The sequence below is a fragment of the Cajanus cajan genome, chromosome 1 (genome assembly GCF_000230855.2).
Source record: "Cajanus cajan strain Asha chromosome 1, NIPB_CcT2T_4, whole genome shotgun sequence".
NCBI lineage: Eukaryota > Viridiplantae > Streptophyta > Magnoliopsida > Fabales > Fabaceae > Cajanus > Cajanus cajan.
In genome coordinates, this window is record NC_138517.1 from 34,890,933 (window position 1) to 34,963,021 (window position 72,089).

The following is a 72,089-nucleotide window of genomic DNA, read 5'->3' on the forward strand; positions in this document are numbered from 1 at the left end:
AAGAGTCCGACTATCGTCGCGAATGCCAATGTCCGTTTCGGCGGGTGGCGACAGATGGCGACTCCGCTTGGGAAGCCTCGAGAGTCAGTCCCATTTAGTGATGGATTGTTTCTAAAATAATAGTTTAAAATTACTTCATTACCCCTCGCTCGTATGATAACATGTTTTACCTAGTTGGCTTCAATAACTGTTGGATGTTTAAATTTTTGCAATTGTTTGAAATATAAACTGCACACGAACCTTTGCACACAACAGTTCCCTCTATACCCGGGGGCATGAGTGGAAAGCCATAGGGAGTGGATGTTAGTACGGCCGGTTGTCGAATGGGTCTAGGTGCCCGTAGACCGTTGTCGGAAAACATCACTCAAGGTGATAACCATGAACTCGAGTCCGACAGTGCGTTGGAGCTTTCCATCGACTTACGACGAGAGGAATTGGGTCCCTATAATGGGGGCACCTTGGGGGCCTCAGACCAGTGAGAACAGTTAGAACCACCTTGAATATGCACTTTTCTGCAGGATACCCCTACCTCGTGATTCGCTCGTGACTGTTCGTGGATGAGTGAATTGTCTGTGCATTATTTATGTGACATTGTTTGAGCATACATTGCATTCTTTAAACATACAACATTCTCCTTTTTAAAATAAGAATAAATAGGAATAAGAATCTTCCGTTACATGGTGTTAACATCTACCTTCATCACATTCATATAGGTAGATTCCCTTTTCACCCAAAAAAAATACAAAAAACAAAATACCCAAAAAAAAGAAAAAAGGGTTATTTATCCAAACCAAGCAATATCATGCATCATCTTAGGGACATCCTAAAAACATGATAATGCTTAGTTGAATAAACACAATGCATGCATATTCAACGCCATCATCACATATCATGCATTCTTATCAAAGATCATGGAGGGATCTAGGTTTACATTTCATACATCCCTCCTAGTAATTCATTAATAAACATTAATAAAAAGAAAGGATTAGTCGATGCGTATGTTCAGAATGGATCGCACGCCGTTTGTTATTAAGTGCAAACCAACAACCGCGCCAAGCGAACACACATCAACTCCGTTGTTGGTAATCAAGACGAATAAAGGGGAAGGTCCGACACCGTTAAGGATCACTGCTCCAAGACCTTTCCCCTACGAATCAAATAAGGCTGTGCCGTGGATATACGACATCCATTCTTCTGCCGACAGCGATATCTCTAACATCGCTGGACTTGGGGGCATGACTAGAAGTGGCAGGATCTACACTCCCGATGATCTTCATGATAAAGCTCCCAAGAATAAAGAAAAGGAAAAAGAAAAAGAAAAAAACCGAGAAAAATAAAGAATCCGAGGAGGAGACTAACGAGCTGTTAAAGTATATCCGACAGAGCGAGTACTCCATCATGGATCAACTTCATAAGACGCCAGCAAAGATTACTCTGTTGTCGTTGATCCTAAGCTCCGAACCGCATCGGCAAGCTCTGCTGAAAGTCTTGAACGAGGCATATGTGTCGCACACTATCTCCCAAGACAAGTTTGAGGGGATTGTTAGTCACATCACGGCTAATGATCACCTCACTTTCACCGATGAAGAGATCCCCGCTGAGGGACCGAATCACAACAAGCCCTTGCACATCTCTGTAAAGTGCAAGGAATATCACATCGCTAAAGTCTTGGTGGATAATGGATCTTCCTTGAATGTGATGCCAAAAAGAACGCTCGAGCAAGTGGCAATCAAGGGAGTCCAAATGCGCCCGAGCAACATGGTCGTCCGAGCTTTCGACGGTTCTAAAAGAGAAGTGGTGGGAGAAGTCAATCTCCCAATCCAAATTGGACCCACCATCTTCAATGTCGAATTTCAAGTGATGGACATTACTCCCGCATACAGCTGTCTCCTTGGCCGACCTTGGATTCATGATGCGAAAGCTGTTCCCTCTACGCTCCACCAGAAAGTCAAATTCATAGTGGGTGACAAGCTGGTGACTGTACAAGCTGAAGACGACATACTCATCAGCAAGCCATCTGCCATACCTTACGTGGATGCAGCAGAGGAAGCTCTAGAGACCGCCTTCCAAGCATTGGAGATCGCCAATGTCGAAACGTTTCCCCGAGAAATGAAGAAGGTAGCCTACATGCTCACCAAGAACGGATACTTGCCTGGACAAGGACTTGGCAAGGATTCCCAAGGAATTCCCGAGCTACCCATTATTAAGGATAATCCGGGGAAACAAGGGTTAGGATACAACCCTAATAGAGATCAAAGGACGAAGAGGAATCAAGATCCTTCTCGACGTTCTTTAAGCCAGATCTTTAGGAAGGCCGGTTCACAAGCGTCAAGGCCGGTCGTCGTCATCAAGTGCTCTTCTCCTTCCGATAGGGATGTATAGACCTGATGACTGTTAGAGATTACTCCTCGGGGACAGCCCGACCCCCGAGCCTCGATAGGGCACATGTTTCCTCTAGAATTATAATAAAATCATTCTTTATCATTTCTTATTGCTTCTTTTCTTGCTTACAATAAACTTCTAGGCCGCATTATTTAACCCTGTTTGAATAAGCATAAATGAGGTTAAAATCGTCTTAATAATAATAAACCCGCATCATTTTCAGGTGGAAGTGTGTGACAACTTAGAGCACCTTTCCTTGGCCTCGACAAGTGCCATCATGGATAAAAAAGAAATCCTAAAAACAAAAAGCTCGGCAGGAAACCCAAAAGGGTGACCTAGGCAAAAATTAGGGTTGTAAAAATAAACGAAAACAAAGGTCCGCTAAGACGCCACAAAGGGGTGTTTTAGGCAAAAATAAGGACTATCAAAAAGCAAAAGAAATCCATGATGGTACCATGAACCGAATTCAAAAAGAAAGGTTCAAGGGAAGCTATCTAAGTTGTCAAATCACAACGTCAATAACAAGACTTCCTTAACTTCATAAATGTTTAATCAAACAAGCCTAAACACATAAGCCTACCTTGGCCAACCATTCTTACAAAAACCATTTTCGAAAAAATAATCCCCTCTAAAACACAAACTTCTAAACAAAAAATATCTTTCCTTTCTTTTCTCTCTTGTCCCAAACGATTTTAGAATAATCTAGTGGAAACATGGAGATATAGTGGTCAATAGGAGGGTTGACACGTTTTCTAAAGGAAGGGAAGAATCACTGGGTCAATGACACCAAATCTCACGCATCATTCCTCGGTTACAGAAATCGGCAGCGCACAGCCCGTCTAGAGGAATGGCAAGATCCAAACAAAGAAACGCATCGGTTAATTCTTTTGAAAAAATAAATCAAATAGAATTAGGTGCATCATACCGCATACATGCATACAGATGATAGGTGTACTGGAAGATCACTTATTCTCTGTTTATTGAAAAAACAAACAAAAAAAAAACAAAAAAACAAAAAAACAAAAAAAAAATATAAACTTCAGAAAAAAACAATGCGCCCGTACCATGTTCAGTACGCCCGTACTAAAATTAGGGTTATGAACAAATTTTTAACTCAATACAGGTGTACTGAAATGGATATAGCCGTATTGGCCTTTAGTTGCACATTTAAAGACCTTATCATGAGGCAATCGCATAAAATAGAAAAATAGAAAAAAATTGCTTGTGTATGACAGCAGTCAACAGAAAAAGCCAAAAAACGACAAAAAAGGCGAAAATTCAGAAAATCAACCGCATCGTACAGAATAACTGAGCCTGGAGAGGCTTGCCGAAATAATACTCCCCAAGAGACATCTCAGCTTGCACTCTTGGGCTGAACAGAAAATCAATAAATCGTACAGAATAACTGAGCCTGGAGAGGCTTGCTGAAATAATACTCCCCAGAGACTTCTCAGCTCACACTCTTGGACCAAATTCCCAGTAAGAGCTATCAAAGCAAGATCAGCAAGATTCCCCAATGGAAGCATGATCATCCGAACAGAATATCCGAGTCAAAGGACTTTGACTTCCTCAGTGGAAGATAGCTTTCCAACTCGAGCGACGAGTGAAGCTGAGCCTGAAGAGGCTTTCTAAATAATACTCTGGGATACATAAGATCTTCAATCCCCATTCGCCTACTCAGAGGCACCCCTTCAAAAAGCAAATAAATCAAAAAGATCAATAACCATTCCCCAAGCGGAATCCGGCACTCAGCCGAACACCGAACATCAAGATCATTCGCCTACTCAGAGGCACTCCTTCAAAAAGAGAAAAATCAAAAAGATCAATAACCATTCCCCAAGCGGAATCCAGCACTATGCCGAACACCAAACATCAAGATAATTCGCCTACTCAGAGGCACTCCTTCAAAAAGAGAAAATCCAAAAAAGATCAATAATCATTCCCCAAGCGGAATTCGGCATTCAGCCAATCATTGAACGTCAAGATGATCCGCCTAACAGAAGAGGCTAATCAAAATTAACGACAAAATCCCCCAGCGGATAATAGCCTACGCAGAGGCAACAAAATCAGAAAATCAAAAGAGTCACCCGAATAAGGATAACCGGGATACTCCACCAACGTCGAAAGGACGTCAGCCAATCATAAGGCATCGCTCACCTCAGGAAGAGCATCTTTGTGTCTGCATCCCCACGGAATCAGAATTTCCCAGTGGGCACCAACTACGCAATGGAAAGTTGGGACACAAGAACCTATGAGTAACTGCACATCCCCTAGACGGATCCCTGCGTTATCCAGCCCTCAGCGGCACCAAAATCAAAAACAACCGTCGAAGCAGCATCGTGGACTGTGGAGACAAAATCATCACAATAGAATCCCCCAGCGGATAACAGCCTACGCAGAGGCAATAAAACCAGAAAATCAAAAAGAGTCACCCGAATAAGGATAACCGGGATACTCCACCAACGTCGAAAGGACGTCAGCCAATCATAAGGCACCGCTCGCTTCGGAAAGAGCATCTTCGTGTCTGCATCCCTAAGGAATCAGAAATTCCCCAATGGGCACCAACTACGCAATGGAAAGTTGGGACACAAGAACCTATGCGTAACTGCACATCCCATAGACGGATCCCTGCGTTATCCAGCCCTCAGCGGCATCAAAATCAAAAACAACCGTCGAAGCAGCATCGTGGACTGTGGAGACAAAATCATCACAGATCCCTGGAGAGGGCAAACTCACACTGCCAAAGTGATCAGAAACACTGAGGCAGACCCTGGGGAGGGCAAACCGCAGACCCTGGAGAGGGCAAACTCACGCTACCAAAATGATCAGAAACACGGAGGTATGCAACCCTGGGGAGGGCAAACCGCAGACCCTGGAGAGGGCAAACTCAGCTACCGAGGTTGTCAGAAACACCAAGGTAGATCCTGGAGAGGCGGTACTCACGCTACCCCATCGTCAGAAACACGGAGGTATGCAGCTTCCAGCTCGAGCGACGAGTGAAGCTAACCCTGGAGAGGGCAAACTCACGCTACCAAAGTGATCAGAAACACGGAGGTATGCAACCCTGGGGAGGGCAAACCGCAGACCCTGGAGAGGGCAAACTCAGCTACCGAGGTTGTCAGAAACACCAAGGTAGAGCCTGGAGAGGCGGTACTCACGCTACCCCGTCGTCAGAAACACGGAGGTATGCAGCTTCCAGCTCGAGTGACGAGTGAAGCTAAGCCTGGAGAGGCAGTACTTAGCTACCGAGGTTGTCAGAAACACCGAGGTATGCACGAGCCTGGAGAGGCGACGACTAATACTCAACCTGGAGAGGCTACTCAACAATTTTCCACCAGAAGACACTACAAGTCAGAAGGATGGCTCATTCCCCGGACAATTCGGTCAACTCCTTTACTTGTCAACCGGTACACCAAAAGGTCGTTTGACTAAGTAAAGGGGGGGCAGCTGTAGACCCCTAAAATTGTTCGGGTCGGAAATAAGACTCGAAGACTCTCGAAGACCGAAGGAAAGTCAGCCGGAAGGACTCCTGGAAGACCCTGGAAGACCCTGGAAGACCCTAGGATGATTATTCGTAGGTTTAGAAGTCTTAAAATAGCTTAAAATAAGGATGTGGGAGGATTGAAGCTCAATACGGCCTCCTAGAAGTTCAGTACGGCCGTACTGAACAATTTGAACTACAATACGGCCGTACTGAAACCAATACGGCCATACTGAAGTTTTTGAACTTCAGTACGGCCGTACTGAAACCAATACGGCCGTACTGAAGTTTTTTGAACTTCAGTACGGCCGTACTGAATTCAATACGGCCGTACTGTAGTTCAAAACTTCAGTACGGGCCGTATTGATGTCAGAGGTCGTACTGCGCCTCACTCCTATATATAGGACGTCATTTGGACGTCATTCCAGACTTTTGGCAGACTTTTGGACCCTCTTGCTGAGTATTCTAGGGTTTTTGAGCAGTGTTCTGCCCTAGAAGTCTCTCCGAGAGCCGATCCGACAAAGTTCTTGAGTTCTGAGCATTTAGCTTGAGGATTCGAACTAGTCGAAGGGAAATATTTTTGATTTCCATAGTAAAAATTAATCTTTAGGGAAGGAGCGAGCAAGCGTGTAGTGGGAAGGAGCGCCAAAAAGCCTCCTAACGTCTGTTTGAATATATAAAAGCACGCTTCAAAGGTTTCTTTTTCAAATCCTTCCTTTTATTGCTTTCTGATTGTTGCATTGCATTTTTCATCATGTAGATATCTCGTTTATAGTCGTTTCTAATAAATAGGGGTAATTTAGTAATTTTACACTGTTATTTATAAAATAATCCGTCATAGGGAACCCGAAAGGGGCGTTGTGGGGTGCTAACACCTTCCTCGCACGTAACCGACTCCCTTACCCGACTCTGGTTGTAATGGCCAAAGTTGATTTATGAAATCAATTGCCTTATATCTTTTTCCAATGTTTTGAGTAAAACATTGGTGGCGACTCCAAGAACCCTTCTTTTGCGAAAACCACTAATCCATGGAGGGTCTCGCTTGAGATTAACATGGATTGGTGAATCATTTAATAAAATTGTTAGTTCGATGAGGTCTCAGTTTGAGAATAAGTCGTTCTAACAATCCATCATCTTTCAAAACTTTAAAAAGAGTCCAACCATCGTCGCGAATGCCAATGTCCGTTTCGGCGGGTGGCGACAATAGGCCACTGGGTTGGGTGAGTCTCCTCTAAGTCCTTAGCTAGTGTTGGAGCGGGGTATGAGGTCGAGGGTTATTCCCTTAACCAAGTACTCGGGAAGGTGCGTGGATCCTTGCGGATAGTCGGTGGGCGAACTCCACAATTGACTTGGTTAATGCATGTCAAGGTCGTGGTAAGCCCGTACCCAGCTGTGTTATACCTGACGGTGGATCTGGACTTCCAAGTGTGTAAGTGACATCATCCGAGTAAACCCGAGGGAGGATTATATCCTGTTTAGCTGTGACCGAGCGGGCGCTTTGGGCGTGAAAACGGTTGGGGTGGTTTCGGTAGGATGGAATGTCACTTATACAGCTCTATTGTTATGGAGATCTCCTAGGTGTATGCGTGACGACACATTAGATGATTGATATGCATTGATATCTGTCATGAGATGCATTTATTGCATGATTATTAATATGATGAAGTGTGGTGTTTGACTTCATGATTGGTGGATTGTATTTTATGCATGAGTAGTATTGGATAGAGTGTATGGTGTGACTCTATGAATACGATTGTGTTGTATAGATTATTATGATTCATTTGTGAATTCTAGCTTACCCTTCTGTTTCCATGTGGTGGAACTGCGATGATCATACTTGGTATGAGAGCAGGTCAGGGCTAGCTTGGAGTCGAGGTGACCGCTGCGAGACGGGGAGTTTGATCCTCGTGTTAGGGTTACCATTTTGGGTAGCGATTTTTGTCTGTTTGACCGGCACTAGGAAATATTATTTTTGGGATGACTGTACATATATGGCATTTTATTTTGTATTTAAAGAATTTGGTTATTTTTATTCTTATCTATACATGTATGTATGAGTTATCCAATTTAATATTTTCCTTAGTTCACTAGTAGTAGTGTGATTCCACTAAGTGTAGAGACCATGGCGGGTCGTTACACTTAAACTTCTCATATAATTCACTAGTTAATCACTATCTTATTACCCTCAATATCTGAAAGTGAATGTTAGGCAACAAGAATGAGGTTAAATTATTGTATTACTTAAAAATTTGTTCTTTATAAAAATTTGTCCTTTAGAAGGTGAACCTTCTAAGTGTTCAAAACTTAGTTTTCTTATGAGCGCTTCTGTTAAGCATTTTTAAAATAATAACAGATTATGAAGTAATAATATATGATGTAAAGAAATAATTGTAGTAAGTAAAGAGATAGAGTTAAAGAGATTACAAACTGGGTTTTATAGTGGTTCATCCCAAACTAGGCTACATCCACATAACACATGTTGTTTAGGTTACAACACCAACCATGTGTTGATACAAGTTCTAAACCACACGACCACCTTTTGCTAGTGTTTTACACTTAGCCACCTACTAAGATTTCTCCTTCAACAACCTATTGAGACACCTACACTCACAACCACCTGCTATGAGGTTTCATAACCAACTAGTAGACTCATTTTCACTTCTTCCTACTCCTCTACACACCAAATTTTGGAAAGTTTTTTACACACAACTATGGTTACTAACTCTAGCTACATTTTCAAATTTGAATTTCCCTTTTAAAAATGTTATTATCCTAGACCTAAAAGAGTTGATGGTGGCATGTCACATGACAAGATGCAAATTGTGTGATTAGGTGTCATCATCTTAACTCTAAAAGGATCAATAGAAGGATGTCACATGACAAGGTGTTAAAAGTGTGATTAAGTGTGACACATGTGACTTTTTGGAGTTTGAATAGTGCATGAGGGTTCTTAGTCCTCAAAGAAGACATCCACAATGAGGCTTCCAATGCTTTATTCACTATCTCATAGGTCATTCAAGCCCAATACACATCTCAATTTCTAGTTACACCCCCAAAAATACTTTTTACATTTGTAAAAATAAAAATTATAAAGAAATAAATTTATTCACTAATCGATTCAAAAATACAAGGTCAAAAATAAGAAAATATTTATAAGAACAAATATGTATAAATAAGAGAAAATAGACGACTAAAAGTGATCCAATGCCAACAAGAGTTTGAGCTTTTTTCCTTTAAGACATAGTTCACTCCTCTTGGTTCTTTTTGGACTTAGTCCCTAAACATGATGTTATCAAAACAAAAATTCATAATATGCAGTTTAGTTTAGGATTTCTCCCATAGATCAAAGAAAAACAAACAATAGGATTAGAGGTCAATCCCATTACTTAACAGAAAACCCACACTTCAGAGTAAAATCACTTACTCAATTGGAGAGATGTTCATTTTAGCTTTTGTTTTACACAAATGGCTATTTTATTAAAATATTAATTTTTTAAAACATAAATATTGGTTAAAATATTACTTCTATTTTTTTGGGCCTTTTGACTTTATGAATTTTTTCATAAATGGACTTTTTGGGCTGAGGGATTTTTTGGTGGTCTCTATATAATGGATTCACACATGTCTCAAACACTTAATTGTGTCTCTGCTTTTTAAAAGATCCTATCTGTTTCTGAGTTATCTGTCATTCATTTCTTATCTCTTCAAAGTTCCACTTAAGAAATAGAATGCACAAGTACAAGTAAAGCTTTTCCAATGCAAGGGAAATGCCTCTGTCTCCCAGACCCTTGTTGTGGTCATTGTAACGACCCTTCGTGGTCCCTACACTTAGTGGAATCGCACTATTAATAGTGAACTAAGATAAATAATAAAATTAGATAACTCATAAATACAAAAACATGGAAAATATATATAAATAATCGAGTTTTTAAATATAAGGTATTTATACAGTTATCCAAAACTAATATTTCCTAGTGCCGGTCAAGCACAACAATTGTTACCCAAGGTGGTAACTCTGACACTAGGAACCAAAAATTTCACTTCTAGCAGCGGACGCAACCAACAGCTCCAACCTAGCCCTGATCTGTTCCCATACACCGTATGATCATGGAAGTCCATCCACATGGAAACAGAAGGGTAAGCTAGGGTAAGCTAGAGTTCAATAAACAACCATACAAGTATAGGGAAATACTATACTACTCATTCATCCAATCATCATCACAAGCAACCACACAGTTCAACATAAAAACCCAACCCATTCATACAACTTAGAAGCAACTTTAATACAACAAAAACAACAATATACAACTTACAATTTAATGCGTCGTCATGCATATACAACTAGGAGATCTCCAACAACTGAGGTTGAGCAGTCTAGGTGGCATAAACCCTACCGAATCCAATGTTTGACCTATCTTAACCAGGTCAGGTATAGGACATCTTTAGGAACTCCGAAGAGAACCAGGTATAGACAATAATAGGTGATTTCTCAGGTGTGTCACTTAGACTCGGAGGTTCAGTACTATTGTCAGGGTAGAAGGGTTTGGGTATGAACCTACCACGGCCTTGGTATGCATAACCAATCCACATATGGGTTTAGTCCACCCACTACCCTCCAAGTACTATGCACCCTTCAGTATCTAGTCAAAGACTACATCTCTAACTAGATACCCTACTCAATTTGGTCATTCAACCATGACATGGATCGACTACTTCCACATCGTCCACACAGTACTAAGGGATTCAACTTTAAAACAACTTTCAACTTATCACCTTAGTACTATGTATCTCAACATAGGACATATATCTTCACCATATGTCCCCAACTTTTCAACTTTACAATAATGCAACAATAGGTATCTTACAACAATAAGTAACTTTACAACAATACATCAATAGGCATCTTACAACAATAAGTAACTTTACAACAATACAACAATAGACATCTTACAACAATAGACATCTTACAACAATAAGAAACTTTACAACAATACAACAATAGGCATCTTACAACAATAGGCAACTTTATAATAATACAACAATAGGCAACTTACAACTTAAAAGGAACTTTCAACAATAGACATTACATACAAACTTGACAACTTTCTATTCAACTATACAACTATACAAATTTAATAACTTTAACATGTAAACAACTTAATTCCATTAATTACGCAACATATAAGCTTCATACAACTCAAAAATGAGCTCAGATTCAACAAGCAACGAATCAACACATCAAAATCATCAAAACCCCATTTTTCCCAAAAACTCCAAAAATGAGGAATTTCTTTAATTCAACCACTTCAATTTAGCAATGTTACTTGCATCATCCACTTTGTGGCATGGAATAAAGTGTGCCATTTTACTAAAACGGTCCACTACCACAAATATGGAATCCTTTCCTCTTTGGGTTCGAGGCAATCCAAGGACAAAGTCCATGGATATATCAACCCAAGGAGCATTGGATATTGGCAAGGGGGTGTACAATCCATGAGGTTTAGTTGTAGACTTAGCTTCAAGACAAGCTACACATCTAGAACAAAACCTTTAGACATCTCTTTTCATATAGGGCCAAAAGAATTTCTCTTTTAAAAGTAAAAGAGTTTTCTCAATCCCAAAATTCCCCATGAGTCCACCCTCATGACTCTCCTTTACCAAAAGTTTCCTAATAGAACCTTGGGGTATACAAATTTTATTTTTTTTAAAAATAAATCCCTCATAAATATAGTACCCTTGGTAAGGTTTTTGAATACATAAAAGATAAAAGTTAGCAAAATCAGGATCTTTTTCATACAATTCCTTGATGTCATCAAACCCTAGTATTTGAGAACCAAGGGTGTTTAATAAGACATGCCTTCTTGATAAGGCATCAACCACTACATTTGTAGAGTCTTTCTTGTATTTGATGACATAAGGAAATTGTTCTAAATACTCAACCCATTTTGCATGCCTTTTATTTAATTTACCTTTGCCCCTCAAATATTTTAGTGATTCATGATCACTATGAATGACAAATTCCTTGGTCACAAGATAATGTTCCCAAGTTTGAAGGGCTCGAACCAAAGCATAAAGCTCCTTGTCATAGGTTGGGTAGTTCAAGGCAACCCCATGAAGTTTTTCACTAAAATAAGCTATGGGGTGGCCACCTTGTAACAACACATCTCATATGCCAATTCCTGAAGCAACACATTCTAGCTCAAAAGTTTTGTTAAAATCTGGTAAAGCTAGAACAGGTGCTTGAGTGAGCTTTTGCTTAAGCTCTTGAAAGGCTAAGTTATGCTTTTCTTGCCAAAGAAAGACCACATCCTTCTTCACTAACTCATTGAGTGGTGAAGCTAATGTAGAGAAGTTAGGAACAAAACGTCTAGAAAAACTTGCCAAACCATGGAAGCTCCTAACTTCACTTACATTAGTAGGAATAGGCCAGTCTTCAATGGCCTTGATTTTCTCGGGGTCTACATGAACTCCATTTTTACTCACTACAAATCCCAAGAATATAACATTATCCAAACAAAAGGTACACCTGTCTACATTTGCAAACAAGTGATTTTCTCTAAGCACAAGCAACACTTGCCTTAAGTGATCCACATGGTCACTTAGGCTCTTGCTATAGATTAAAATATCATTAAAATAAACAATTACAAATCTACCAATGCAATCCCTAAGGACATGATTCATTAACCTCATGAATGTACTTGGTGAATTAGTAAGCCCAAAAGGCATTACTAACCATTCATATAATCCAAATTTAGTCTTAAAAGCAATTTTCCACTCATCACCTTCTTTAATACGAATTTGATGATATCCACTTTTAAGATCTATTTTGGAAAATATGGATGACCCATGTAGTTCATCAAGCATGTCATCAAGCTTAGAAATTGGGTGCATATATTTTATGGTGATGTTGTTGATGGCTCTACAGTCACAACACATCCTCCATTTTCCATCTTTTTTTGGCACCAATAAAACAGGCACAACACAATGGCTTAAACTCTTTTGAACCTAACCCTTATCCAACAAGTCTTATACTTGCTTCTCTATCTCTTTAGTTTCTTGTGGATTTGTCCTATAAGTTGGTCTATTGGGAAGACTAGCTCCTGGGACAAAATTGAAGTTAACAGAAAAACACATAGAAGGGGGATTGAATATGTGTGTGTGTGTACGAAGGAATTTTGAAGACATTTTTCGCAAGAGTAATATAATTCATCCAATGCACTTTCGAATATCAGACGGTTAGGCAGAATTTGGTTAACATAAGGTCATTGCGTCTAAAGGGTTTATCGACTGCTGAGGAAAATGGTTTATAATAATAATTATTGAAGTTCTTACATTTTCCTTTTCAAGATAGTTTCATTTAAAGACTAACAGTAGATAAAGCTTTTCAGTATAATATATTTGTTAAACGAAATTGCGTCTTCGTCTAAAAAATGGTTTTAACGATATGTAAATATTGGACGAAGTCTTTCATAAAGATTTAATCAGTAAAGGAGATTCGTTCCTAGTTAGACAGGAAAACCAATACAATCATTTTATACTGGTTCGCTCAACTGAGCTATGTCCAGTCTCTTTTAACTGAAGGGTTCTAGTAGATATCAAAATGAAGAACATTTGAGTATTATCGTCCACTCCTGGACCTGAGTATTCTTGACCACTCCTGGGCCACTAGCTTCACTCACCTGCGCTAGTATTCTTAAACCACTTCTGGTTCTCCAAGTATTCTTGACCACTCCTGGCCCGTTGGCTTCACTCATCAACGCTAGTATCTTCTTCTCAGCCTCTTCAAGCTAGCAGTGAGTACTATGAACCACCTAGGTTAGAACCACTCTTGATCCAAGTATTCTCGACTACTCCTAGCCCTTAGTGAGTATTCTTTGACAAGCCCCTCTAGGCTTAACAAGTATTCTTTGCCTAGCCTCTTCAGGCTTTACAATTGGTAAATGTATAGTCAGGTTTGAGTGTTTTGGTTACTCTCACATAGAGGATACATATATGATCTACACTCACTAAGGTTTTGTTTCTAAGATATACACATTTAGGATTCCTTAGTTTACAAAGAGAATTACACTAAGGTACATTTGACTCTACATGCTCTGTTTTTGATTTCGTTACTTCATGGGCTGAATATCACTTTTCTTCATGCTTGCACCATTTTGGGCCAAACAGCCAGCCTCTTAAGGTTTGATGTTGAGACCTATATATAGTCTTGTGAAATATGCCCATTGCAAATGTCCGTTGAAGCAGACATAGTCTTTTACGACCCGTTTGATCTTGTCATTTAATGCTCAGATTCTTGCGTTAAATGGTGCTTCTTGTGATAGACCTTGCGTGAAGTGTTCTTTGTCTTAGTAGCAGCAGTGTCTAAGTTTAGCAGAGACCTAGTAGCCTTTTTTTTCCTTTTCTGGTCTCATAGCTGTGAAGTTTTGTCCTTGTCTGAAAAAGTAATGTACTTTTTTTTTCTGACACATGCATGCTTCTAGTTATGTGCTTGATTTTCTCCTTTCCTCTTTTCTTCTTACAGTTCAGATGACTTTGTGTGTTCTCTTGTGAGTGTGGACGATATTCAAATTGTCCTTTGAAGTTTGATTTCTCAGGTGATTGCGTGACAATTTTCGTCTGCGTCTGGTAGTCTATATGTAGCTCAAACTTCGACCTTTGTCTGAGCATTTTTCATTAACGTATTGAATTTTCCTTTCGTCTGGTCAACCTTGTATCATTTGATGCATATGTTTGTCCTTCATCTTTCTTGTACTCATGTCCTTCTGAAACACTAACACGCTTGTTAAAGATAACCACAAGCATTATATTTGTCATACTCAAAACCTTCCTGGAAATTGTTTCCTCTGTCTTAACAAAAATCTATTTGATGTTATATACCCCTAAAAGGTGGAAGACCATTGGGTCCTTCACTAGGGAATACATCATCAAATTCAACTAAAAGATTTTGAATATCAAGAGGTAGAGAAGTATCTACATGACTTGTGGCAGTGCATGTGAGTGATCCTCTATAGATGAGGACATAAGAAGATGGTTCAATCAAGAGAGATGTTTTTGAAAAAGTTTTAGTAGAATGATTCTCTTCTTTCTTTTTGTTTTCCAATTCTTTCTCTTGGTCACGTTTTGCTTTCATTTGAACTTGATCCTCAGCCACTTGAGATGGTGACAGAGGATGAAGTACAAACCTTTTACCCTTATGTGTGATTGTTATTTTGTTAGTAAGGCCATCATGAGTTGTTTGCTTGTCAAATTGTCATGGCCTTCCTAATAAAATATGGCAAGCCTCCATGGGAACCACATCACATTTAACTTTATAATTCCCAATAGAAAACTCTACCTTTACTTTTTGATTAACCACCATATCCCCATCATCATTGAGCCAATGAAGTTGATAAGGTTTGGGATGGGGTGTGGTAGTTAATCCTAATTTGTCAACCATTCTAGTGCCACAACAGTTGCACCAAGAACCACTATCCACAATGAGAGAACAAACCTTGTTTGAAATATTACATCTTGTATGAAATATGTTCTCCCTTTGTGAATGTGTATCACTAGGTTGATTGCTGAGGAGCCTTCTTACCATAAGAAGTTCCCCATCATAAGGGTATGTGACCTCACATTTTTCTTCCTCACTTGTTTCTTCTTCATCCTCACTTGAAGATGGAGAAGTAGTAGCCCTCATCTTGGCTACTATAAATGTCTTGGCCCCTTAAAATCATAACCTTTTTGTTAGGGCATTGAGAAGCAATGTGGCCTCTCCCAAGACATTTAAAACATTTTATCTCACTAGACTTGGTGCTAGTGTGTGAGGTGTATTTTCCTTTTTATTTTTATTTTTCTTTTTCTTTACCTTTTTCTAGGTTTTTGGAGGAATCAAAAGTTTTCTTTTCAAAAGTTTTTCCCCCCCTCTTGTGATCTTTCTTGTAATATGGAGATGAGTAAGAGCTTTCTTTCTTGAAATTTTTTCTCAAAATTTGTTGTTCAACCTTGATACAAAGTTGAACTAAATCATTTAAATCTCTATATGGTAGAAGCTCCACTTTATCTCTTATTTCCAAGTTAAGACCAATCCAAAACCTAGCAATGGTAAGATTTTCCTCTTCCCTAATCCCAACCCTCATCATGTATAGCTCCATGATTTGCCTATACTCTTCAACACTCATGTGTCTTTGTTGGAGCCTTTGAAGCTTTTTCATAAGCTCCCTAGTATAATATGAGGGTATGTGTCTCCTCCTTAATGCACTCCTCAATTCATTTCAATATTGAATTGGATGATCATTATGGAGACACCTATCCCTAACAAGGGATGTCCACCAATACATGGCATGGATTTGAAAACTCAAAGTGGCAAGAGACACCTTTCTCTCTTCACTTACTTATAATGGCAAGCAAAGATTTGTTCAACCTTCATTTCCCAATCAAGATACCCCTCAACATCATCTTTTCCATGAAAATAAGGAAGATCCACTTTGGATTCCCTCACTTTGGGTGCCCTATGAGACCTTCTAGGGGGGTTGATAATGATCACCTAAAGCTAGGCTCTCTTCTTGGATGGATACCCCTAAGGCTGAACTATGGGATTGGGAACTACCATGTCTACTTCAGTGCTTCATGTGTAAGTTTTCTTCCTTTTGCTTCAAAATTTGGATTTCGTCCTCTAAGATTGCAAGTTGAGCCTCTCTTTCAATTTTTTCTTTAATCTTTTGTTTGGCTTCTTGCTCTCTCCAAAGTTTTAGTGATCTCAACTCATGTGCTACTTTTGAAAGATCTTTGTAAGCACTTGTATCACTATCACTTTCGTGAGGAGAAAAATCTTCCATTATAGGCAAAAGTTTTTCTTTTAGGACAAAATTTTGGAAAGAAATTTTGAAAAGTTTAGACTAAGTACTTGGAGGACTAAGTATACAAATTGAACCTTGGAGGGAGGTGAGCTACTAAGAGCCACTTAATAACCAAGCCTCTTTAGGTAAAAATTACTAATCCCCCTTGTAATTAATCCTCACCAAAATAATTTATTTATGAAAATTTTTTATTTTTCTTGTGCCTTGTGAATTATCTAGACGACAAATATTCAACTAGAAATGTAAATTGCTGAAGTTAAAAGACTAACTAGACGAGTTCCTAAGGTGAAAACTTGATAGGTACCAAAGACCTTCAAGGACCACTTTCACCAAGACTAACGCAAGCTATACGGTACTATGGAGAGATGGTTGTGTACCTAAGACACTCCCAAGACACTCTAAATGATCAATTACAATAGAATAATTGAAAACAAATGCAGAATTGAATCAAAGGTGGCTTTGAAAATGAAAGAAATTAGCCATCGAGTTAGAGACGGATTTAGCGACGCTTTAGTGACAAAAATTTTGTAATGAAAATTTTTTGTCTCTGTTTATCCAAATTTTTTTACAAAAAAACTTTTCAAGTGATCCTTGCTGAACCAGATTTGTCCAGCTTGAGTAGTGCTCCAGAATTGTGATTGTAGTAGCTCCAAGTGTTTAAGGTGATGTTTGATTTATTTAGTAGAACCCTAGCCAAATGTCACCAAGTTTGAATGCCTCCACAAGTCTCCCTTAGTATCCTTTTGATGACCCAAGTAGTACTAGCTTCTACCAAGGATGGTTAGTCCACACATTGTTCCTCATTGAGAAAATAAAATGATTAAGAACAATCCAAAGAAGTTGATACTCAAGAAGGCCAATCAAAGACACAAAGTAGAATGAAAGGCAATTTAGAAATGGCAAGCACTCAAGAGATATCTTAGGAATGGTTCTAGAATAGAGTGACAAATCAAAAACAAGGAATCACAATATCAATTGCTTTCAATAGTTGCTCAAATTTTTCCATAAAATTAACAAGAAACCGAATGCATCAAAGAATTTTGCTTAACTCCTATTTGGCTTTTTTCTTATTTCTTTTTTTTTTTAGACTAGAAAAATATTTTTTTTTCTGTTTTATATATATATATATATATATATATATATACACTTTTTGTAATGCTTAGGAGTTGCCTTTTTCTTCTTTGAAATTCAAATGTAGGTCTTGGTAGAACTTCTAGCCTAGGCACTGGATTGTGAAATCTTAAGCAATTTGAATTTTCAAATGCAACACAAATTGTTCTCAAACGACATAAAATGTGTCATGCTTTTCTTGTTTATCCAATTACACTCCATGTGCCACGGTCTAGACTAGTTCAAATTTTTGAATTCAAATTTTCAATTCAAATTTGCAGCAACTATCATTTAAATCAAGAGAATTTTGATATCTGGAATTCAAAGGAAATGTAGATAACCAAATGACATAATGGAATCCTAACTCTAAAGAGAATTACCAATGATCTAATGGTGATTCATGAACTCAAAAATTTAAAATCAAAAGCACCAAAGCATGTATATATCAATTGGTCAAAACAGAATTGCATATCATACTTCACACAAATTTGGATCAAGCAAGCTTAACTAGAGTTATTTGACAAGTAAAATGACTAAACATGACTTCTATTGACAAAACCGAATAGATTCAAAAAATCAAAGACTCAAAGATTGTTCATATGACCGATTCAAATAAAAAATTATGAAGACTCAAATAAAATGAAAAAGCACAAGCACATTAATCCTAAAGCATTTTTTTGAATTTTCATTATCCATAAGAACAAGTTATGAACCATATAGAATTTTTCCAGAAATGAAAACTAGATCTATCAATAAGATGAACAAAAATTAGATCTAGGCAGCACAAACTCAAGACATAAAAATGAATTGATGTAGACAAGAAGATAGATTACTCAAAGAATTAGTGACTTATCTTAGGAAGAAACCGAGCTCTAGATACCACTTGATGGAGTCTTGATTTGATGCCAACTCCATGGAACCTTCAAGCGCTTCTCCTTGGATGTCCTTGAAGAATTGTTCAAGGAAAGAATCCTGCCAAGTTGAGGCGCCAATGAAGAATAAGGAGAACTAAGCTCCTTGAGAAGAAGAAGAGAAAGACCTAGAACTAAAAAGATGATAGCTTTAGGTGAATTGGAGAGAACACCCTCCTATGGTGACTTCGGTCTAGAGAGAAAAAAGATTCTTAATAAAAAGAATTTTCTCATTCAATTGCCAAAGTCTCAACTTGCATGTCCAAAAGGAAATATATAGGCTAAGGAAGTGTGCTAGGGAAGTTTGGTTAAGCTAAGGTTTAATTAAACTATGGTATGGTTAATTAAATCTTAGGTGCCAAACCGGTCACCCCCATGTGCTACTCAATTTGAATGTTATTTAGCATGCATTTGAGAGTGAATTTCGGTCACTCCATGTGCATGAGTGCACATGGACGAAATGCTCTCTAAATGCTACTCAATTTGAATGTTATTTATCCATCGGTAATTTTTGACAAATATAAATCTGTCGAAAAATTTATATTTCCGATGGGAAAAAATTTGTAAGAAAAGTTATATTCCTAATGGAATATTTCTTAAAAAATTATATTTGTCAAAAAATGTAAGAATTTTTGATGAAAATTGAGAATCATATATTAAAAAAGATCAATAAAATTTTAAATATCTATATATATACACATTTTAATATATATATATATATATAGAGAGAGAGAGAGAGAGAGGGAGAGAGAGAGAGAGAGAAAGGAGGAGGAGGAGGAATCAAATGACTTACAAAGTAACTCTTAGTAAAGTTAATCCACTCTATAACTCATGAAGTATGTTGAATTTCATCGATCCAAATGTTAAATTAAAAGATTAAGTTTTACTAATAATTAATATAGAAAAAATTGATTAGCTTTGGAATAAATTATTTACTAACAATATAGTTGAAAAATTAATTATTTTAAATTATTTAACTAGAGTCTTATTGATAATTTATTATATGATCTTGATATTTTTTATAACTAATATCTGATTTTAAATTTGATATGAAAATATTATGATATAATTAGATAAGATTTTAAATTAGTATTTTATTAATGGTTCATAATTAGAAAATAAAACAAGGATAAAACATTTTTTAAATTTTATGTCTTAGATTTAAGATAAATAAATATATTAAGTTCATTAATAATTTATTTAAAATATTAAAATTTAATTTATAAGTATGTAATAAATAAATATTTATAATTTAATAAATTATATTATTATTATTATGAATTATAAAAATAATATTTTAAAATATATAAATTATTATTTAAACTTTTAAATTTATAATAAATAATTTAAATTGTATCATAATATTAATTTTAAATAGAAATAAGTAGATTGTTAATTATAAAAGTAAGTATATACTAACATGCATTTACTTTTCGGTAACTTATCTTATCAAAACTTCATAGTTAAGCGTGCTTAACATGGAGTAATATAGGGATGGGTGACATTTTAGGGAAAGTTTTCCATAATTTGTGCAAGTAAGGACAAAGCATGCTGAAAAGTGAAGTATCATGAAATGGAACCCTTAAAGGTTGACAGATAAATCCGTCGGAATCACATAAAGATTTTCAAACAATTTCTGATGGATAATTATCGATAGATATATCCGTCATAAATTTTCAACAAATTAAATTATTTTCGACGGATTTTTTTTCGATGCCCCTTTTTTCGACGGGTTTGCATCCGTTGAAAATCTATAAGAAATTCTCTATTTTTGACGGATACTCCTTTTTACCGATGGATTATGTCCATCAGAAATTTATGTTTTTCTTGTAGTGACAACATAGGCCTTGATATACATGATAGACAACATATGCTAATAAACATTTGAGACTCTAATGCACAATGTATGCCCTAATGCGAATAGGTCGATATGTTCATTCTGATAGATTCTAAAATTAATAAGCATGCTAATAGACACACCTACTTAATCATCAATAATGCTATGAAATGTTCAACAAGATCAAAAGAATATGCCAATATACATGTCTTAAAGAAAATCCCATTAAAAAAATTTCTCTAATTAAGTTATCTTTGCAAAAATCATTGTCTTAATCAACGAAAATATTTTCTAAGACAAGAAAAATCTTAGTTTCAAAATCGTGTTTGTCATCATCAAAAAAGGAGAGATTATTTGGTTAAAAAATGATCTTAGATCCCTCAAACTTTCAAGTTTTAATGATAACAAACATAATATTTTTCTAAAGGGAAAATATTTTTTACAAAATACAAATTATACGAAGTATAAGACACAAACCTTTAAACAGACGAGGTGTCATTAGATAGCATATAACCTTACCTCATAAATTCTCAAATGCGTATCATTTATAATAAGTAATGACTACTTGGTGCATGACTAACCAATTTCTTAATAGATCGAACAAAAAAAAAAGACTCATTGAAACTTACAAATCTATTTAAGTGGATGAAACCGTGTTGTGCACAAAATAACAAGGTCATGCGAATTCCTAAAATCACAAAGAAAATCAATAAAAATTGATGCATAACCTTCTCTTCACTAACACAAGCCACAAAAACGGACGTAGTCTCAATAGTTGAGACGAACTAGTATAAAAATTATCGTATGTTGTCCATCTATTTTTCTACACTCTTTATTGTTATTGTTACTACTTTATTTCTCAAAAAATTGAAAGTTTTTGATAGATATTATTCAACCCCATTTTTAGTGTCTGTCTTTTCTCTACAACAAAATTATGTTTATTTAATGGTAATTTATTTTAAAAGTATTAATATTTAATTTATAAATATTTATGATAAACAAAATGCTAAATTAGATATGAAAGTAAAAGAATCTCTAAAATCCTAGAAAAGTCAAGCAATATAATTGTTTGTATTTTATGTATAGGGATTAATAAAATGTTAAATACCAAATTCTTAATATAATTTGAAAATATTTATCATCTCATTTACAATATTAATTTAATTATCTATTTTATTATAAAATATTAAAGTCATAATTAGTTGATTAAAATAAAATTATGAAAATATTTGAAGACTAAAGTTATATCAAGTTAAAATTTTTAGGAACTAAATTGTCATCGAGTTATACTTTCAGGTATTAAAGTGACACAGTGTTTCAATTTTAGGGATTAAAATGATATTGTGTTATATAATCATATGCTACATTGAACATATATGTCACATGACACATCACATAACACGTCACACTTGTCATTCTATATATGTACCACATATATGTTACATGACACTATTGTATCACATAAACATTTTTGTTTAAAAAAATGGAGCCTATTCAATGGAAGGACTTAAATGAGTGGCGTATTGCATTTTCAGGATTTTTTTAGTTTCATTAGAATTGGTGTCTAAATTGCAAGCAACATAGAATTTTAGGGGCTAATTTGCATTTACTCTATTTATTATTTATTTACAAGAATTACAATAACTAAGGTTAGAAGCTAACACCTAAGAATGATAATAGGTTAGGCCATAAACAAAAGTTTATGACCTAACCTATTTAAAGTCTAGCTTGTACTAACCTATTTAATAAAAAAAACATATTTTTAATAAAGTCTATTTATTTAAAACAACTAAAATTAGGCTTATAAAAGAAAAAAAGCATTATAGACATAAGCAACCTATTTATCTATATGATATAATCAAATAATATATATTTTATTTTTAACAATATAATTAAATAAATAAATTTGTGATACATAAAATTAAATTATCAATATTTTTGACATTTTCACTACACTTAAACATTTTACATTCTCTGTTTGTATAAAATCTTAGAAATCAAAAGTATAAATTCTAGTAGTCACATCTTTAATTGCTCATTTCCTTCATCTTTATGATTGATTATTTAAAATATTTAAAGTAGGATATAGGAAATATTTAAAATATTTTTTGTATAAGATTATCTTCTTTCATCATAACATGTGGATGAGTGTACATTAGTATATATAGGATATGTATGAGTTGTCCTTCTTAGATTATTTATTTTTTTATTTTAAATTTTAAATTTTAATAATAATATATTAAATAATTTTTTTATCGTGTAAATTTTAAAAATATTTGCATGCATAATTTACAATAAATTTATTAACTTATTTATTAAGTTTATTGACCTATTCAATATCGTTAATGTGAAATAGTTTTTTTGAAATAAGTTAACAGGTCAAATTACACTTTTAAAAATATTAGATCAAGTCTATAAAAAAAATTTATAATAAATAACAGGACATATTTAAGCTTTAATTTATAAATGTCTAACCTGTATATTAAAAGTTTGAAATATTTTTATTTTTACTAATACATAGTTTATACTATATTAATAAGTTGGTTTATGCATATATAAAAATTGCTTATAAATATATTAGTAAGTTGATATATATCAAATTCACCTATATAATTTATGATTAAAAAATACATGCATATAAATTGACAGTCTTTATTAAAAAAATTATCTTCTATGTCTTTTTTTCCCATGTGATTTTTAAAAGTTATTAATATTTAATAAATATATAATCACATTATTAAATATTATATTCATCAAAATTATATATCGATAACTTGTCAGATTTGTCATGTAATAAAGAAAATTACACATTAAATTGATACGCTTACACCAAAGAATAAACAATGTGAGGGTTAAATATTATAAATATTACTATTAATTGAATCTTGAAATAGAAGCTCTCTATTAATTGAATAATAATTTATTGTATTTGACTCAATTTCAAGTTTGCTTTCAACAAAAATAGCTTCTACAATGTACCTACTCTCGAACTTCATTATTGACATTAATACTTTTTTTAATTAAAATCATTCCCCTTATTTTTAATTTTTTTTATTGAGAAGCGTAATATCACAGCTTTCATGATTTTCTATGCATATTTCTAATAATAAAAAAATTATTTTTGATTACTTAATTAGTATATAAAGTGTCATTAGGATATTAATTATCAAGACTTATTCTCGACTTATAAAGTTTAAATGTAAGTGAGTCATTGTAATAATAACAAACTAAAGCCATGAAAAATTTCAACCAGAATTAATTAGCTTAATTTGTAGAACTTTTAACGTGAGCAAGTATTGAAAATCTCCTTATTTGAATGCTCAAAAGTCAAAACACCATGTGATATCATGCTTTTGACATTGGTCCTACAAAAATTGGAGTTCAATTCGTTGAAATAAGCAATTTTTTTTTAATAGTTATGAAGTATTTGGTGTCAAAAATAACTCATCTTTGCCAAGAAAATTAAGTACTCGAATATTCCTCTTCTAAAACAATCTATTTAATATCTAAGATTGAGATTAATTTCAATATAAAGTTTGTTTGTTTAGTTAATTAAATGAAATATTTTGTAAATGAATTAAGGGTTTAGATTATGACATTTTCTTTTTCAAATGCTATCCAAAGAAACATTTTTATCCTCATTACTTAAATAATATTTCTACACATTCTTTCCTTCAATATTTGATTATTTAATTTAATTATTTCACTATATTTTTTAATAAAATATTGGATCCTATACAAAAATTAACAAGAATTCAAAAATAAATATTAACGAAAAGGACAACATGCAAGACCACCACTGTGAGACCCGTGAACCCCTTACTCATTTTCTTCTTCTCAACTCACTCTCACTCTCACCCTCTCCTTTTTCTTGTTGCTGATTTTCTTCTTTGGGGTGACCTTGGACTGAAGGTGTTGACCAAGCTTAGGCAGAGCTAGCTGAAGATTGTCTCTCTTCTCCGTTCGTTTTCAAGTTTCCTCTTCTTCTCCGATCTCCGTGGTCCCGAAGCTCGGATTTTCGCATCAAGGTAAGGGAAGCTAGTCCTTTGATTTGTTTGGCTGAAAACGAGTTCTAAGAACTCTTTTGTGGTATAATGTTTGCTACATTTGAGCTGAAAACTGCTGAAATTGATGAATTGGGGTTCTTCGGGTTTTCGAGGTCCTTGCGGAAATTTTGAGTAAATCTTGATTTGTGTTTGCATGTCGAAAATGAGACGTTTTTGTTGATACGTGGTGAGAATGAGAACTTTTGGTTGGGTTGCATGTTGATTTTCGCAGGTTTTGATGGAATTTTTGAAGTAGGTGAGGGTTCCTGTTTGAATTTGCACTGAGCGCAGTTCTTCGCGCTGAGCGCGACTTGAAATGGGGACTCACTGGGTGAATCGCGCTGAGCGCGGGGAGAACCGCGCTGAGCGCAACAGACCTCTGTAGGTCTCTGGTTGAGACGCGCTGAGCGCGCATTTGAAGTTCCGAAATTGACTTCATAGTCTTCATGAAAGTTGTAGCCTTGGATGTTAGCTTTCCAATGGCACTGGAATCACCCAAAAAGGAGTTTTAGAACTCCAGTTATGGCTGTTTTAGTGAAGAGAGGTCAAGCTGCCAGCATTACGTATAGCTGTTGCGGTTTTTAGAATTTTTAACAAGGTAGATGAAGGAATTAGGACTTAATGTCTTCATGAGAGTTGTAGGAAATCTTCTTATTTTTCATATGAGATAAGGATGAGCATGGTAGGAGTAGTATAACTCCTGATATGCTATTTTCTGTGAAGGTTGCCATTTCACATTTAGTGATTTGGTTAAGTTGAAAGTTGTTTTAGGTGTTTAGGCTGATTGGTGTTGTTTGGGTGGGTACAATTGACAAGATAGATGAGTTTTAAACAAGATGGATGAGCCGTATTATTTGTTGAATATGTTGTATGCTGATTAATGATGTTAATGCCGTATGATGAAAAACTGAGTTGTGCCGAATGTTGTTTATGTTGATTTAAGCTGATAATTGATGAATATGCTGTGCTGACTAGATGAAAATGTTGAAATTGCTGATAAATGTTATTTTATGCTGAGCCTAGCTGTAGATGTTAAATATTGTTGTGCTGACTAGTTGATAATAGCTGAAGTATGATGTTGAGTTGTATTTGATGTATATTGTTGTGTTGTATGATGCTAATGCTGAATTTTGTTGTTGAGCCGAGCTGAATTGTATGCTGATGTATACTATTAGTGATGTAACGTTGTGCTGTGAGCTGTGTTAGTTGTGCTGTAAGTTGTTTAGCTGTGCCGTGCTGTGAGCTGTGCTGAGCTGGGTTGTCATTGATGATTTTAATGCTGATTTATAACATTGTTGTACTATCGAATGTTGAGCTAAGTTGTGAGTAGTAAGTTGTGTTGAATACTACTTAGCTATGCTGTATGCTGATTTGCTGTGCTGTATATTGCTGAGTTGTATGTTGTTATAGCCGCTATATCAGTGTTGTTATAGCCGCTATGTCGGTGCTGTTGTAGCCACTATTGTGGTGCTGTTATAGCCGCTAAGTCGGTGTTGTTATTGTTGCTATGCAGTGCTGTGCTCCGTGCTGTTAGGAGCTGTTGTAGGCCGAAAGGCTGAGTTGTTGTAGGCCGAAAGGCTGAGTTGTTGTAGGCCGTAAGGCTGAGCTGTTGTAGGCCGTAAGGCTGAGCTGTTGTAGGCCGTAAGGCTGAGCTGTTGTAGGAGATCTCCGAGTTGATATGCGTGACGACGCATTGTGTTGTTATATATATATATATATATAGCTGATGTTGTTAAGCTAATTGATGTACTGTTAGCTGTAGCTGTTTACTATTCTTGAATTTATATATATATGTATGTTGTTTCTTTTCACTAGCTTACCCTTTGTTGTTTCCATGTGGTTTGGACTGCGATGATCATACTATGTATGGGAGCAGAGCAGGGATAGGTTGGTGGCTTGTGGCAAGTCTGTAGCTGGCAGATAGAGCTTGTTTCCTTTGGATGTTTTGGTGTTTTAGCTACTAGGTGTAGTAGCGATTGATGTATTTTGTACATTTTGAATCTAGTCAGACTTGGACCATGTATATATGTATATTCTAGACACTATATATATATACACTTGTTCCTTCCTGTCCGGTTTTCAGGTGTACTGTGTAATGTGTAGTGACCAGCCGGGTCGTTACAACCACACCTAACAAGATTTTATGTACATGTTTATCAAACATTTATCACACTTCAATTTACTGATTTATATGGTTTTGCAAGTTTGAGGCCTAGTAACCACTGAATTAACTTGTTTATTTGATATATAATTCACTTAAATTATTTTTATAGTATATTTTTAATTTAAAATAATAATTTAATTATATTATATATAAAATATGTTGTGTAATTTTTTAACGAATATTTAAGACATGATATAAATTTTATTGAAATTTATAAGTATAAAATATATATGACATGAATATTCTTTTTAAAAAAATTTAATAGAAAGCGAATCATGTAATTCGATTAATAACTCGTCCATCCAACACATACTCATCTGATCTAATACTCTAACAAATTTGGTAACTAGTACAATTTATAAAACATTGCTTCCACGTGACAGATTAGTAATGCTCAATGATAAAATCTTTCAAAATGAGGATTGGTGATGTTTCTTTCAACCTAATTATTATGTTTTAATAAAATAGTATAGTTTTGATGATTATTATGTTTTATTTTTTATTTCTATTTAAAACATTGGCTCAAATTATTTTTCTTATTCAATAATTTTATTTGTGATTCAATGATATTATAATATTGTATTATTAATTACTTAATATATTATATTAGAATTTTAAAAATATATTATTAATTAATACTAACTTAACCATTAAACTTTAAACCAATGTTGTCACTAATTTGATGACAATTCTAATTTTAAAATCATTGATGTAACATATATTTTGAAGTAACAAGTGATATAATGATAAATGAGTTCTAGGGTCCACTACTTCATCATGTGGTCTATGTGCACCACAAATAATGACCTTTAGATTAATTAACCTTTAACTCTTATGATGCACCCTTTCTCACCATAAAATTGTCAATCCGCTTTCAGCAACCTTCATCACCAACCAACCATTACCTATGGATCCGGATTCTCTGACTTTGGGGAAATAAAGTTATGGTAACTTAATACATCTCAACCGTTAAATGTATAAAAATAAATCAGATTGTGACACGTGTACAATATATATTTTAACTTAAATGTACACGTGTCACAATCTGATCATTTATTACAAATCTAACGGTTGAAATGTATTAAATTACCCTAACTTTCCCTCCACAAAGTCAGGGGATCCATTTCCATTACCTATGACTGCTCGAAGCAATTTTTGAGTCGTAACGATGTTCCTTCAAAACCCACAGCCGCAAGTCATCATACAAGACCCATTATGAAGAAATCCTTTAGCCATGAGCAAGTCACTTTCACTACTCCTTTCTCCAACACCCTTCTCGTTGTCGTCGATAGCAACATCTCTAACCTTTCATTTGCATCCTCTTCTTGGAGAAGCATGGCATTCAACCTCATCATATAAAAATATGTGTTGATCCCTTCATTCTAATTTAACTAATGTAAATTTTATTTTATGCTAATTAGTTTATTATAGAAATTTACATCATATGAAAGTAATTCTATTGAGAATGGGGTTCCGTCTATAGGCTCAAAAGCGGACTTTAGCACAACCAATTAGGAATGGTCAGGTATTCTGTATTACAGTAAAGAAGAGATGCAACATACGATACCAATTAATAATGTTTTAGGATTGGTAAAAAACTCGAACACGAATGTAACTTATTAGCTTTTTTATATATAAAAAAATAATTGTTGCATAAATTCATAATATTTTTAAAATTAATTGTTGCATATTTGTCATAAGGGGTTGTTGGGTCATAAATTCATCACTATAAATGTGAGTCCAACGCGAAGAATCAAGTTCGGTATGAACGCAAATTTCAGTAATTTAGATTGCAAATAGAGTATTCCAAAATTTGTCAATCATCAAACAAGCACTATTTTTATATTCCAAACGATCAAAACTTATCACAATTATCCGAAAACACATTATAACACATCAATTTCATGTAAATATGCATCAATTACAAAATTTTCAATCCCTCATAAACCCTAAGGTGCATTTCAAATAATTAATTTCTCTTCCAAAACATTAATTTTAACATCTAATACCAGAAATACAATCACAAATCTATACAGAAGTTATCAAAATCATCAAACATATAAAATGAAACGAATTTAAAATTCCTAAGAATTATAGGGACCTTTCCCTCTACTCATTTCCTCTTGTAACTACATATATAAAAATCCCCTTTTCCCCGTATCTTGTTGCGTTGATTAAAACAATTCTGATGCAATTTGGGATTAACCTTGAGCACTCATCCTCAGAGCTCCCTCTTTTCTTCTTTTTCTCTTCTAACCCTTCAGAACTCAAAATGAGGTGAACAGGCTAACTCTGTATGACTTCTTTCTTAAAATAATCCATTAGGCCGAGTCAATCCAACCCACTTTTTTTTTCGACCCGCTTCTCTTTTCTCCAAAATAGTTAAATAAATAAATAAATAAAATAATATTTTTCTATAATAATAACAATAATTATGACCAAATGCCACATAATAATAATATTTTTGAAAATGGGGTGTTACACAGTTACAAAATAAAAATAAAAAATCAAGCTAAAAAATAAGTTAATTATGATTCCTAATTACATATATATTATGTGAATAATGAGCATTAATAATAAGTCACATGTTATCTATAAAATAAATGAAATAAATAAATTAGCATACTAATATGAAGTTGATCCATAATGCATTTATGAAGGCCTTGCTTAAGGATTTAAAAAAAAGTTACTGCGACAATTTTGGTCATTTTAGACCAAATCAAGTAGCCTATAGCTAAAAGATATAGAAATAGAGAGAAAGATCAAGTAGTTAGTCATACAAATATGTAGCAAATAATTCACCCCAAAATCAATAATCATCCTCCCCAAATTCATACTTTGTAGAAAAAAGTAGTACAAGATAAAATTAAACCTATAGAAATAATATCAAAATAATCACATAATTAAATAACTTTTAATACCAACATACACTTTTCAAATTTAATTTTAGATGAAATAGTAGTCAAAAAAATCTTGAAAGTTTAATTTAAATATACTCACTACACTAAAAATGTAAATAAATAGCACCAATTAGAAAACGCTTAAATAAATAAACACTTTAAACAAACACGCATAATATTAAAAAAAGTGTTAACTGAAATAAGTACCATAGGAAATTTACTTATAAAGAACTTTTTTTTTAGAACAAAAACGACGAGTATAGTCGATTTATTATTTATATTTTTAAAATTAAAAAACAAAAGTATCCTAATGTTATTTTAAAGATAGAGAATATTTGGGCTAAATACCTATTTTGGTCCCTTATAATCTTTTTTTGTTTCAATGTAGTCCCTCTTTTATTTTTTGTCTCAATTTGATCCCAAACTAATTAACTAGTTTCAATTTGGTCCCTAATAAATTAATTAGTTTCAATGTGGGACTTCCGTTCAAATTTCTTTAACGGAGTTAACTATTGGCCACGTGGATGCCACCTAGATGCATAGGTGGATGCCACGTGGATGAAATTTTTTTTTGAAAACACCTGGAACCAGAACGGGCCGTTCTGAATGCGCTTTTGGTATGTTAATTTTGTATCGGAAACGGGCCGTTCCAAATGCAAAATTTACACACCAAGAGTACACCAGAACGGTCCGTTCTGAAACTAGAACGGACCGTTCTGGTTTCAGAACGAGCCGTTTTGTTTTCAGAACGGGCCGTTCTGAAATCAGATCGGTCTGTTCCAGAAATAGAATATTATTTATTAATTTTATTAAAAAATGTAATAATTTTGAAAAAAAAATTTTTATGGTAAAAATTTTAAAATTACTTATTTTTATAAAATACAATTGCCTTATAAATAGAGTAATAACTTTTTCTTTTTCTCTTTCTATCCGAAGAAATATTTAAGTGTCACTTTATAATTTTTTGTAACTTATTTAAAATTAGAGGAATAAAATGATAAAAATTAATAGGATAAACATAATAAAATTATTAATTTATTTTCTTTTAGTGTCCTCTAAATTTTTACATTCATTTAAAATAAAAATATTTTATATGTTAATTTGAATTAATTTAACGAAGTATTATATGATTTTTAATTTTTTAAAACTTTTTATAAATTTGATCTATACATGAAAAACTTTTTAATTTAACAATTAAATTCTTAAAAATTTGATATAGAACATTAATTATTAAATAGAATAAAATCTATCAAGACTTACTATTGAAGTAAGTAAATTTTTTCTTCATTAAAAATGAAAATAATTTTACCACAAAATAAAAAACAATTAAACAATAAAATAAAATATAAAAAAATATTAATATATTTATTATATTAGATATAACAACATAATTAAAATATAATTAATAATGTCATTTCATCATTTACTGTATAGTGTCATTTCATTGACAATATAGTGTCATTTCATCCTTTACTGTATAGTGTCAATTTGGTAGTAAGTGATTCATCCTTTAGTGATACATTGCATTGTCCTTAATAATACATTGTATAGCCTAACTGTTTAGCAATTGAAGTTATCAATTTTCATTGACAATATTACCAAATTCAGTGTTTGAAATGCTTTGTACCTTGGGTCTTTTTCTTTCCATGATTTACAACCGTGAATTATAATCATTGATCGTTTGTGTTTAGCAGTCTGGAACCAGAACGGGCCGTTCTGGTTGTACTTTTAGTGTGTTAATTTTGCACCTGGAACGTGCCGTTCCGGATGCAAAATTAACACACCAAAAGTGCAACCAGAACGGCCCGTTCTGGTTCCAGGTATTTTCAAAAAATTGCCATCCACGTGGCATCTACGTGGCATCCACCTATGCATCCACGTGACATCCACCCATACAACAGTTAACTTCGTTAAAGAAATTTGGACGGAAGTCCCACATTGAAACTAATTAATTTATTAGGGACTAAATTGAAACTATTAATTAGTTTGGGACCAAATTGAGATAAAAAATAAAAGCAAGACTACATTAAGGGGGGTGTATTGGTTTAGGATTTCGTAGGATTTTAAAAGACTTTTTTTGAGTAAAAAAGTCCATTGGTATTCAATCAGGATTTTATGTCACTTAAAAACAATCCAGTGATATTCAATCTGGATTTTTAGGATTTTTTAAAGAGTCCATTAAAATCCACTGGTATTCATTTGAGATTTTTTACAACTTAAAAACAATCCATTGGTATTCAAAAATTTAAGGATTTTAAAGGATTGTTGTGTGAGAGGGATTTTGAAAGACTTTCTAGTGTTATCTATAAATACCAGATTCATAAAACAATCCCATCCAAACCCATCGGATTTTGAAGGATTGTTTGAAATGATTTTTCAAGTGTTTTAAGAATTTTCAAGTGAGTTTTTCATCTTTTTTTTCTATGCTCCTGTCTTCTCCATTTTTTCTCTACTAATAATACTACACTATTGTTCATTGCTCATATATAATACTATTCTCATACCATTCTCCTATTTTGTGAAACTCTAATATGTAAATGATAGTGTCATTGACTTGTTTTATTTTTCTGTTCGTTCTCTTTAATTGACTTACTTTATTTTATTCTATGTAGTTGAATTTGTTCCTTTATATAACACAAAAAAATACTTGAAATTTTAACTTTTAAGTGGTAATTTTTTTTATGACACACGTTAAGAAAAGAAAAAGGTGAAAGATGAAATTGATATCATAATCTCAACAATATATATATATATATATATATATATATATATATATATATATATATATATATATATATATATATAAAAGATGAATTTGTTAGGGTTTTTGTGAGTAGAATGAGATAAAAATGGATCTTAGTAGGGGGAAGAACCCTCTTAGCATAAAAATTGCGAATTCTCTCTTTCCCTTGAATTTGTTACTCTTATCCCTCCTCCTTTTATGACTCAACAATTATTTTATTTTTTTTACTATGAATTTTTCTTTTTTATTTTTATATTATGAAATTAAGATTTTTTATATTTTAAAAAAAGAAAATTAACATAAGACATTGCAATATCTAATTTTTTAGGGTTTAGGATTTATGCCTTCATTAACTTATTTTTTAAAAAAGAAAATATTGTTAAAATATTTGTTAGAATAATTTATATTTATAAATATCGTTAAAAATTATCATATATATATATATATATATATATATATTCTCTATATCTAAATACTTCTGTTTATATAAAAAAAATTATATATCTAAATATTTTTTCAGTATCGAATATACTAATTTTTTTATATAAAAAATTATCTTATGTTTCGATATTTTCGTTTTTACATTTTTTTTTATAATAACTGAGGTATTTGATCCATTTGGATAGCAAAAATATATTCGATCTTGTATGATGGTGTGCTTCTAAAAATAATAATATAATTTTATTGATTTTGTCTATTATCCGTAATTATTTATATAACTATTTTTTAACATATATTGTTTTAGTAATTCAAATGGGAGATTCACAAGGAAAAAAGAAAAATGAAAAGAGAAAGAAAACTATGAAGCTTGGATTAAGGATGATTCCGATGAATTGTTACAATTGATAGTGGATGCTATAAAAAGAGGATAGAATATTATAGAGAATTATTATTATTATTTATCTAGACATTATTTTTTTTATTTATTATTTTTATCTTTGACTCTTTTTAAATTTGAATGTATAATTTTTTTTAAATCTTATCAAATGTCAAAACTCCACAAAATCCCACAGAATCCATTAAAATCCTAATTTAAAAGTCTTGCAGAATCCATTAAAATCCTGATTTTAAGTCTTGTAGAATCTTGCAAAATCTTAAAAGTTATGAAAATCCTGCAAAGTCTTTTAAAATCCGCAGGATTTTTTTTAACTAAAAAAGTCCTTTAAAATCCTAATCCAATACACCCCCCTAAAACAAAAAAAATTATAAGGGAACAAAATATGTCTATTCATTATTCCCACTGTAAGTTCCTTCGTCTTCTCCTCTTCTCATCATCCATAGCCAGTAGCCACACCCGCTACATTCGATTCCTCCGAAATTGTTCGTGACTGATTCTGCAAGATTCTTGGGTCTCTCCCACCGTTCGCGCCCAGGTTTTTACGACTTCTTTTACCATTTATGTCTTTAGTTTCTCACATTATCTTTGTTTAGGGTTTTTACATTTTTGTGTTTCTATTATGCCTCAGCAATGCACCCGAACCCTGTGAGGGTTACTACTGAAAAGTTTCTATTTTTTTTTTGTTGATCTTGGAACTGTCATTGGTGGTGGGTCCGGGCTGAAAAGTTTCTATTTTACTGCTGAAAAGTTTCTGCAATTTCGTCTATTAAAGAGAGAGTGTTTGACAATTGTCTGTGATTGGGTGGTGAAGAATGTGAATTGATTAGTTTGGAAATAATGTTATTTATGTTTTGTGGGGGTTACTTTCCTTACGTGGTTGTTTGTTAGGTGGGGTCTGGTTTGTCTTCTTGTTGGAATTGTGGGCATATGCTATTATTCAATGGGTGTCTGAGGCCCCTGGAATCTGTGACTACTTTTGCTTCTTTTTGTGCATTTTAAGCCAAATTGCTGATAACAGAGGTAAAGTTGAAAAACCCTTTCGCTCTGATTATTTTCCTCGAAGTCTGGTGCTTTGGCCCGAGGCTTCAAATAGAATGGAAAGGAGGTACCAAGGGGCAGGGATCATAATCATATAATATATGATAATAAACAAAATTAAAACTATACAGAATGTTAGATTTCAGAGGATAGAATATTGGCAAAGGGTCCCACACAAGGTCAAAAAAATGTTAATGTGTTTTGGGATGTAGTGTGCCACAACAAAATCTAAATAGTGGTCTCTTTCTGATAAGGAATGCAATCATAGGATCAATATGACATGATTGTTTAAATAGTGCCTACATTTACTATCGGATAAGGTGCTTACATTTATTGTCTGTGTCTCGAACATGATTGTTTTGAAAGAGTGAAACATGTGAGCAACCAAAAAGACAATGAATGTTTAAATATGCAATGAATGTTTCTGAGCTAATATTAAAGCATAGTTCCACCTGCATATGCCCTGGTCCTTCAAGGCCTCCACAACTCCAACACTAGTTGCCTCAATCCATGCTCTCCCTGCTGAATTCATTTTGCTCCTTCTATGGTCAAAACTTCTTTCTTATATTTCTTTTAAATGATGGAAAACATGTAGCTACAGTTTATGCTAGTGTAATGTGGTAATCAAGAGAACACTGGCAAATTAGATGTTTGTTTGATGAGGCAAATGCAGAGAAGTGTTACTTATATAGAGAGAAAATGGCTAAGTTAATTTCGGAAAACCACTGGAATGAGAAACCATGATAGAATATTGGCAAAGAGTCCCACACAAGGTCAAAAAATGTTAATGTGTTTTGAAAGAGTGAAACATGTGAGAAACCAAAAAGACAATGCATGTTTTGTATTAGCTAAGGTACCCAAAGAATGACACATGTGACAAGATAAATAGGATACTGCTGCTCTCTTTTTTTAGGTTGTGTGTAATATGTTAATTTTTTTTCTTCTTTTTTACTTGAGAAAGAATTGCCCTACTTTTTTAGGTTTGCTACTTGAATGGAGCATTAAATACTTGTGCTATGTTTAGTAAATACGCCATTTCCTTGGGCACCACTTGTCAGTGTGTAGGGCCACGCTACAAACAACTTATGATGTCTGTTCTGCTGAATCATTTTGGGTCCAATAATAAGCATCACTTGTATGTGTGTATGCACAGTTAGAAAGCAACAAAACAAGTACAAGAATGTTTCTTTCCTTCTAATTATCAGTTATTTGAGCTTGGTGTTAGGTAACTAGGTGTAATTAATTAACAAGTACAAGAATGTTTCTTTCCTTCTAATTCTTCGTGGCATCATCTCCTTTTAGTTTCTTCCTATCAGAATTATAAGTGGCCTGGAATAACACTACTTAAAATAAAATCATGCTTAAACTTACAAATTACAAATATCCAAAAATAAACCAATGTAGGTTCTTAGCTTCAAATATATAGCTAGGGTATATTATGTGTTACTTTGCAAGTGATGTGTTTGTGCCAGTGTCTCTCCATGTGTATGCCCTGTCTTTATCTTTGTATCTGCGTTTGTCTTTACTTGTGTATGTGTAATTTATATCTGTGTTTGGATGTCTCTTTGTTAGTGTCTAGTTTATGTTTTTATCTCTGTGTGTATGTATCTCTCTCACGCCCTCTGTGTGGGTGTGTTTGTGACTTTGTTGGTGTGTGTTATGTCTATATTTGTTTGTTTATGTTTGTATGTGCTATGTATCTGTCTTTGTGTATGTGTGCATTGATATATTTAACTTTAAAAATGTATTGATGTTTAGGAAACTTACCATTGCTGTGAGATTACAAGTAAATGAAATTCAGGACCTCTTTTTTCCTTCTCAATTTCATTTAGTATATATGGCCACACGAGCATGAAAAGCTTTCACAAGTTGAGCTGTTGGTTGTTGAAGAAGCTGCTGTTATTCCACTGCTGGTGGTAAGTCTCTGCTTGGCCCATATCTAATCTTCCTGTCTTCTACTATTAATGGGTATGACTATTGTTTTTTCTTATGCCGAAGGGGAGTTATTAATCATTTTTTATTGTTGGCCATTTCCTGCATCTCTTTAACAATGTTTTATATGTCTCTCCATTTAAGAGAACTGAAAAAAACTGTTTTCTTTTAAATCAAAAGGTTTGAAGGTACTGGACGCTCTTTATCGCTAAAGCTTTTGCATCAATTGGAATTGCAAAGCAGTATGTCTTCCAAGAGCACAGAGGGCACTGGTTCTGGTGCTTATTTTTGCTACTAGCTTTAAAACATCACCTTAATAAACAACATGCATGTAATCTACAATTCATAATGGAAATACATTCTAAATGGATTATGAAATTAAGATATTTGGTTTCAAAAAATCCATTAAATTATTGTGATGCACATATTTTTAAAGGGTGCATGAGTTGTTGCAGAAAAAAAAAATATCTCTTAGGTTGTCTATTTAAGAAAATAGAACTGAGTGAACCCATGAGATACAGTTTTGGGGATCCTATTGAAACTTGACTCAACACATTACTTTGCTTAGATGTTTCAAATGCCATCCCTGATCTTAGCAGATTATTTCTAGCTTATTTCATGTTTTGTTGGAAGATGAGAAAGTTTTTTCAATATCCATTTATGGTTCTTTTGTTCTCAAATTAGGTTACCTCCTCATAGTGAGTGTGATCTATACTATGTTAATCGGGACACTCTTTTTTCCTATCACAAAGATTGTGAATTGTTTTTGCAGGTAAGACCAGATTTATCTGATGATGTTGGGTGGTTTGTGATTAATATTTTCACATGTTTAAATGGGGTGCTAAAGTGTTGTCATTCTTGCAGTGAATTATGGCCATATATGTTGTATCGCATTACAAGAATTCTCCAAATGATCTGCAACTGATAGTAGATGCTCCAGCACACCACTTTTTTTTGTATTACTTGGTATACATGATTTTCTTTCTAGTTCTGCTTTGGTCCATCTGTTTTAACCGACATGACTTGCATTGGGCATATAATGATATTTGTGTGACAGGACCTGTTGATGAATTGGAGAATTATCTTCTTGATATTTTGTGTCATCCAGGTATGCATCTTTGACATAAGTAATCTTTTTTTTTTTTCCAGCATTTCTGTATATTGTGTCTGTCTTATTGGCTTCCATTACGGGGCTTGCTTGCCCACTCTGTTCTAACAGAACTAAAGGATTTTTTGGTTCAAGGATTAAGAAAACATTTGTTTTTATCAATAATTACAAGAGTTTCACCTTGTTTTCATAATTTCATTTTATTTTTCTATTTTTCAAAGTTTGTATAGGAAATGGCAAAAGCAATGCTTTCCTCATTTGTATAAATCTTTGAAAACAAGGTGGTGTTTTTGGTAATTATTTAGTGAAAGCAGGAAATGGAAACATGTCCTTGAACTGAACAAGCCATGATATCACCGACAAAAATTATAAGTTAAATTGCTAAGAGAGATCTAGAGTTAAATTGTCTAAAATTGTGTTGTGGCCTTCTACAAAGCAACACACATGTCACATCAAGGAATTTGTAAGAAACAGATTTCTTGATACTGAAACTATCTATAAACTAGGACAATATCTTTTAATGGTTTAAAATAGTTGAAGCTTGCAGTTCCGTTTCCATATAAATTGAGGACTAACTGAATTATTTAAACTTTATGGTGGTTGCATGATTTCGTTTACACAGATGCAACTTCCATTTCTTTCCTTAGTGTTTGTCTTAAGTTTGTAATTTCTTGTTATTTATGGTCATGCTACAGATGGTTATGCTTGTTGTCCCATTATCTGTTTCTTAAGGTTGCTTTTTGTTGTGACCACATATTTCATATCTTTTATTTTCATGTTTGCCTTGAGGGGTCAATATCTCATCATTCAGCAATCCAAAGTTTGAGCAATGGTCATAAACCTTTTGGAGATCAAATACCATGGAAATTCTGTGAGCATTTTCGAGACACAGTTTTTCCCTCACTTTCAGGTGCTCGCATTGTACACATTGCTACACACCCTAGTGCCAGGAGGGTAACTTCTATCTTTTGGTTTATGGTTTTGTTTTACCAGATTCTTCTAGAATTCCAACAGCCCACTTATCTTTTATCTTTCTTTGATTTCAGCTTGGATATGGTTCACAAGCAGTTGAACGTTTAATACGGTGAGTGCATGGCTTTCTTCTTACTTTGATTGGAGAGATGTTCATTTTAGCTCTTGTTTTACACAAATGGGTATTTTGTTAAAATAATTTTTTAAAACATAAATATTGGTTAAAATATTACTTCTATTTTTGTGGGCCTTTTGACTTTATGAATTTTTTCATAAATGGACTTTTTGGGCTGAGGGATTTTTTAAAAGTTCCTATCTATTTGAGTTATCTGTCATCCGTTTCTTATCTCTTCAAAGTTCCACTCAAGAAGTAGAATGCACAAGTACAAGTAGAGCTTCTCCAATGCAAGGGAAATGCCTCTGTCTCCCAGACCCTTATTGTGGTCATTGTCTCCATCCACTGCCGAGGGTGCCAAAGGAAAGTCAACAACTAAATGCTGCACCCTTTCTTGATTGAAATGGAAAAGCTATTCAATGTTTCTAAAATTGAATTTTTTCTATCTCAAAAGTGAAGAAAAGCCTTTCTTGTTGAAATTCTTGAACGTGTATTTTTTTTTTCTTCGGTTGTTTTTTAACCACATTTATGAAATACATTCTTTCTAGCCTCTGGTGTATTTGGTAAATCATATTATCTTTTTAATTAAAATTAAACTTAAATAGAAATGGTATGAGTTACACCACCATTCTGTATTATATTGTATTTACAGAGGTCACAGTTTATGGTGAACAGAAGTGGAGAAAGGAAAAATGGTGAGAAGTAACAGGGATGGGCTCAACTCTCAAGACCTCGGAAGTAATGGATGATGGAGAAGAGGATTTTGTGGTAGAGGGTGGTGACGGAGGACAGTACAAGCATATGAAAGAAAAGAAGATGCTTCTTGATACATATTTAATTAGGTATGTTTCTTGATACAGATTTAATTAGGTATCTATCACAAATTTGCTTGCCAGTTTAGTTTCTTCTTGATGCAGATTGCTGGATTTCTTGCATTTCTTGCAACTCCTCGTTTTCAAGATAATGCTAAGGTTCTTGATACTTTTGTTACAGAACACTGTCTCAGTTTAATTTCTTGATACAGATTGTTGGATTTTCTTGCAACTCCCAAACTCAAGATAAATCTATGGTTCCTGATACTTCTGTTACAAATCTCTGTCTCAGTTTAGTTTCTTCTTGATACAGATTGCAGGATTTATTGCAAGTTTGCAACTCCTCAAGCTCAAGATAATGCTATGTGCAAGGTACTTCTCTAATTGTTTTCTCTGTTTGAAGGCAGCAACTTATTGTTCTTATCATTTTTTAACCTTGAGTGTCCTTAAATCCTCTGGGTTGACATTGCCTATGAAACAAGTCTTGATTGCTCAAACTTGAAAACCATTTTAGTGTGTTGTTCAAGATGTTCTTCAAAACCATTTTTGGGTTAAACTAAACGTAATGTATTATATGATAAGGAACTTCTTTTAGTGTTTACTATTATGTTGTACTCTTGAAATAACGGAGAAACAAATTATAACAGAGCAGCTATTGAATATAAAAAAGAAGGGTATGAAATAGCTCAAGAAAAAAATTCTGGAAATCAATGTTTTGAAACTTTGATTCTTGAATTTGAGGTGAATAATTTCAGAGTAGCAATTGAATATAACAAAGACAGAAACATTATGAGGAGTTTTTGTCCTCAAGGTAAAAAAATTCTGATAAATGTATTAATAATATTATTCTATTAATATCTTTATGTCAAATATTCCTCTAATCTTTTTCCTTTCATTTCTAGTATAGAAAGAATGATGTATACTTTCCCCTTTCTAAATGAGTGGGAAGATCATAATGATCTTCAAATTTTTTTGGAAGTAATGATCTTCATAATGATCATAATGCCCTTGACTTTTCTATCAGGCATCCCTTTAGCAAAATCAAGATAGTAATAAATGAAAGATTAAACTTCTATTATCTCCTTAAGTATCTTTATTCATTTTTGTTTTTTGTTGTTGATCATGGTACTCTCCCAAAAGCCACATTGAAATTTCCACCCTTTATAAGTGCATACATCATCACACAACACTACTCAATCTTATTTCCATCTTGATATTCATTTATTCTATTTGTTTATTTTTTGAGAGATATTGTTTTTTTTTCTATTTATTTATATTTTTGAAAGGGAGAGGGTTCATCCCCAACAAAACAAAACTAATTTAGCTACACTATCCATATAGTAAATAGTAGTGAAGGGTTGCACATGTTAAACAAAATTTTAGAAGACACTCTTGTTTTAAAGGGTTTATTGCTTCCTTCATTATCAGGTTCTGTGTATCTTGTTGTGGTATTATTCTTTATAGTAGTTAAATAGGTTACTTAAGTTGCATGCTTTCACGTAAAATGCCATTATCAATTTTACTTATATGTTATTAAAATTACTTGTTTTAAAGGGTTTATTGCTTCCTTCATTATCAGGTTCTGTGTATCTTGTTGTGGTATTATTCTTTATAGTAGTTAAATAGGTTACTTAAGTTGCATGCTTTCACGTAAAATGCCATTATCAATTTTACTTATATGTTATTAAAATTACTTATATAATAATGATCCTATGTTGTTATATATATATATATATTGTTTAATGCTAGGTGATAAATTGATGCAATTGATCTCAAGAGCAAGAACAAGCGAAAACTTAGATAGCGAACTTGTTCAACCAAGATGTTTTTTCCCCTAATGTAACGTCCTCTTTTTTTAATTGCATTTCCTATGCTCATTTTAATCTCTAGCTAGTGTCATGGATAGGATTTATGTTGTATTATAAAATAGTTAATACTTTTTATAACACAACATAAATCCTTGATGTTGTGCTCATGCAGTGTTAGAGATCTGTTGAAGTCTTTGAAGATAATCATGAGTGTGAAGCTAAAAGTCATTGCACCATTGCAAACACGGATGATATCTATGAGGTAGTTTCATTTCAAGCTTTTGATTGCAATAAATTTTCTATTTATATTTCCTTTATAACTTTTAGGTTTTTAATCTTTTCATATTATTATTAACTAAACAATAATTACTAAAATTATTTTTATTCAAATGATTATTTTAATTTAAATGTTAGAGGATATATCAAATCAAACTACATCACTAAATAAAAACATCTATCTTCAAACAACATAAAGGGAAATTATGTTTCTAATTATAGAGTGAGATAAATTCTTTGCCAAAAAAAAGTGAGACAAAGAATAAGTTTATGGTTTTTCTATATTATTGTGCTATTTCTTTTTTTTTTTTTTCCTTCCTTTCTCGGCAATAAAGTATAATATGTAGATAGTGTAGATGTGATGATATTGGATGAGCTAGTTAATTGTTTGCTTAAACTTGTTCAATGAGATATAGATTTAAAATTTTAAAATTTGAATTTGAATTAAATTGACATTTTTAACCCATTAAGATCATTGTAACCATACTAAATTATTTTTTAAATTGAAACTTATAGAAAAGATCATGCCTTAGTTTCTGTTTTCAAAATAATTGAAAGCTGACAACATATGAAGTTCATTATATTCTTTTAGCATGTATAAGAAACTGACCCAAAATAAATTGTTTTTTCTTTATATATATTAATGTTCCATTTATTTAATTTAATTTATGAACATTTTTAAATATAATAAATAGTTTTTTAAATGTTTGTCTAAAGTGAGTATTTTATAAGTAAGCAACTGTTTATTTTTAAAGAATTAAATAATTATTTCATAATCATTTTTTAATATTTTAAACAACCTGTTCCAATATCAATTTTAGCATTCAAATTTATAGAGAATAATTAAATAAGAGAACTTTTGAATTACTAGGATCTGTATAATGACATAGAATTGAAATAAAATACCCAACATCTTAAATTTAAACTTTAGAATTGTTAATTATAATTTTTACTGGTAAAAAAATTAGAAAGCTTCTGGAAATTTAATTAATATTTTATATAAATTTACAAAAAATTTAATCAAAATATTATATCGTGGGATATTCATACATCATTATTCTTTGTAATACTATTAACCAAGTATGTAGTGTTGTTATCGTCATTTTGGTTTATGTTCAATAACTTCTTAAAATACATGTAATAGAAAATATGAATTATGATACAATCCAATTTGTTTATGTTAAAAAGAAGGAAAAGAGACATAAAATCTAAACAAATTGGTTGTCTAAAGTAAAATTACAAAATATAAACATTAATTAAAATTAACAAGTAAAATTGAAGTTTTAGTAAATTTATAATGCATATACAATTATATTTCATCCATCTACGTTATCTTTCACTTTAGGAAAAAAATATTAATTATTCAATTAACAACTTTATGTTAATTTAATTTTTCAAATCAAATCATTTATTATTTTGTTTTGAATGAGATCAATAATAAAGAGGTGTAAGAAAAGAAATGCAAAGAAAAAAAAAGTAGAATCAGATAAAATTGATCTCCCTTCATGTTTGTTGTGTAAAATGGGGATTAAATCTGTTTAAATAACATAAATAACTCATATAAAGAATGATATTTGATATAAAAAAAAGGTATATTTTTTAGGAAAATAATATTTATCCATATATAAATTAGAATAATGTGTGTAAACTCATAAATATTTTAAAACTATTTCTTTTAACTTGTCTACTTAACTCAAAAGGGCATGGCTTCTTGAGTTTCAAGGCAGGGTTTTTCAATTTTTTCTAGTTCTACAGCTTTAGCTTTGAGAGCATTTTTTTTTAACTTCTCTTGCTCAAGACTAAGTTCCAAGTTTGTTATTAGTTTTATTATTTTAAAAAAAAATTATTTAATTGTTTGAGCTTGAGAGTTCTATCATACATTCTATTGTCTAAGAAAGTTGTTTTGTCACACAGATAGTTAGGTGCATTATAAAATTTATAATATTATTTTTTTCATGATTAAAGTATTAACTAAATAGTTCTTTATCAAACAACTTGAGAGGGAGAGGCAAAGATAAAGTCTTGTTTGCAATTGTTAGAAGAGTGAAAAAATTATGTTTATGCCTTTAAGGAAGATAGTTGTTAGGGAGCTCACCCACAGGAATGAAGGATCAACCATAGTCAAAGGAAGGGAGAGTCACCCTAAAAATCAAGTGACCTAACCATCATTATTTAGGCCCTATTAGGGATTTTTTTAAAGTAGTTTACTATTTACGCCCTTGTTTGCATACCTCTAGGAATGCGGGGTGTGGTTCATTCAGTGATGTCAAGTTTGGAGCACGTGAATGTGTACGAGTAGTATTTGGGATGCTTTTGTTGGCTGACTCCATGCTTGTGCATCGAATGGTTGACATGTATCCCTTTTCATATTTTCCTCTGGCCTTCATGGCTTTGCAGATATGCTCGGATCCTGTGTTGCCTATCTATTAAATATATTCATTTGATTTAGAGGGCTTATTTCACCCACACCTATTCTTGGGTTTGTTGGGGATTTGAAAGTAGTGCACTTGATGCATATTATGTATGTACAATAATGTTCCTGTTCCTAAACTTGGTAAAAATTAATTGCATTTACATGAATATTTTAATCGACAAATGATGAAAATGGTATATGATCCTCTATGAATATGCCTAACCTTGATGTCGAAAAATTGAAATTCTTGTTATTACATGCATTTGGTATTGATTGTAAGAAAATATAGGGTATTAAAACCTTATATATTTGTCCATGCCCCTTACTTCAGTAAAATTTGGTTGCATTTAAATAATGAATTTTTTAGTCGACAAATGATGAAAAAGTATATGATTCTTTTATGCTTGACCTTGATGTTGACACCCAGATATGGTTGTGATTCGATGTATTTGGTATTCATGGTGGGAAAATTTAGGGTATTAAAACCCTATATATTTTACTTTGTCCCTGAACTCGATAAAAGTTGGCTACATTTTCATGATGAGTGTTTTAATTGGCAAATGATGAATATGGTATATGATCCTTCTATGATTATGCCTGAACATGATGTCAAAAGGTAGAAAGTCATTATTTGTTGCATTTTTTTATTCATCATGAGAAAAATATAGGGTAAGAAAGCCTTATATATGTCCCATAGATTTTCATGCCTAGCGATGCCAAACTTGAAATCACTTGATGTTCCATTTGCTTGCATACCTGTGGGAATGCGGGGTGTGGTTCGTTTGGTGCTGTCGAGTTTGGCGCACGTGAGGGTGTATGAGTGGTATTTGAGATGCTTTTGTTGGCTGGCTCCATGCTTGTGCATCGAACGGTTGACATGTATCCCTTTTCATATTTTCCTCTGGCCATTATGGCTTTGGGGACATGCTCGGTTCCTGTGTTGCCTATCTAGTAAATGATATTCATTTGATTTAGAGGGCTTATTTTACCCACACCTATTCTTGGGTTTGTTGGGTATTTGAAAGTAGTGCACTTGATGCATGCTACGTATGTACAATAATGTTCCTGTCCCTAAACCTGGTAAAAATGAAATGCATTTACAAGATAAATATTTTATCAACAAAAGATGAAAATGGTATATGATCCTTTATGAACATGCCTAACCCTTATGTTGTAAAATTGAGACCCTTGTTATTACATGCATTTGGTATTGATCGTAAGAAAATATAGGATGTTAAAACCTTATATATTTGTCCATGTCCCTTACATCAGTAAAAATCGGTTGCAATTAAATAATGAATCTTTCAGTCGACAAATGATGAAAAAGGTATATGATCTTTTTATACTTGACCTTGATGTTGACAAATAGAGATGGTTATGATTTGCTGTATTTGGTATTCATGATGGGAAAATATAGGGTATTAAAACCTTATATATTTGATTTTGTCCCTGAACTCGATAAAAGTCGGCAACATTTTCATGATGAGTGTTTTAATTGGCAAATGATGAATATGACATATGATCCTTTTATGATTATGCCTGAACCTAATGTCAAAAAGTAGAAAGTCATTATTCATTACATTTTTTTATTCATCATGAGAAAAATATAGGGTAAGAAAGCCTTATATATGTCCCCTAGATTTTCATGCCTAGCAATGTCAGACTTGGTATCACCTAATGTTCCATTTGCTTGCATACCTTTGGGGATGCGGGGTGTGGTTCATTTGGTGGTGTCGAGTTTGACGCACGTGAGGGTGTATGAGTGGTATTTGGGATGCTTTTGTTGGCTGGCTCCATGCTTGTGCATCGAACGGTTGACATGACATGTATCCCTTTTCATAGTTTCCTCTGGTCATTATGGCTTTGGGGGCATGTTCAATTCTTGTGTTGCATATCTATTAAATGATATTCATTTGATTTAGAGAGCTTATTTCACATACACCTATTCTTGGGTTTGTTGGGGATTTGAAAGTAGTGCACTTGATGCATGCTACGTTTGTACAATAATGTTCCTGTCCCTAAACTTGGTAAAAATGAAATGCATTCTTATATATGTCCCCTAGATTTTCATGCCTAGCAATGTTAGACTTGGCATCACTTAATATTTCATTTGCTTGCAAACCTTTGAGAATGCAGGGTGTGGTTCGTTCGGTGGTGTCGAGTTTGGCGCACGTGAGGGCGTATGAATGGTATTTGGGATGCTTTTGTTGGCTGGCTCCATGCTTTTTGCATCAAACGGTTAACACGTATCTCTTTTCATATTATCCTTTGACCTTTATAAATTTGGGGATATGCTTGGTTCCTGTGTTGTCTATCTATTAAATGATATTCGTTTGATTTATAAGGTTTATTTCTCTCATAGTTATTCTCGGGTTTCTTGGGGATTTCAAAGTGGTGCACTTGATACATGCTACGTATGTACAGTAATGTTCGTGTCCCTAAACTTTATAAAAATCGATTGCATTTAAAAGTTGTATATTTTAATCTAGAAATGATGAAAAGTCTATGTGATCCTTTTATTAATATGCTTAACCCCAATGTCTTTGTGTGTATGTGTTTGTGCTTGTGTGTGTTTTTATTTGTGTCTGTGTGTGTTGTCTATGTTTAGTTTAGATGTGTGGTTGTCCTTGTGTGTGTTTGTGGGTGTGTGTCTCTATGCATGTTAGTGTTTATGAATGTTGTTGTGTTTCTATGACTACATGTTTGTGTGTATGTGTGCCTTAGTGTGTGTTTGTGTGTCTCTGTATCTTTGTGTGTCTATATGTGTGCATGTTTATCTTTGTGTATCTTTGTGCGTGTTTTTTTTTGTCTAAGTGTGTGTGTCTAGGTGTCTTTGTGTGGCTGTGTGTATTTGTGTGTCTACTTGTGAGTTTGTGTGTCTTTGGGTTTTTTGCGTATGTGTGTTTCTGTATGTGTCTATGGGTTTCTGTGTGTGCGTGTGTTTGTGTGTGTCTTTCGATTTGTGTGTGTACGTGTCTGTATGTGTTTGTGTTTGTTCTTGTGTGTTTCTGTCTATCTATTTATGTGTGTCTATTTTTGTGCATGTGTATGTGTGTTTGTGTGTGTTTGTCTGTGAGTGTGTGCTTGTAGGTGTGTGAGACTATATTTGTCTATTTGCCTCTGTGTCTTTGTGCTTGTGTGTGACTATGTGTCTTTATGTGTTTGTGTGGTTGTGTATGTTTGTGTCTATCACTATGTGTCTGTGTTGATGTCTGTGTTTGTGTTTGTGTGGCTATTCGTGTATGCGTCTATCTACGTTTGTGTGCGTGTGTTCTTATGTTTTTGTGCTCGTGTTTATGCATGTGTTTTTGTGTGTTTGTGTTTATGTGTTTCTCTATTTTTATGTGTGTTTATATTTGTGTATTCATGTGTTTGTCTGTGGTTGTGTATGATGAGTGTTTGTGTGTGTATGTGTCTTAATGTGTGTGTTAGTCTCTCTATGTATGTATTTGTGCATGTGTATATATATATCTATCTTGGTGTGAGTGCACCTCTGTGTGCTTGTATGCCTTTGTGTCTGTGTTTTTCTATTTGCGTGTGTCAATGAGTCTCTGTGTGTGTGTGTTTGTGTTCCTTTGTCTTTGTCTTTGTGTGTGAGAATGTAAGTTTGGATGTGTGTGCCCTTGTGTTTGTGTCTTTTTGTGTGCGTGTGTGTTTGTGTGTATGTCTTTTTGTGCTTCTGTATGTGTATGTGTGATTGTGTTTGTGTATGTATGAGAAATTTGTGTATATATGTGCATGTTCCTATGTGTGTCTTTTTGTGTGTTTGTGTGCTTTTGTGTGTGCCTGTGTTTGTGTTTGTATCTATATATGCATATTTGTCTTTTTGTGTTTGTGTTATTGTGTAAGAGTGTGTGTTTGTCCGTGTGTTTGAGTGCTTGTGTGTGTTTCTCTATATTTGTGTGTGTGCCTGTATGCCTCTACGTGTGTGTCTTTCTATTTGTGTGTACATGTTTGGGTGTATGTGTGTGCTTGTATGTTTGTCTCTGTGTGTGTCTATTTGTGTGTTCGTGAGTCTGGGTGTGTGTCTATGTGTATGTGTATGTCTGCTAGTGTCCTTGTGTGTGTGCGTCTAGGTGCTTGTGTTTTTTGTGTGTGTTTATGTGTGGTTGTGTGCTTGTGTAATTTTGTCTAGGTTTATATGTATGTGTGTGTCTACGTGTTTGTGTCTATGTATGTGTGTTTGTGTGTTTCCGTGTTTGGGTGTATGTGTGTGCTTGTGTATGTTTGTCTCTGTGTTTATTTGTCTGTGTTCGTGAGTCTGTGTGGTGTTTGTCTATGTCTTTGTGTGTGTGTGTCTGTGCGGATGTATGTGCATTTATGTGTCTGGGTGTTTGTGATTTTGTGTGTGTATTTCTGTGTGGTTGTGTTTGTCTATGTGTTTGTGTGTTTCTCTATGTTTATGTTTGTGTATGTTTTGTGTCTACGTGTTTGTCTGTCTTTCTCTGTGTCTATTTGTATGTGTGTTCTTGTTTGTGTGTATGTGTGCGAATGTATCTGTGTGTTTATTTGTGTGTGGCTTTTTGTTTGTGTTTATTTGTACGCGTGTAAGTCTGTGTCTTTGTATATGTTTGTGTGTGTTTGTGAGTTTGTGTGTCTATGTGTGTGTTTAGGTGTTTGGATGTATGTGCATTTGTGTGTGTATGTTTGGGTGTTTGTGTTTGTGTGTTTGTGTGTTTGTATTTGTGTTTATGTCTGTGTATCTATATCTGTGTGTTCGTGTGTCTATGTCCATGTGTATGTGTGTGTATGTGTCTGAATGTATTTGTGTGCTTGTTTGTCTATTGTTTTTGTGTGGCTTTGCGTTTGTGTTTATTTGTATATGTGTGTATGTTTGTGTCTATGTTTTTGTCTATGTTTGTGTCTGTCTGTCTATTTATGTATGTCTTTGTGTGTGTTTATGTAGGCTTTTTTGTGTTTGTGTGTTTGTGTGTTTCTATGTGTGTGTGTATTTGTTTGTTTGTGTGTGTCCATGAATGTGTGTTTGTCTTTTTGTTTTTATGTGTGTGTTGTTGTGTTTGAGTTTCTGTGTGTGAGTAGGTTTATGTCTATGTTTATGTTTGTATTTTTGTATGTGGTTGGGTTTGGGTGTCTCTGTGTATGTGTTTGTGCTTGTGTGTGGTTGGGTTTGGGTGTCTTTGTTTATGTGTTTGTGCTTGTTTGTGTTTGTGTTTGTGAGTGTCTCTTTGTGTATGTGTTTGCATTTAAGTGTTTGGATGTCTTTGTGTGTATGTGTGCATATGTGTGTTTGTCAGTGTGTGTTTGTGTATCTGTGACTCTATGTGTGTATGAGTGTTTGTGTGTGCCTGTGTGCGTGTGTCTATGTGTGTGTTTGCATGTGTTTCTTTAACTGTGTCTGTATGTATGTGTACCTTAGTGTGTCTGTTTGTGTGTGTTTGTCTTTATGTGTCTATATTTGTGTGTGTTTATCTTTGTGTGTCATTGCATGTGTTTCTGATTCTAAGTGTGTCTATGTCTAGGTGTCTTTGTGTGTCTACGTGTGTACGTGTGTCTATAAGTGAGTATATGTGTGTGCGTTCATAAGTATTTGTGTATGTGTGTCTTTGGATTTGTGTGTTTGTGTTTGTGCTTATGTGTGTGTGTGTCCATCTAATCGTATGTGTTTGTCTGTTGGTGTGTATTTATTTTTGTATGTTTTGGTGCAAGTGTGTCTATGTGTGAGTGTTTGTATGTGTGTGCCATTAGGTGTGTGAGACTATGTTTGTTTGTGTGCCTTTGTGTATGTCTTTTTGTACTTCTATGTGTGTCTATGTGTCTTTATGTGTGTTTGTGCCTATCTCTGTGTGTGTGTGTGTCTATGTGTTTAAGTGTGTGTTTATGTGTGTATCTGTCTACGTTTGTGTGTGTGCATGTGATTATGTGTTGTGTGTTTGTGTGCCTGTGTGTGTTTCTCTATATATGTGTGTGTCTTTGTGTATTCGTTGTTTGTTTGTGGTTGTGTCTGGGTGTGAGTGCTTTTATGTGTGCATCAATATCTTTTTGTGTGTATTTGTGCGTGAGTATTTGTATGTCTTTATGTGTGCATGTGTTTGCCTTAATGTGTCTTTATGTGTATGCACCTGTGTGTGTTTGCGTGTCTCTATTTGTGTGTCTGTGTGATTATGCATGTGTTTGTGTGTCAGTGTGTACGTGTTCAGGTGCATGTGTTTATTTGTGTGTGTTTGTGTTCTTTTTGTGTTTGTTTGACTGTGTCTTTGTGCGTGTGTCTCTTTATTTGTGTTTGGATGTATATGCGCTTGTGTATGTATGGTTGTGTGTGTGTCTAGGTGTGTGTGTGTATGTCTGTTAGTGTCTTTGTGTGTGTGTATTGGATGTATGTGCATTTGTGTGTGTCTAGGTGTTCGTGTTTTTTTTTGTGTGTTTATGTGTGGTTGTGTCTATTTGTGTGCTCGTGTAAGTTTCTCTAGGTTTATATATATGTGTGTCTACGTGTTTGTGTGTTTCCGTGTTTGGGTGTATGTGTGTGCTTGTGTATGTTTGTTTTTGTGTCTATTTGTGTGTGTTCGTGAGTCTGTGTGTCTATGTGTGGTGTTTGTTTGTGTCTTTGTGTGTGTGTGTATGTGTGGATGTATGTGCATTTGTGTGTGTCTGTATGTTTGTGTTTTTGTGTTTGTATTTATGTGTGGTTGTGTCTGTCTGTGTGTTTGTGTGTTTCTCTATGTTTATGTGTGTATGTTTTTGTGTCTACGTGTTTGTGTGTCTTTGTCTGTGTCTATTTATATGTGTGTTCTTGGCTGTGTGTATGTGTGTGAATGTATCTGTGTCTTTATTTGTGTGTGGCTTTTTGTTTGTGTTTATTTGTTGGCGTGTATGTCTGTGTCTTTGTATATGTTTGTGTGTGTCTGTGAGTTTGTGTGTCTATGTGTGTGTCTACGTGTTTGGATGTATGTGCATTTGTGTGTGTGTGTCTAGGTGTTTGTGTTTGTGATTTTGTGTGTATCTATGTTGGTGTGTTCGTGTGTCTATGTCCATGTGTATGTGTGTCTTAGTGTGTGTGTATGTGTGTGAATGTATTTGTGTGCTTGTTTGTCTGTTGTTTTTGTGTGGCTATGCGTTTGTGTTTATTTGTATGTGTGTGTGTATGTGTTTTTGTCTGTTTGTGTGTTTGTGAGTTTGCGTATGACTTTGTTTATGTTTATGTAGGTTTTTTTTTGTGTATGTGTGTTTGTGTTTTCTATGCGTGTGTGTGTATTTGTTTGTGTTTGTGTGTGTGTCTATGCATGTGTGTTTTCTTTTTGTGTTTATGTGTATGTTGTTGTGTTTGAGTGTGTGTGTGAGTATGTTTATGTTTATGTTTATGTTTGTGTTTTTGTGTGTGGTTGGGTTTGGGAGTCTTTGTGTATGTGTTTGTGCTTGTGTGTGGTTGGGCTTGGGTGTCTCTATGTATGTGTTTGTGCTTGTGTGTGGTTGGGTTTGAGTGTCTCTATTTATGTGTTTGTGCTTGTTTGTGTTTGTGTCTGTGAGTGTCTCTTTGTGTATGTGTTTTCATTTAGGTGTTTGGATGTCTTTGTGTGTATGTGTGCATATGTGTGTTTGTTAGTGTGTTTGTGTATATGTGACTTTATGTGTGTATGAGTGTTTGTGTGTCTGTCAGTGTGTGCCTATGTGCGTGTGTTTATGTGTGTCTATGTGTGTGTTTGCATGTGTTTCTTTAACTGTGTCTGTATGTATGTGTTCCTTAGTGTGTTTGTTTGTGTGTGTTTTTCTTTATGTGTCCATATTTGTGTGTGTGTTTTTCTTTATGTGTCCATATTTGTGTGTGTGTTTATCTTTGTGTGTCATTGCATGTGTTTTTGTTTCTGAGTGTGTGTGTGTTTAGGTGTCTTTTTGTGTCTCTAAGTGTGTCTACGTGTGTTTGTGTGTCTATATGTGAGTATATGTGTGTGTGTTCATAAGTTTTTGTGTATGTGTGTCTTTGGATTTGTGTGTTTGTGTTTGTGCTTATGTATGTCTGTGTCCATCTAATCGTATGTATTTGTCTGTTGGTGTCTATTTATTTTCGTATGTTTTTGTGCAAGTGTGTCCATGTGTCTATGTGTGAGTGTTTGTTTGTGTGTGCCATCGGGCGTGTGAGACAATGTTTATCTGTGTGCCTTTGTGTATGTCTCTTTGTACTTATGTGTGTGTCTATGTGTCTTTATGTGTGTTTGTGCCAATCTCTGTGTGTGTTTGTGTGTGTCTATGTGTTTATGTGTGTGTTTGTGTTCATGTGTGTGTTTTTGTGTGTATCCGTGTGTCTATTTGTCTACATTTGAGTGTGTGCATGTGATCATGTGTGTTATGTGTGCGTGTGTTTTTATGTGTGGTTGTGTCTGTTTGTGTGCTTATGTAAGTTTCTCTAGGTTTACATGTATGTGTGTGTCTACGTTTTTGTGTGTATGTGTATGCGTGTATGCGTGTGCTTCTGTATATTTGTCCATGTGTCTATTTATGTGTGTTCGTGTGTCTGTGTATATGTGTCTATGTGTGGTGATTGTTTGTGTCTTTGTGTGTGTTTGTGTCTGTGTGGATGTATGTGCATTTGTGTGTGGTTGTGTCTATCTGTGTGTTTCTCTATGTTTATGTGTGTGTATGTTTTTGTGTCTACGTGTTTGTGTGTCTTTGTCTGTGTCTATTTGTATGTGTGTTATTATCTATGTGTATGTGTGTGAATGTATCTGTGTGTTTATTTATGTTTGGATTTTTGTTTGTGTTTATTTGTATGCGTATGTCTATGTCTTTGTATATGTTTGTGTGTGTTTGTGAGTTTGTGTGTCTATGTGTGTGTTTATGTGTTTGGATGTATGTGCATTTGTGTGTGTATGTCTGGGTGTTTGTGTTTGCGTGTTTGTATTTGTGTTTGTGTGTGTGTGTTTCTATGTATTTATGTGTGTGTATCTATATCTATGTGTTCGTGTGTCTATGTCCATGTGTATGTGTGTCTTAGTGTGTGTGTATGTGTGTGAATGTATTTGTGTGCTTGTTTGTCTGTTGTTTTTTTTGGCTTTGCATTTGTGTTTTTTTGTATATGTGTATGTGTGTCTGTGTTTTTGTCTATGTTTGTGCGTGTCTATGAGTTTGTGTATGTCTTTGTGTGTGTTTATGTAGGTTTTTTTTTGTCTATGAGTGTGTGTGTATTTGTTTGTGTTTGTGTGTGTCTATGCATGTATGTTTGTCTTTTTGTGTTTATTTGTGTGTTGTTGTGTTTAAGTTTGTGTGTGTGAGTATGTTTATGTTTATGTTTATGTTTGTGTTTTTGTGTGTGGTTGGGTTTGGGTATCTCTGTGTATGTGTTTGCGCGTGTGTGTGGTTGGGTTTGGTGTCTCTATGTATGTGTTTATGCTTGTGTGTGGTTGGGTTTGAGTGTCTCTATTTATGTGTTTGTGAGTGTCTCTTTATGTATGTGTTTGCATTTAGGTGTTTGGATATCTTTGTGTGTATGTGTGCATGTGTGTTTGTTAGTGTGTGTTTGTGTGTCTGTCAGTGTGTGCCTATGTGCGTGTGTTTATGTGTGTCTATGTGTGTGTTTGCATGTGTTTCTTTAACTGTGCGTGTCTGTATGTATGTGTGCCTTAGTGTGTCTGTTTATGTGTGTTTGACTTTGTGTGTCTATATTTGTGTGCATGTTTATCTTTGTATGTCATTGCATGTGTTTCATTTTCTAGGTGTGTGTGTGTGTCTAGGTGTCTTTATGTGTCCCTAAGTGTGTCTGCGTGTGTTTTTGTGTCTATATGTGAGTATATGTGTGTGCCTTCATAAGTTTTGTGTATGTGTGTCTTTAGATTTGTGTGTTTGTGTTTGTGCTTATGTATGTGTTTGTCCATCTAATCCTATGTGTTTGTCTGTTGCTGTCTATTTTTTTTGTATGTTTTTGTGCAAGTGTGTCCATGCGTCTATGTGTGAGCTTTTGTCTATGTGTGCCATTAGGCATGTGAGACTATGCTTGTCTGTGTGCCTTTGTGTATGTCTCTTTGTACTAATGTGTGTCTATGTGTCTTTATGTGTGTTTATGCCTATCTCTGTGTGTGTTTGTGTGTGTCTATGTGTTTATGTGTGTGTTTTTGTGTGTATCCGTGTGTGTGTCTGTCTACATTTGTGTGTGTGCATGTGATCATGTGTGTTATGTGTGCGTGTGTTTGTGTCTGCGTTTGTGTGCCTGTGTGTGCGTTTTTGTGTGCATGTGTGTGTTTCTCTATTTATGTGTGTGTCTTTGTGTATTCGTTGTTTGTTTGTGGTTGTGTATGGGTGTGAGTGTTTTTATGTGTGTGCCAGTCTCTTTTTGTGTGTATTTGTGCGTGAGTATTTGTATGTATTTATGTGTGCATGTGTTTGCCTTAATGTGTCTTTATGTGTATGCACCTGTGTGTTTGTGTGCCTCTATGTGTGTGTCTCTATTTGTGTGCCTGTGTTATTATGCATGTGTTTGTGTGTCAGTGTGTACGTGTTTAGGTGCGTGTGTTTATTTGTGTGTGTTTGTGTTTATTTTGTGTTTGTCTGATTGTGTCTTTGTGTGTGTGTCTCTTTGTTTATGTGTTTGGATGATATGCGTTTGTGTATGTATGTCTGTGTGTGTGTCTAGGTGTTTGTGTTTATGTGTGTGTGTTTTTGTGTGGTTGTGTTTGTTTGTGCGTTTGTGTGTTTCTTTGTATCTATGTGTGTGTCTTTGTGTGGTTGTGTAGTTGTGTGTCTATGTCTATGTTCGTCTTTGTGTGTGTGTGGATGTGAATCTATCTATGTGTTTGTTTGTCTGTTGTTTGTGTTGCTCTGCGTTTGTGTTTGTTTGTGTGTATGTGTGTGTCTATGTCTTTGTTTATGTTTGTGTGTGTCTGTATGTGTTTGTCTGTGTGTATGTTTGGGTGTGTTTGTTTGTTTGTGTGCCTCAATGCGTGTGTGTCTTTATGCTTGTGTGTGTGTCTGTGTCTTTGTATGTGTGTGGCTGTCTCTATGTGTGTGTCTTTGTGTCTATGTATGTTTATTTCTGTGTGTTTTTTTTGTGTGTCTATGTCCGTGTGTGTGCATCTCTTTGTGTATGTTTTTGTGCATGCATGTGTTTGTTTGTTTTTCTGTGTTTTTGTGTGCGTTATTTGCATGTCTGTGTGTGTGTTTGTGTTTGTATGTGAGATGTGTTTGTGAGTTTGTGTGAATGCTGTTTGTGTGTCTTTGTAAGTTTTTGAATATCTATGTGTGTTGTTTGTGCCTTTGTCTATGTGTGTGTGTGTGTCTTTGTGTTAGTGTTTGTGTGTGTGTTTCTTTTTGTGTTAATGTGTTTGTTTGTATGTGAGTGAGCGTGTGTCAAACTATATTTGTCTATGTGCCTTTTTGTGTGTGTATGTCTTTTTGTCTATTTGTGTGTGTTTATTTACCTTTTTGTGCACGTTTGTGTGTGTTTGTGTATATATCTATGTGCATGTGTTTGTGTGTATGTGTGTCTATGTATGTGCGTGATGATTCATGTTTGGGTTTGTGTCTTTGTATTTGTCTGTGTGTATATGTTTGTGTCTGTGTGTTAGTGAATGTGTTTGTCTGTATTTGTGTGTGTCAATGTGTGTCTGTGTGTGTTTGTACGTGTCTATGAGATTATGTTTGCCTTTGTGTCTTTATGTGTGTGTGTTTGAGTGTGTTGAGTGTCTCTTTATATGCGTGTCTGTGTTTTAATGTATGTGTGTTTATTTGTGTCTGTGTGTGTTTCTCTATGTATGTTTATTTGTAGGTGTTTGGGAGTCTGTTTATGTATGTGCATCTGTGATGGCAAAAGCCTAGCTAAGGAACCCACGACTAGAGCTATGGTTAGGAGGATGCATAAAGAGTGAGCTAGTTCAGAGAAGAAGAAAATTCAAAACATGTTTGATAAATCACTAAACACTTGGATCTAACAACTTGTAATCATAGTTTTTGATTCCTTTATCCTTTGTTTTAGTTTTCTTTATCCTTTCTAGATCCATTCTAATTTTATCTTTTTGTGTGCTAGCCTTTTCTTGAAGTGTTTTAGTTCTAGGAGAAACAACTCATTGATTGACAATTGGAGACTTAAAGAGCTACACCAAATATTTTGAGAGCAAACACTTGAAAGAAAAGTTCAAGAATAGTATCCTTTTTTATTGTTGAAATTTTTGTGTAAACTTGGCCTTTTATTCTTGTGAAAGTGGTCTTATTGAGGCTCTAGGTGTCTTTTTAAGACTTCCACTTTGTTTGTATACTTTACATTGCTTCTTTACTTGTTTCTTTAAGGCTTTCACGTCAATTTATGTTACCATATATTTTGACCTTGATTAGTTAGTAAACAAGAGTTCCAAAGCCTTTTGTTTACTAATAGGTGCGTTTAGGATAGTTTTTATTTAGCTTAGTTTCTTTTACAAATTGAGTTTAAATCTTTTTGTTCAACCATGAGTCGTCATTCTCATTCACATATTGGTAGTGATTCAAGTCCTCCCAAAAGTATTTCACATGTTACAAAGGAACTTCAATCACTAAAACTATGGAGAAAGTAAGGGACCCTAGCTAGAGAAAAAGTGAAAATTGAAATGGATGCTTAACTTGTTATAATTGAGGAAAAACATAAATTGGTTAAACAAGAAGAAAAATTGAGAGAAAAAATAAGGAGAAAATAAAAGAGTAGTTTAGCCACAAGTTTCCAAGAACAACAGGGTGGCCTACATATGCAAGATATTTATCAACCTCACCCTAGAAGAATTTTTAGGGAATGTAAATCAAAAGAAGTTAGAGTTGAACTCCCATATTTCATGGCAAAGACAATTTAGACACTTACTTGGATTTGGAGATGAAAGTATAGAAACTGTTTGCTTGTCATCAAGTAGGTGAAAATAGGAAGGTATCCTTAACCACTTTAAGCTTTCAAGGGCAAGCTATGTATTGATGGACTGGCCTAGAAAGAGAAAGAAGGCTCTATAGTGATCCTCCAATTCAATATTGAAATAAGTTGAGATAAGCATTAAGGAGACATGCATACCTTCATACTATAGTAGGGAGCTTATGGATAAGCTCCAAAGGCTACAACAAAAGAATATAAGTGTTGAGGAGTATAGATGTAAAATGGAGCTTTATCTTATGAGGCCAGGTATTAGGGAAGAAGAAAATCTCACCATAGCAAGATTCCTTAATGGGATTAATCATGAGATAAGAGATAAAGTAGAACTTCTACCTTATAGGGACTTGAATGACTTAGTCCAACTTTGTATTAAGGTAGAGCAAAATTTTTTGACAAAGTCTAAAAGTTTCCACTCTAACTCATAACAAGAAGGATTTCAAGAGGTAGGGAAGTTCTTACAAGAACCATCCCAAGGGTGAGATGACAAAAGAAAACGAAAAAGAATTAGAAAAAGGGAAAGAAAGAGGAAAAGGAAAGGTCACATCACATACTAGCTCTAGGACTATTGAAATCAAATGTTTCAAATGTCTAGGGAGAGTGTTAAGTCAGATGATGCAATTCCCAACAAAAAAGAAAGGAGAAAATCAAGCGCAGAAGTAAAAGCATGCATGTGACTAGAAAAAGACAAAAAGGTTCCTAGGTCTCTACTAAATTCAGACACATCTACTAACAAGGCAAGAAAAATTCACACAATGTCTATCATAGGAAGCAACATTTAATGAAAGAATTTGAACATTGAATGAGAAGATCAAACCAGTCATAAACGACTACATTTGCTTCAACAGATACTTGCAACGGGCAGATTTCACAAGACTATATATAGGTCACAACGTCGAACCTGAAAAGGCTGGCTATTTGGCTCAAAATGGTTTAAGCAAGAAGAAGAGTGATATCCAGCCCATGATGCAATGAAACTAGAGATAGAGCGTATAAAGTCAAATGTACCATAGTGTACTCATCTATGTAAACTAAGGAGTTCCAAACGTGTGCATCTTAGGAGCAAAACCTTAGTGAGTGTACCAACTTATGTATCCTCTCCATGAGAGTAAACCAAACACTCAGTCGTTGTAAAGACTAAGGTTGCATACCTTAGTGAGTGTAGAAACCTATGTATCCTCTATATGAGAGTAACCCATACACTCAAACCAAATCTGCCTAGACTTGTAAAGCCTGAAGAGGCTAGGGAAAAAATAGTTGTAAAGTTAGAAATGGCTAAGTAAAGAAAACTAGCATTGATGAGTGAAGTCAACGGGCCAGGAGTTGGTCGATAATACTCATTAAGAGCCAGAAGTGGCTGAGTAAAGAATACTAGCGTTGATGAGTGAAGTAACGGGCCAGGAGTTGGTCGAGAATACTCACTGAGAGCCAGAAATAGCTAATCAAAGAATACTAGTGCTAGTAAGTGAAGCTGGCGGACCAGAAGTTGGTCGATAATACTCACTGAGAGCCAGAAGTGGCTGAACAAAGAATTCTAGCGTCAACAAGTGAAGTTGAAGAACTAGGAGTGGTTGAGAATACTCGGGCAACCAGAAGTGGTTTAAGAATACTAGCGTCTGTGAGTGAAGCAGACAAGCCAAAAGTGGTTGATAATACTATATGTACTTCACTAAATATCTAGTGGAACCCTTCATTTGAAAGAGACTGAACGTAGCTTAGTTAAAGTGGACCAGTATAAAATACTTGCACTTTGCTTTAATGTTTTCAGACGCATTCCCATTTGATTGTTTTAAATTACTAAAAACTATGTCTAATGCTCATTGTCCATCAAAATTGTCTTCAGACGAAAACTACATTTTTTCAATTCGTTATTTGAAAAGAACGGTTTTCTTTTAAGAAATATTTTCTCTAAGAAGACGATGAAATTCCCAGACGCAAAATGTTTTTTGCTAAACCAAACTTGGGTAATTCTTATTTAACATTCACTAACATCATTTTACAGGACGAAAGAAAGTCTTCTTGCGAAAAGTTTTTAAAATTCCTTTGTTCACACACACATATTCAACCCCCCTTCTATGTGTCTCTCATCAAACTTCAGAGAGACCACATTGAATCTCAATGCCCCGCAAGGAAAACCATGATAATGAGCGATAATGACATAGTAAGTGAAGATGAGTCTTCTTATTCTTCTTCATCTTCAAGTGAAAGTGATGTGGAAACGACCAATCCTTATGATGGAAAACTTTTAATGGTTCAAAGGTTACTCGGTAGCCAACCTAAGGAAGATCCTATATCTAAAAGAGAGAATATTTTTCATACTATATGTAACATTTCAAATAAGTTTGTTCTATCATTGTCGATAACGAATCTTGTTGCAATTGTGTTAGTAATAGGTTGGTTGACAAGCTTATTATTCTCACTGTTCCTCTTACAAAACCTTATCAACTTCAATGGCTTAAAGATGATGGGGCAATAGTGGTTGACCAACAAGTGAAGGTCAAGTTTTCTATAGGAAACTATGAAGATGAATTTTTATGTGATATAGTGTCTATGGATGCTTGTCACATCTTCTTAGGAAGGCCTTGACAATTTGATAAGAAATCTATACATAATGACGTTACTAATGAAATCACCTTCAAGCATAAGGAAAGGAAGTTTGTATTTACTCATTTATCACCAAAACAAGTGGTAGAGGATCAAGTTCAAATGAAGAAAAAAAAAAGGAAGAAGATAAAGAGAGAAAAGTAAAGAAATCTTCTAAGAGTAGTACTAAGAGGAAGGAAAGAGTTTAGGGAACTACTTCCTCCTTAGAGGTTATTCATAAGGAAAGTATTTTAGCCAACGAACAAGAAATTCATAGAACTCTCCTTGTTGAAAAACCTCCTTTCCTTCTTCTTTGTAATAGTACTCTTGTATGCACTACCACAACTCTTGAAGGTGAAACTCTACCTAGTGAGGTTAAAGAAATTTTGAAAAGGTTTGATGATATATACCCACAAGAAGGTCCAAAGGGATTGTCACCTCTTAAGGGGAATAAAGCATCAAATGGATCTTATTCCTGGAGCTAGCCTACCTAATAGGCTCACTTATAGGACAAATCCACAAGAGACTAAAGAAATAGAGTCTCAAGTTCAAGAGTTATTAGATAAGGGTTGGATTCTAAAGAGTCTTGGCCTTTGTGCTATTATGGCGTTGTTGGAGCCTAAAAGGATGGGAAATAGAGAATGTATTGTGATTGTAGGGCCATCAACAACATTACTATCGAGTATAGCCATCCTATTCCTAGATTAGATGACATGCTTGATGAGTTGCATGGTGCTACAATATTTTCTAAAGTTGGTCTTAAAATTGGTTATCATCAAATAAAGATTAAAGAAGGAGATGAATGAAAAATCGCTTTCAAAACTAAATTTGGATTATATGAGTATTTTTAGGCGTCTCATGAATCATGTTCTTAAAGAGTATATAGGTAGGTTTGTAGTTGTTTATTTCGACTATATCTTAATATATAGTAGGAAACTAAGTGATAACATAGGGCAAGTATTTTTTAGTCTTAGAAAAATAAATGTTTTGGAAACATAGAAAAATGTACTTTTTATTTAAATAGTGTAATTTTCTTAGGTTTTGTTATAGGAGTCAATAGGGTTCATGTGGATTCTTAAAAGATAAAGGTCATCCAAGAATGGCCTACCCTTAAAAGTGTGGGAGATATTAAGATTTTTCATGGTTTAACAAGTTTCTATAGGAGGTCTGTTCATAACTTCTCTACACTTCACCACTTAACGAGTTAGTGAAGAAAGATGTTCCATTTCTATGGGTGAAAAATAAGAAAAAGCTTTTCAACTCATTAAGGATAAGCTCACCCATGCTCCTATTCTAGCTCTACCTAATTTTTCAAAAACTTTTGAGCTAGAATGTGATGCTTTAGGGATAAGTATAAGGGTTGTTTTGTTGTAAAGAGGACATCTAATTGCATATTTTAGTGAAAAATCACATGATGCCTTCCTCAACTACCCTACCTATGATAAGGAGTTATATGTTTTAGTGAGGCCCTTTCAAACTTGAGAACACTATCTTGTTTATAAAGAGGTTATTATTCATAGTGATCATGAATCATTCATGTATTCGAGGAATCAAAGAAAGCTTAACAAGAGACAAGCAAGATGGATATAATTTTTTTGGACAATTTCATTTTCTTTTGTCATCTCACCTAATGGAACCTCCTCTCCGTTGATGGATTGATGACTCAAAGGGAGAGACTCTTTACTCCAAGGATCATGGATCATCAAGAGCTCCTAGTTTCCATGGATGAGAATAGACTTCCAAGGGAAGAGATGAAAGATGTGAAGTATGGATGCTCTTAAGGTATGGTTGGCTCATTCCAAATGAAGGTGGATGACACTCTAGGGTTTTCACTCTCCAAGGGTGAAGATAAGAGAAGGCTGGCTGAAAATCTCAACCTATTGACTAAGGAAGGGATGTTGAGGCATGAAATGGTCACTCAATATCATAGATTCCAAAGTATTTACGTGGTGGGAGGCCTATGGTGCATATAGAAGGAAGAAAAACATCTAGGGTTGCATTTGGAGGTGCTTGATTGAGAAATGCAAGTCAATTGCACCCTAAATAAACCTTAAATGTGGTGTGGGTTCCTTTCCTCCTAAAAGACTAAAAATACCCTTTGACCTAAAAATAGAAAAACAAATGTGGACTTTAATCTCACAAGTCAAGGTTTAAGTTCAAAAATAAATCCTAAGATAATTTTCCTTATAATAAAAAGGCTAAATGAAAATACAAAATAAAATTCTACCATCTAGGGTACCCCAAAATACAAGGGTAAAATAGGAATAAAAACAATAAATCCTATACTACTCAAAATAGGCCTAGGAGAGGGTTAATATTCTACACACATGATGAGCATAGCCCTAGGCATGGTGTCTACTCCATTCTCTTCCACTCTCCTAGCCATGGACCTAGTAATGGGTCCCATATGAAGCTCCAAGGGTGGTCCTCCATCATCCCCTCCTTCTTGGGAAGGATTTGGCCTTAAATCTTCTAGCTCATCCATGTTATTAGTCCCTACAAAAAGTGTAGGATCACAAACATTAAAGAAGGAACTAACATCATAATCGGAGGGAAGGTCTAAGATGTATGCATTGTCATTGATCTTTTGGAGAACTTGAAAAGGTCTATCTCCCCTAGGACGTAGTTTTGACATCCTTTGAGTAGGGACTCTATCCTTCCTCAAGTGAAGCCAAACGCAATCCCCAACTTCAAAGGTTTACCTTTTTCCTCCCTTTGTTATTGTATTTGGCATACTTTTAGGTTTGCTTCTTAATTTGGCTCTTGACTTGCTCATGATATTTCTTTACAAAATTAGCCCTAAATACTTCTTCTTTGTGAAACAAGGAAATAATATTAGGGAGTGGGAGTAACTCAATATGAGTGATAGGATTAAAGCCATATACAATCTCAAAGGGGGATAAATTAGTAGTCTTGTGGACTACTTTATTGTAGGCAAACTCTATATGGGGGGAGATAGTCATCCCAAGTTTTCTTATTTCCCTAATATGACCCTTAACAATATGGATAGGAACTTATTCATTACTTCAGTTTTCCCAACAGTTTGTGGGTGACGAGTAGTGGAATATACAAGTTTTGTTCCTAGTTTTTCCCATAGTACTTTCCAAAAGTGACTAAGGAACTTAACATCCTTATTAGACATAATAGTCTTGGGTAGACCATGAAAACGGACAACCTTCTTGAAGAAAAGTTTAGCAATATAGCTAGCATCATCTACTTCGTAGCATGGTATAAAATGAGCTATTTTTCTAAAACAATCCATTATCACAAAGATAGAATCAAATCCCTTTTGAGTCCTTAGGAGACCAAGCACAAAATCCATACTAATGTCAACCCAAGGGGAGCTAGCTATAGTGAATTGGTGAGTTTCTCTTTTAGATTTTTAAAAGCTTTTCCTTGGACTTCACCCCAAATGAATGGTACATCCTTCTTAACACGCTCATTAAGAGGGGATGCAAGTGTGGAGAAGACTTTCACAAGTATTCTATAGAAGCTTGCCAAACCATGAAAGCTTCTGACTTCTCCAACACTTTTTGGGTTAGCCAATCTTAGATGGCCTTTATTTTCTTGGGGTCAACATGTACTCCCTCTTTGCCAACTATGAATCTCAAAAAATTTACTTGATCTTGACAAAAAATGCATTTCTCAAAGTTGGCATAAAGGTGGTTGTCCCTAAGAATTATTAAGACTTGCCTTAGATGTCCAAGATGCTCATCTAAGGTTTTGCTATATACAAGGATGTCATCAAAATAAACCACTACAAATTTTCCTATGCAATCCCTAAGTATATGATTCGTTAGATGCATAAAAGTACTAGAGGCATTAGTAAGGCTAAAAGGCATCACTAACCATTCATACAAACCAAATTTGGTTTTAAAAGGCACTATGAGCTTATTCCAATATTGGATTGGGGGATCATGATTTATTATCCTTTCTTTTTCTAAGGAGGTCCACCAATATATAGTATGCCCTTGGAAGCTAAGGATTGTTAAAGAAAACTTCCTATCTTCACTCACACCATGGAAAGAGAAAAGTTGTTCAACTTTCATTTCCCAATCTAAGTAGGTTTCAACATTATCTTTGTCATGAAATGAGGGAAGATTGATGTTAGGTTCCTTATTGGAGGACTCCCTATGTCTATGTGTTCTAGAGGATTTTTGATAGTAATCATCATTGTTATGACTACTATAGAGGCTTTCACTTGGAGGTTGAGTGTGACGACTCTCCTCCTCATTTATACTCTTAGGAATCCTTACCCCTTTGCCTTTTTGAGACCTAGTTGGAGGGACCCTTGGTTTAGACCCACTAGCTTCCCCCTCACAAATAATTTTGCAAGTAATTTTCTTATTTTCTCATTATTTTTCTCATTTTCTTTTTCTCTCCTCCTAAGCTCTTCCTCTCTTTTTATGTTTTCCTCCTCTTTTTTTCTTAGGTATTCTTTTAACTCCTTAAGTTCATCTCTAACACCAGGTCTACTACTATAGGAGTTATGCCCATGTACACTAGAATAATCACTCATTTTTTATCAAGAAAGGTTTTCACAAGAGAGTTTGAAAATTTTTCACAAATAGTGAGTGATAAAAGGTTTTCCCAAATGATTTTGAGGTGCAAGATTATTATTAGAAGGCCCAAGTGTACAAATTGAACTATCAAGGGAGGTAGACTATAAAGAATCACTTAACAACCAAGCCTTTTTAAGTAAAAATCACTAAGTCTCCTTATACTTTTCACACAAAACAATTTTGCACATAGGTCTAGTGTGTGTATGTGTACGAACCCGTAATAAGCAACTTGTAGCCTTCTAAATGAAGCAAAAAGCCTCAGGAAATTATACTACTAAAGAGTAATTGAGGGAAAACTATAAAACATATGCTAGTCGAAGTTCCTAGGTGAAGGCTTTCAAATCACCTCCATCTACACAAAAATTATTACAAGTAAAAAAAATAACCAACCAAGGGGAGATGAGATCACACCAAAGGCTTCCAAAGACACCCCTTAAAAAGGCCTTTTACAAAGTGATAAAGAGGTGGCAAAAATTAAAACAAAGTTACAAAGAAAATTGATGAAAAAGTTAGTGACAAAATTGGTAAAACCAAATCCGTCACCAACTCTTGGCTAGTTTGCCTTCTCTTCAAGTTCTACACCAATAAGCGAACTTGGCTAAGCCATTCTAAGTGTTTAATCACTCCTTTTAGTGGCTGAAATCCCTCCAAAGGCCTAGGTAGAGATTCAGATGGCTTCTCCTCTCAATCCACCAAAGGTTTGCTAGTTGCTTAGGAGTATTCTTCACCTACAACCAAATTGAAACCAACCCAAGAGCAGGAGTCCAAGAAAATAAAACTGAAAAGAGACAATTAAAGAAAGGCTAAACTCAAAGAGAATTGATTAAGAAAAGACACAAAGAGGTCAAGAAATGACAATCTAAAATTAAGGCACATTTGAAAGGAAGAACACAAAGAGAATAGTCTTAGAATGGTTCTAGAATAGATTAAGTGTTTTAATCCAGTTGATTTGGTCTTTAATATGGTTCGCTCTAGCCACTTATAAGGTCTCAAAATAAGTCCATGAAGGTCATAAGTCCAACTCCAAAAGCATAGGTAAGGTAAGGGTCTAAGTCCACAAGTCTAGCAATAAGTCCTTTTGGCAAACAATTTTTTTTTTGGTTCTTTTTCCTTTCTTTTTCACGTCAGATTTTTCATTTCTCTTGGTCTAGATTTTTTATTATTTCTCTTAGATTCTTTTAAGTATAACAAAACATCTAATATTGACCAAATTCAAGTGGGAATGCAAGGAAAGTGGGCTGCAAATTGAATGAATGTGCAAGGAATCAAATTACACATCGATGCTCAAAAACACATGGAACATGTTAGGACTAAATAGAATGATGGAAACTTTATACAGAATTTGAAATTGTGTTGGCTTCTCCTTCAAGTTTCTCCCTTGACCTTTGGCTTCTTGACACTTCTCAAGCTTCACCAAATCCTTCAATGGTAGAAGAAGCTTCAAATATCTCCTTAGGAGGTGAAGAACACTCTTCAAGTGATGTCACTCCTTGGAAGAAAATGAGTCACTTCATTCCTCACCACACTCTTGTATGAAGATGATAATAGAATTGGATTAAAATAAAAAAGGTTTTGAACTTTTTGGAAGAGAGAATTCAGAGACAAATCTCGGAAATGCTTTCAAATATCATCAAAAAGTGTCTACAAAGTAATAGAAATGCCTTATATAGAGAATAGGTAGGTTATGGTGTAAGTTAGTTTAACCACGGTTCAAATAGTACCATAGTTAGCCTTCTTACACTTAAATTAACTATCCCTAGTTACCTTCCTAGAAGCTTGTGGAACAAGCTAAGCTAAGCTTAGTTTAAAGATTACTTAGGTTAGCTTAACTTAACTCCAATTAACTATCCAAATGATTACTTCTAGTAGTTAGTTGAGATGTTACTTTCAAGGCCATGTGAAAGCTTCTTCTATAAGTTTAGACATTGGATGTCTTCTTCACCGAGCTTGGACATCCAAACCATCCAACCTTGGTGTATTTTTAGAAAATCTTTTGGGCCATCCAAGCCTAAACAATCCCATGGCCTTTCTAGTTACACCTCCCTTAAACTACTAATTACCCAAACAAGGAACAAAAATCCTACACTACTTGACCCAAAATAAAAGGTCAAAAAATATCATATACAATAAGTACAATGTGTTTACAATGAAGACTAAGAAACTACTAAGAGGAATCATACTCAATGCTTAAGTGACACATAGGTTTAAAATGCACCTCCTTTGTAGAAGCCTGTTCTAGCCTCCTAACCATGGACCTAGTTCAAGGCCCAATGATCTTCATGTGTGAGCTCTCCTATGAATCAACCTTCACCCTTCTTGGTCTTACCTTTTCCAAAGGAATCCTTGGGGATTAGGTTTCCATCATACTCTCCCTCTTCGAAAGGATTTGTCCTCAAATCCAGTGGTCCTTCCACATAGATAACATTACCTATAAGGAAAATAAGAAGAAAAAAAAAGAATTAGAGATGATATATTCATATAATATATGTGGAAAGTGCAACCTTTGAGGAATTTCTTCTATAGTCCTAACAAGGGTCCCTAGACTAGGAAGGATAGATTCTCTAAGAATAAGAATAGGATCCTCACTATAGTGTAATCTAAGTGTAAAACTAAATACTAAAAATGTGAAAGTAATAAAACTATAAGAAACTAATGAAGTACTTCTACATACTAAGGTATCTTGCTTGAGGTACCCTATGTAGTAACCTAGGCTCCTACAAGAAAAAAAAGTGAATATAATAATAAAACTACCTAGACAACCCTTGATCATATTCTTTGTTAGATACAACATGGAAGAAGATGTAAAGAAGAGTTTAGAAGAGTCATATAATCTAATTTGGTCTTGAAGGGAAGTAGTCAAGTTAAGTTCAAAGAAGTTTGAACTTCCCTTAAGATCAAAAATAGAAAATAAGACACCATGAGATGTATCTAATAAACAATATAAACCAAAGTTTGAATGCTTTATTAGAACAACTAAAGTAGAAGAAGTCCTAAATATACAATGGTTGTTTACTTTGGGCACCACCAAAGTAGTATCATAAGAAGTAGAACTAGTTCAAGTCCACTTCTTTTTCACTAGACTAAGAACTTGAGATCCTTTACTTTAAAAAATATTTAGGTTTTGGATCTTAAGCTCTAAGTCTATGGCAGTAGTAGAAGAAGAGCTAAAATCTTTGTGAAGAATAAAAGTCCTTTTACAATCATTTTTAATAGAAAAGTGACTTTCTTTTATCATAAGATTTTTGGAGGATATACTATCCTCCTTACTTTTTTCTAAGACTTGTGTCTTTTTTTTTTCTCTTTTCTTTGTCATTTTGAGTTGATCCTCTAAAAGTTGTGAAGGTGATAAAGGATTCAACACATATCTTTTTCCTAGATGGGTATAACGTATCTTATTGGTTAGTCCATCAAGGATGGCTTGCCTATCATATTGCCAAGGCCTCCCAAGTAATACATGACTTGCATCCATGGGAATTATGTCATATAAAACTTCATATTTGTATTTCCCAATGGTCAAAGAAATGTTTACTTGGTCCTTGACTTCTATTGATCCATCCTCATTAAGCCATTGCAGTTTGTAAGATTTTGGATGGGCAATAAGAGTCAAGTGTAGCTTTCCAACCAACCTTGTACTACAAAAATTATTACAAGAACCACTATCCATAATGAGAGAACAACTATTTTTTAAAATCTTGTATCTAGTATGAAATTAGTTCTCTTTTTAGGATTTGTCTTGCTCTTGTATTTGGTTTGCAAGCAACCTTTGAGTAACAAGAAGGTCTTCATCACAAGGTGAAACTTCTTCACTAGAATCTTGGATGTCTTCTTCACTAGAAGATGAAGAAGATGTAGTGCTATCACTAATATAAATGTTATCATCCTTTAAAATCATTGTTTTCTTAGTTGGGCATTGGGAGGCTATGTATCCTCTCCTTAGACATTTAAAGCACTTGATAGAACTTGTCCTAGATTCTATTGAAGATTTATCTCTAGGATTTTCTTTTTCTTTCTTTTTATTCTTTTCTTGTGACCTTTCTATGTTGGATTGGGAAGAAGACCCCTCCTTCTTGTAATCATTATTAGGGTATGAGGTAGACTTCTTCCTATCCTTAATTAGATTTTCTACCCTTATACAAAGTTGAACTAGTTCATTGAGGTCCCTATATGGAAATAGCTCAACCTTGTCCCTAATGTCTATGTTAAGACCACTTTGAAATCTTGCAATGGTGGTTCTTTTTTCTTCCCTAATTCCAGCCCTTAGCATAAGCAACTCCATTTGTTGCTTATATTCCTCCACACTTTGATTTCTTTGTTGGAGTCTTTGGAACTTATCCATTGTCGCAACCCGAAAATTTTCGATCTTGCGACCTATGGTTTGGACTTCCATTTGAAAAATCTCATTAATTAAAGAATGCCTGGATACTAGATTAATCCTTGACTAATGGTTTTGAAAATGGTTCATGGGAGTCCCCATCAATGTTTTACTCGACATTGGAAAAAGAAAAGGCTTTAAAAATCCAATAATGGCCTCGATAACCAAAAATTGGGTTCGAGGGTCGATTATGTGTAGGAAAAGTATTAAGCACCCCTACAACGCCCTAAATCGGTACCCTATGATGAAGATAACACGATAAGAATTAATAATCTAAATATTTAGTCCCCTTTATGAATTTTTATTTACATACTTGAAATTTAAATTACACGATTTATCCTAAAATGTCTACATGATTATTTTTATTATAATAATATCTATTAGAGATGAGGAATAAAAGAAAGAGAAGAAGATTGATTGAAATACCTCTTAACAAGTTTTATTAGATCTTCAAATATGGAGACTTTAGGTGCTTTGTGGCTACCTTTCACACTAAAAAATTCCTCACAGATCTCAAGAAATACAAAAAAAGAGAGAGGAAGAGAGATTTCGAACTATATGGACTTCTAGATGAATTTTTCCCGGCCCCTGTAGCAGTACCCGAGTCTGCTATTTATAGACATTAGAGATGGCTAGAACGGGTTGTTCCAAATTCTCCATTCGTCATGTGTTAATTTCGCATCTGGAATGACTCGTTCTTAAATTAGAACGGCCCCTTCTAGAGTTGAGTTTTAACTCATAACTGCCATGTTGGAACGATCCGTTCTCAACTAGGTTTCAAGGCCTTTTTAGTAGATTGGAATGGTCCATTCCAGATTGGGAACGACCCGTTCCAATTTGGGAACAGGTCGTTCCAGCTTGGGAAAAGCCTGTTCTGGGCTACTAAAAATCAGTTCTTATTGGGCTTTAGGCCTTATGATATCATGTCTTGTCATTTCCATGCTCGGGAGCTCCTTTTCTTCACAAATAGAAGTCCGTTTCCTTGTTTACAAGTTTGGATGAAATTACGTGACTACATCCATTAACTCCCTTTCATAATAGGGAGGAATGTGTCTTCTCCTTAAGGCACTCCTAAGTTCATTCCAATATTTAATGGAGGGATCTCTCATAATTTGTTTTTCTTTCACTAGGGAAGTCCACCAATGCATGAAACTCCTTTGAAAGGTAAGGGTGGCCGTAGGAACTCTTTTCTCTTCACTCCCATTGTGGCAAATGAAGAGTTGTTCCACCTCCATCTCTCAATCTAAATAATCTTTTACATTATCTTTACTATGGAAGGGAGGAAGGTCTACAGTAGGTTCCTTTGGAAAGTGTTGTTCATGCTTAGGCTTATATTGTCTAGGGGGTCTTTGATAGTAGTCATCATCTTGGTTAATATTATAAAACTCTTCATTTGAAGTAGTGTGAGTGTGTGAATGATGGCTCTTGGGTCGTGAATGCTCTTCAACACGTTTGCCTCTAGAAAGCTTACAAGGTCCCTCACCATCTTGCCTTTTGGGCTTAGAAGGCCCATTGTCCTCATGGACTTTGGGCTTGCTAGCCTCACCACCCACCACTAATTTGTTTAGTAACTCTCTTATTGTTTCATTGTTTTTTTCATTTTCTATTTCTTTTTTCCTAATATAATCCCTAAGTTCATGGAGTTTATCTTTAGTGAGGTTAGATGAAAAACACATAGAAAGGGGGTTGAATATGTGTGTGTGTGAACAAGTAGAATTTTTAGAAACTTTTTCGCAATAATTAATTAGATTCGTCTAATAAGGTTTTAAACCGTTAGACAATTATACAAGATTTTCTCAGCTCAAGGTGTTTGCATCTAGGAGTTTTGTCGTCTGCTTCAGAAAGAAGTTTCTTAAGGTGATAGATTAACATTGTGCATCTTCCATTCAAAGATAGTTGAGTTTTGAAAATAAGCAGTAAACGAAACTTCAAGTTTGATAAATAAGCTGAACAGGGTTTGCATCTGCTTATAAAAATTGGTTTCAATGAGAAATAAGCGCTGGATGAAATTTCATAATGACAGTTAATTTGTGTCCAAAATATAGACAAGTAGTGCAGACATTTTTATACTGGTTCACTCAAACTGAGCTACGTCCAGTCTCCTTCAACTGAAGGGTTCCACTAGATATTAAAATGAGGAACATTCGAGTATTATCGTCCACTCCTGGACTTGAGTATTCTTGACCACTACTAGCCCGTCGACTTCACTCATCAATGCTAGTATTCTTAAACCACTTCTGGTTCTCCAAGTATTCTCGAGCACTCCTGGCCCGTCGACTTAACTCATCAACGCTAGTATTCTTAAACAACTTCTGGTTTCCCAAGTATTCTCAACCACTCCTGGCCCACCAGCTTCACTCATTAGCACTAGTATTCTTAAACCACTTCTGGTTCCCTAAGTATTCTCGACCACTCCTGGCCCGCCAGCTTCACTTACCAGTGCTAGTATATTCTTATCAGCCACTTCTGGCTAGCAGTGAGTATTCTTTGACAAGCCCCTCCGGGCTTTCCAAGTATTCTTTCCCTAGCCTCTTCAGGCTTTACGATATTAACTAGGCAGGTTTGATTTGAGTGTATGGGTTACTCTCATAGAGAGGATACATAGGTTTCTACACTCACTAAGGTATGCAACCTTAGCCTTTATAACGATTGAGTGTTTGGTTTACTCTTATGGAGAGGATACATAAGATGGCACACTCACTAAGGTTTTGCTCCTAAGATACACATGTTTGGAACTCCTTAGTTTATAGAGATGAATTTCACTATGGTATATTTGACTTTATATGCTCTATCTCTGGTTTCATTGTATCATGGGCTAGATATCACTTTTTTTCTTGCTTGAACCATTTCGGGCCAAATAGCCAACCTTTTAAGGTTTGGGATAGTGATATATATATAGTCTTGTAGAATTTGCCCGTTGCTTGATCTTTGAATAGTCGTGCATGATCAATTCATTTTGCTTATTTAATGCTTGAGTTCTTGCATTAAATGTAGCTTCTTGTGATAGACCCTGCGTGAAGTTTTCTTTGTCTTGTTCGTAGCTATGTCTGAATATAGCAGAGACCTAAGAACCTTTTTGTCCTTTCTTGGTAACGTAGCTTGTAGAATGTTGTCCTTAACTGAAAAAGTGATGTACTTTTTTTGACACATGCATGTTTTTACTTCTGCACTTGATTTTCTCGTTTCTTTCTTCTTCTATTTCGCGCATTCACTTTAGAGTCCTTGTTTTTGTGTGGTTGTAGACGATGCCTTGATTTGTCCTTTAAGACTTGATTCTTCATATGCTTTCATTGTAGTCTTCGTCTACGTCTGGTAGTCCTTGTGTATCTCAGGTCTTGACTTTCTCCTGAGTATTGAATAACTTTCATCTGATTCTTGTTGAATTTCATTTGATGCTTCTTGACTTGTCTATGTGACGCTTTCGTCTTTCATATTGTGTCGTCTGATGCGTATGTTTATTTTATCGGATCCTTGTTTTGCTTGACCTTGCTTCTTGACTTTCTCCTGCTCTTATACATATCTGAAACACTATTACACTTTTTGTTAGTAACAACAATATGTATTACATTTGTCTCATTCAAAACCTTGTTGGGAAGTGCTTTGTTTTCATTTGACTTAACATTTAGTACTCCTATAATTCTAGGGGAATGATGACCATGCACATTACTATCATGAGAATGATCACTCATTTTTGCAAAAAAATATTTTCATAAGTTTTTTCTAATGAATTGCAAAATTAGAGTGATAGAGATTTTCATAAACAATTTTCTTTTTGGTGCAAGACTATACTTGGAGGTCTAAGTATATAAGTTGTACTATCAAGGGAGGTGAGCTACAAGGAGCCACTTAATAACAAGCCTTTTCAACTAGAAATTACTAAACCCCTTTATACTTGTCTCACAAAACAACTTTGCACACAAAGTCAAATAAATGTGTGAGTGTGTGAACGAAAGCCCTAGTAGGGAAGGAAGCCTTCTAAATGAACTTGGAACGTTCCTAATGCAATTATAAAGTAAACTAATTGA

The 72,089-nt window shown here is 34.4% G+C and overlaps 1 protein-coding gene across 17 annotated transcripts; it reads left to right on the plus strand.

The window, feature by feature from the left end:
• The first annotated feature begins 33,586 nt into the window (after positions 1 to 33,586).
• On the plus strand, positions 33,587 to 55,974 carry LOC109817786 (uncharacterized). Of its 17 annotated transcripts, none has more exons than XM_083059706.1 (13): positions 33,596 to 33,785; positions 36,047 to 36,204; positions 36,401 to 36,498; positions 36,905 to 36,992; positions 37,085 to 37,186; positions 37,278 to 37,328; positions 38,118 to 38,282; positions 38,375 to 38,412; positions 39,068 to 39,257; positions 39,317 to 39,386; positions 39,541 to 39,599; positions 41,208 to 41,297; positions 43,549 to 43,895. In XM_083059706.1, the coding sequence occupies exons 9-13, from the start codon at positions 39,127 to 39,129 to the stop codon at positions 43,739 to 43,741; spliced, it is 543 nt and encodes a 180-aa protein (XP_082915832.1). In that variant the 5' UTR covers positions 33,596 to 33,785; positions 36,047 to 36,204; positions 36,401 to 36,498; positions 36,905 to 36,992; positions 37,085 to 37,186; positions 37,278 to 37,328; positions 38,118 to 38,282; positions 38,375 to 38,412; positions 39,068 to 39,126; the 3' UTR covers positions 43,742 to 43,895. The 17 variants fall into 17 exon arrangements, 15 of the variants coding, with proteins under 15 accessions (XP_082915840.1, XP_082915852.1, XP_082915839.1 ...); XR_014427868.1 differs by lacking the exon at positions 43,549 to 43,895 and adding exons at positions 45,861 to 45,962; positions 55,693 to 55,974 and having other exon boundaries at positions 33,634 to 33,785; positions 37,278 to 38,282; XM_083059714.1 differs by having other exon boundaries at positions 33,587 to 33,785; positions 37,278 to 38,282; positions 39,077 to 39,257.
• Positions 55,975 to 72,089: the final 16,115 nt, after the last annotated feature.

Excerpts from the sequence above, each read along its gene's own strand:
- LOC109817786 (XM_083059714.1), top strand. The coding sequence starts at position 39,127 with ATGGGCTCAACTCTCAAGACCTCGGAAGTAATGGATGATGGAGAAGAG. Across the intron at positions 39,387-39,540 it reads GTTTTCAAGATAATGCTAAG|ATTGCAGGATTTATTGCAAG; the intron begins GTTCTTGATACT and ends TTCTTGATACAG. Across the intron at positions 39,600-41,207 it reads AAGATAATGCTATGTGCAAG|TGTTAGAGATCTGTTGAAGT; the intron begins GTACTTCTCTAA and ends GTGCTCATGCAG.